The sequence below is a fragment of the Cucurbita pepo genome, chromosome LG18 (genome assembly GCF_002806865.2).
Source record: "Cucurbita pepo subsp. pepo cultivar mu-cu-16 chromosome LG18, ASM280686v2, whole genome shotgun sequence".
Taxonomy (NCBI): Eukaryota; Viridiplantae; Streptophyta; class Magnoliopsida; order Cucurbitales; family Cucurbitaceae; genus Cucurbita; species Cucurbita pepo.
In genome coordinates, this window is record NC_036655.1 from 529,992 (window position 1) to 600,596 (window position 70,605).

Here is a 70,605-nt window from a genome sequence, read left to right on the forward strand (position 1 = left end):
ATTTAACGACCCATGTTTTCTATTAACCTAAAGTTGTTACCATATGCATGGCGTAACTTCTTATGCGGAAATATTCATTTCAAACGATTTGGTAGAACATGATCATGGACTTACATATTTAAGAAAAGGGTTTAAAAATAGTACCGATGAAATATTAAAATAAACATAAGTAAATTATAAAAATAACAATATCCTATACTAACCTAAGATCTACGAAATTAAATGCAACTAAACCTACGCAAGTTCATGATCTTTAATTGTCATATCGTTGTCAATTGTATAGGAGTGTCTTGACTTTACCTAAAATATAAAAGTAGCACATGACTTGAGTATGTTAAGAAATAATCAGTAATTGACTCCACTATTGTGGTCAGGGACGGCAAACACATGCAATCATGATTAGGGTAAGTCTGTAGGGTTTAACTGTAGCTCGGAACTGGCGAGGAAGACTATCAATTCGAGTCGAACCCAAACCCACGGGCATAAAACCAATCTGCGCACACGGCCCAAATATGCTGACGGCACACGAAACACAGACAATGCTCAAGTGTGTTGCTGCAATCACGATTTAGACACGGTCGAGAAGATAAGACACTGCCCAAACCCATAACCTAGACGTCTATGACTCGCAACCCATAAGAGAGACCTGAAGTCTGCGCCTCAACCCGAGAAGCAACCCGCGATGCGTCATCTTCCCATGGCAACACGTGTTGCGCATGTAGATGCAGACTCTTTTGGCTTACGTGGGTCCTTTGACTCGGCTTCAGCGGCGATTCGATGATTCTAACGGCTCAAAAATGAGTTATTCGGCTCAAGTTGCATAATTTCATAGCATTCCCTACATTTCTTATCCTTCTTGAGCTGAATTTGACCTTAGTTAAGGCAATTGACGTCGGTATAATGTTCTATTCCCAAGTTCAAGATGATTTAGGCTCGAAATGTGAGTTTTTAACAAAAATGAGATGAACGTTTTAATAGGAAACAAAATTTCGATGATACTTAGAGCAACTTCAAGAGACAGAATTCAAATGTACTCGAGTTCAGGGAGAACACCGGCTAAGGTCAACCAAGTAATTGGTCTTACTATTGATTCGGTTAAAAGTTGATGTTGTATGATACACGTACCCCATGGTTCTGCACATGTCATATGTTGGACATGTCTGAAATGATATGACTATGATATGTTATGTAAATGTTATGATATGTTATGTGAATAATATGATATATGTGTTATGATACGATGTGTTTGACGATATATTTGAGATATGATACATGAATGATATGATATATTATGATAGGATACGTTTGACTATACTACACATATTGTGATATGCTTTATGATATGATACGTGTATGGTATGACATGATATGCTTATGATATGACCATATGTGACATGATAAGATGTATGATATGAATGACATGTAATAAGATGTTTTCGGCATAATGCACAACCCTGGTTTTAGGTATGGAAAAGTTATGATAGTAATATGATATGAAGAAAAATGCTAGCGGGGTTGTCATATATGATAATGAAAAAAGAAAAATGTTGGGACTTCATGCATCATTGTGTGTTCATGCATTGGGGGATACCCCTTATTATGATGATACGAGCGTGTATGCTACAAGGCAGGAAAACGATCATTATGTTTCTCATAATGTTGATACAACGGTCGCTATTCCTAACAGGTGTCCGACACCAACAGCTACCAGAGAATGCTCGCCCAACAAGAAAGGGACCCAAGAGGTGTGGAATCGACTAGTAGGTGCATACTGGCACGTGTAGATCGTGTGTAGATTAACAAATACAAATCCAATTAGCCCATTTAGAATAGTCGCCTAAGGAATATAGATTGATATGATAGGTTCCACTCATGATTGTGTGTGTTTGCATCTAACCCCAATAGTGAGGTCGCTTACTATGTATTTGTTAAAATGCTCAAGTCACGTGTCACTTCTATTTTAGGTAAAGGCAAGGCATCCCTGTGCGACTGATGACGGTATCGCAACTCGAGACCATGACGCATGCATAGGGTAGTTCATTTATTTTCTTAAGACTTAGGCTAGGATAGGATATTATTAATTTAAATCTTTATTTATTTTATTTATTATTTTTTCTTTTTTTATTTTGTCTTTCTAATTATTTAGAATCNTGTTTCCGAACACCTAAGTTGTTTTAAGATGAAGTTTATATTTTTTGAAGAAGTTTAAGCGCTTATTTCCGCACATAAATAATTACGTTATGTTGATGTAAGAAATGATTCCCATGACATATGTTCGACGTGAATAATATATGATATGATTGACATGCAAATGATGAATTGTCATAATGCACAACCGCGATATACTCATGGAAGTTATGATAAAATGATATGATATAAAGGAAAATGCTAGAGGGGTTCTTATACCTAATAATGAAATGAAAAATGTTGGGACCTCATGCATCATTATGTATTCATGCATCGGGGATACCCCTTTTCCTTTTACAATGGTACGAACGCATACGTTACGAAGCAGGAAAACGATCATTATATTTACCATAATAATGTTACGATAGTTTATATTTCTAACGCATATCCAACATCAACAGCTGTCAGAGAATGCTCGCCTGACGAGAAAATGGCTCAGAAGGTGCGCGAACCGACTGGTGGGTTCATACTCGCACGTGTGGCCGTGTGTAGAATAGTAAATATACATCCAATTACCCGCTTAGAATAGTCGCCATAGGAACATAGACTGGTATGATAGGTCCCATTCATGATTGTATGTGCTTGAATCCAACTCCGATAGGGGGTCACTCACTGAGTATTTCTTAAAATACTCAAGTCATGTAAAGGCACGGCTTCTCTGTACGACTGACAGTGACATCACAACCTAGGAGACAGTGGTTAATGTATATGGTAAATTTACAATTTAAATTTAGTAGACTATAGGTTAGTATAGGTTATTTTGCATTTCCATTTAGTAGCATATAGATTAGTATAGGGTGAAGTTTTGAATGAAATATTTCGACTTAAAATGTCTATGATATGTATACAATATTAACTTTAGGTGAAGTAGAAACACCACTTAACATTCACATTCCATGCAAAGTAAAACATAACATAGAAAAACATCATTTATTATCTTTCGTAAGGCATATATGATGGTGACGGGAATCAGCGATGGGGTCATGGAATATGTCAAGCCTATCTCGTAGGTTAGTCTACAGAATCTATAACCTAGAGCTCTGATACTAACAATAACAACCCTAGTTTTAAATTAAGCTAAAGTCACTATCATATGCACGACGTAACTTCGACTTCATAAAACAATGTCATGGACTTACATGTTTAAGAAAAGGGTCTTAGAAACAGTAAAAAATGAAATGTTAAAATAAACCCAAGTAAATTATAAAAATAACAATCACCTATATTAACCTAAGATCTGCGAAATTAAATGCAACTATCCTATGCATGTGTCATGGTCTTTATTTGTGATGTCGTCGTCAACCGTACAGGATGCCTTACCTTTACCTAAAATATAAAAGTAACATATGATTTGAGTATTTTACGAAATAGTCAGTAAGTAACTCCACTATTGGGGTCTGCAAAAACATGCAATCATGATTAGGGACCTACCATTTAAAACCATCATAGAAGTGATCTCTATTCCGGACAAATTAGATGTGTAGTACTTTCCTATACACACGACCCACACGTGTGAGCGTGGACCCACTAGGCGGCTCGCAAACTCTCTGGTCCCACCATAGTCAAGTTAGTTGGCTGTAGCCAGACTTCCAGAGGTACAGAAAACCCTCGAATATCATGCAAGACATGATGATGATTATCATCATCATAGTGTACGTGTCTGTACTTATCATCAAAAAATGGGAAGTAACGATGTAAATGAACACACAATATGCATGAGGTTTCTCTAATTTTCATCTTAAATCATTCATGTAACAAAACCTCAAGCATCCTTCACATGCTACTCGAGGTAACATGCATACATAAGCCTTCATACATTCATCATTATAACATCATTTAGGGGTTGTGTATTAGAAAAAAATTCATCATAATGCAACATGATATCTCTTACATGCATATCAACGTAATATGAGGTATCATCATATTATGTCATATCATTATCATACATCTTATGACATCATGTCATAATGCATCAGCATCTTATCGTATCATAGCATCATAGTACATCACATCATCACAACATCATAACATCATCATAATACATCATAATGTAATATCAACTCGCACCATCATCATAACACATCATAATATCATATCGAATCACATCATAGTATCATCATAACACGTCATAATATCATATAAACATACATGACACGTGCAAGGGCCACTAGGCACATGTCATCATACATAAAACAAGTTTTCTGATCGAGTCGATAGGAAAGTCACTTACTTGAACGGTCTTAGTCAATATTCTATTTAATACTCGAATAGGCTTGATTTCGTGCTTTGAAGTTCATTTCTACTATTGTCAAGGTGCTTCGTCCTATTAGAACATTCATCTAATTAACTTAGTAATTCTAATTTCCTCAATCGTTTAATTACTTTAGTAATTCTAATTTCCCAACTTAATTTAACTAGAATTGAGAAACGGGATGTTATACTAACCTTAAATCCTTTTGATAAGATCAAATTCAGCTTCGAGATGGTCAAAAACGTAAATGTCTATATCAAAACAGCTTTTCTCTCTTGCAGGTTTGTTGTGGTGGGACGGCTTAAGAGGAGTTATAAAGGCGTGTGGAAGAACGTTTCATTGCAAGATCCACGGCGCTCGTCGAAAATCTCACATTTTCGGCGAGTGTCGTTTCTGACTTTTTTTTATTTTTTATTTTTTTTTTATTTTTTATAATCTCGTTACAATTTCTAAATAAATAAATAAACATATGATTTTTTTATTTTATGTTTTTATATTATTGATTCAGCTGGTTAACTATAATATATATATATATATATATATATATATATATATATATATATATATATATATATATTGAGTCCACAATTTTAGGAGACCGTAATGTCATGTCTCCATCTGTGACAGCTAATTTACACATGCCATTTTCCACGCAATCATGATATTTTTGAATTTCATCCCTTTTTGTTTCCCCTTATTTTCATTTTATAAAATCATTTCAACCTCTTTTAATAAACCACGCCATTAGGTCGGAGTTTGAGTGTTCGTGAGTTGGTCAAGTCCGATTATGATATTTTTTTAGACCCGAGTCAATATTCGAATTCAATTATTCAGAGTGTTCGTGAGTTGGAAATGTTTTCACACTAGAAAACATGTTTTAAAGCCTTGAGAGGAAGCTTGAGAGGGGAAGCTCAAAGAGGACATACCGGCTAGCGGTGGACTTGGGCTGTTACATTCAACCTCAAAATAAACATAGAAGTCTCAAACAGCTAAACTTCAATCGTAACGACTCTTATATCAGTATTTAGATCAGGATTAGAAATTTAGATTCAGTACCTCGTCGCCTCAAGATTTTCTTACATCCATTGCGACATAGCCACGTTATTTAATCCTCGCTTCTAAGAGCGAAGATTATCCTCATAGACCAAAACACGAGTTATTTTAATATGTTTTATTCTCATTTACTCACGTGGTTCCTAGTAAAATTTCCCAAAGGTCACCTAATATATAATTGTTCGAAACACAATAAGCTTTAATTTCGGAGTTCTTATAATTGAGCTACTTGAAAAGAAAGTTTACCGTGATAATAGGGTGTGGAAACCCTTCTCTAATAGACACATTAAAATCATGAAGCTTACAACAATATATAATGGGTCAAAGTAGACAATATTCATTAGCAGTAGGTTTGAGTTATTATAAATATAGTGCAGTTCATTTATGTACTTTTTTACTACGGGTGTCCATGGTCCGGGTTGGGTTGGGTTAAGGGATTTTTTTGACCAAACCCAAAAGTTCGGGTTGGTTGAATTGGTAGCCCAACCCAACCCAAAACTTTTCACAACTGTTTTCGAGTTGGGTTGTCAATTTTTTTTCAAGTTTTATTAATCCACACTTTATAATTATTCCGATACAATCTTAGCTATAATATATTAAAAATTCATAGACAAACACAAATCAATCTATAATTATTCACACAAAAAAAAAAAAAAATAGTTAGACGTGGGTTTCCCTAGAGAGGCCAAAGTACCACTCTAGCAAACCCGTTAGACGTGGGTCTCCCTAGAGAGGCCAAAGTACCACTCTAGCAAATCCGTTAAACGTGGGTCTCCCTAGAGAGGCCAAAGTATCACTTTGGCAAACCCGTTAATAGAATGGGTTAAAGTTAGGCGTGGGTCTCGCTAGACCAGCAAAAGTACCACTCTCGCAAACCCATTAATAATGAAGGATTCTTACTATAATTTATATATTTTGATTTGTATCGGGTCAACCCAAGGGTTATAAAAAATGAACCCAACCCTACCCGAAATGTTAATCCAACCCAACCCAACCCTTATAGTTCGGATTTGGTTGGTCCGAGTTGTCGAGTTGAATGTACACCCCTATGTTTTACTCCGATGTCACGCTAACACCAGCCGAACATAAGGTTTTTGTTTTTTATTTTTGAAAATTATACTTATTTTCTTATAAATTTTTTTACCATCACTAGAAGATTATGAAATTATTAAAATAAATTAAAAAAAAACACAAAAATATCTTGTCAATTAAAAAAAAAAACACAAAAATATCTAAAAAAGAATTGAATTATGGAACATTTATGAGCTCGTTCGTGAAAAACGAGGTAATACAATATCATATTGTTCATATGATCCATATCCTTTGAGTAAACCATAATTTTCTCTCATTTCTTCTTATTTAATTGCCCTTTTCGTTACAATAAAACACATATTTTGATTTTCTTTCTGTTTGTTTCCCGAGAAAGTTATAAAGAAACCGGCAAGAATCGGAGCCCAGCTGCTTCCATGGATTCCGGTAGGTTTCAGCCGTTTGTCTCTCTCTCCGCCGCCTTGGCTCGCCCGGATTTCGCCGGAGATTCATAGTTCCGGTCATCGTGTTCTGTTCATTTTCCCGGAAAATCAAGGTTCTCTTCTATTTTTCATTACTGTTTTTTTTTTTTTTTTCTCTTAACGGTTTTAGATTGGTCGTTTTCTCATCTCACTTTCATTATGCTCGAGATTACACATTTGGGTTTGGTTGAATTTTGAAAATCATTTGGACCAACTTGAAATTTTGAATTAGTTGAGTTCGTAACTCGAGCAATTCGAATAGAGTTTACAAAAAATTTTGAATTAGTTGAGTTCGTAACTCGAGCAATTCGAATAGAGTTTACAATCTAACTCAACTTGAACTGTTAGACGAACACGACTCTCCACAATGGTATAATATTGTCCATCAATGGCTTTGTTTTGGTCTTTCCCAAAAGGCCTCACACTAATGGAATTAGCCGATGTGGGACTTTCATCATCCAAATCCAACACCTCCCCTCGAAGAAAGTACGCCTCCCCGTCTTAGTCATTTTAGTCGACTTTCATCATCCAAATCCAACACCTCCCCTCGAAGAAAGTACGCCTCCCCGTCTTAGTCATTTTAGTCATTTTTTTTACTGCCTTCAAGGAGGAGTCCTGAGGGGAAGGAGTCTTAGTCATTTTAGTCATTTTTTTTACTGCCTTCAAGGAGGAGTCCTGAGGGAAAGGAGTCTTAGTCATGCCTTCAAGGAGGAGTCCTGAGGGGAAGGAGTCTTAGTCATTTTAGAGGAGTCCTGAGGGGAAGGAGTCTTAGTCATGCCTTCAAGGAGGAGTCCTGAGGGGAAGGAGTCTTAGTCATTTTAGTCATTTTTTTTACTGCCTTCAAGGAGGAGTCCTTATTTGAGGATTTACCAATCTGTTGGCTTGACTAAGTCTAGGGCATGGCTCTGATACCATGTTAGACGAACATGACTCTCCACAATGGTATGGTATTGTCCGACTCTCGTGGCTTTGCTTTGGGCTTCCCCAAAATGTCTCACACCAATGGAGAGTATTCCTTCATTATAAACCCAAGATCATTCCCTAAATTAGCCGATGTGGGATCTCACAATCTGTGATTTCCCACATTGGTTGGGGGAGAAGATTTTTAAAACACATCTGCTATAGAGAGGTTTCCACACCTTTATAAGAAATGTTTCTTTTTCCTCTCTAATCGATATGGGATCTCACAATCTGTGATTTCCCACATTGGTTGGGGGAGAAGAACAAACCCGTTTTAAAACCTTGAGAGAAAGCTCAAAAGAGAAAGCCCAAAGAGGACAATATCTGCTAGCGGTGGATCTGGGCGTTACACAATCCACCCCCTTCGAGGCCCAATGTCCTCGCTGGCACTCGTTCCACTCTCCAATCAATGTGAGATTTCACAATCCACCTCCCTTCGCGTCCTCACTAGCACACCGCCCAGTGTTCAACCCTCTTCGAGACTCATCATCCTTGCTAGCACATCACTCGGTGTCTAGCTCTGATACCATTTGTAACAGTCCAAGCCCACTGCAAGTAATATTATCCTCTTTGGACTTTTCCTTCCAAACTTTCGGAGAGGTTTCCACACCTTTATAAGAAATGTTTCGTTCCCCTCTCCAACCGATGTAGGATCTCACAACCCTTATTAGGTTAGTAGAATCCTATTGACAATTTGTGGTAGAATTCTATTGGATTAGTAACGTGCTCCAAAAATGAGGTGTCATCGAGATTGTGCTAGACGGATAGATGACCGTTTAATGGAAGGCTCTACGGTCTAATTTGTTCGAGAAAACGATAGACAAGAGGTACATCGTCCCTGTCATTGTATTTGGTTCAAAATTTAAAATTTGAGACAGCAAACCTTTTGAGTCAGATTCTGTCATATACTCTCCAACATCATTCCTTTTGGTTCTGAATACATGACGTTGTACAAACAAAAACCAAACAAAATAATGAATGTTTGTTTATTTCCACTTGCATTATCCAAATCTTTTATTAGATTCTATCTGATCTGTTCCAAATTTTCATTGAATAGAGCTCGGGGGAAGAACGACAAGTACAAGAAACCGACCATACCTCGAAAAGGCGATGGAGCACTTGTTCATGAAGCTCAAGAACTGGAAGAACTCTGAAAATGCTTCTGCTGCTGAAGCAATGGCAAAGTCTGCAAAGAAGAAGGATTTGATCATTCGTGGCTCCGGGAGTATACATATCGACGGTTCGAGCAACTTCGTCTCGAGTTTCTCGAAACGGGGTGAGAAGGGTATCAATCAGGACTGCTGCATTGTGTGGGAGGTATGCAAATATAGCTTAAAAACATGAACTTTTGTTCATAATGGTTATTGTAACGAATATCCACCGCTAGCCGATATTGTCCTCTTTGGGCGTTCCCTTAAGGGGCTTTAAAACGCGTCTGCTGGGGGAAGGTTTCCACACCCTTATAAATGGTGGTTTGTTCTCCTCAAGGGGCTAGCGCCCTCGCTGGCACTCTTTCCCCCTCAAGGGGCTTTAAAACACGTCTGCTAGGGGAAGGTTTCCACACCCTTATAAATGGTGGTTTGTTCTCCTCCCCAACCAATGTGGAACATCACAATCCACCCCCCTTCGGGGCCCAGCGCCCTCGCTGGGGCTTTAAAACACGTCTGCTAGGGGAAGGTTTCCACACCCTTATAAATGGTGGTTTGTTCTCCTCCCCAACCAATGTGGAACATCACAATCCACCCCCCTTCGGGGCCCAGCGCCCTCGCTGGGGCTTTAAAACACGTCTGCTAGGGGAAGGTTTCCACACCCTTATAAATGGTGGTTTGTTCTCCTCCCCAACCAATGTGGAACATCACAATCCACCCCCCTTCGGGGCCCAGCGCCCTCGCTGGGGCTTTAAAACACGTCTGCTAGGGGAAGGTTTCCACACCCTTATAAATGGTGGTTTGTTCTCCTCCCCAACCAATGTGGAACATCACAATCCACCCCCCTTCGGGGCCCAGCGCCCTCGCTGGGACTCTTTCCTTCCTCCAATCGATGTGGAACCACCCCCAAATCCACCCCCTTTGGGGCCCAGCGTTCTTACTGGCACACCGCCTTGTGTCTACCCCCTTCGGGGAACAGCGAGAAGGCTGGCACATTGTCCGGTGTCTGGCTCTGATACCATTTGTAACGACCCAGATCCACCACTAGCAGATATTGTCCTCCTTGGGCTTTCCCTTTCGGGTTTTCCCTTTCGAGCTTCCCCTCAAAGCTTTAAAACGCGTCTACTAGGGCAAGGTTTCCACACCCTTATAAATGATGTTTTGTTCTCCTCCCCAACCAATATGGGATGACAGTTATTGACAAATGGCTTTGATTATGGCTTTGATTATAGGAATTTGGATGTCAAAAGGATATGATGTTTTGTGGTGTTTTTGATGGGCATGGACCATGGGGCCATTTTGTTGCAAAGAAGGTTAGAGAATCAATGCCAATAGCTTTGCTCTACAATTGGCAAGAAGCACTTGTTCAAGCTTCTCCTCACTCACATTTGGAACTCAACTTAGCCAAAACACATCTAAAGTTCAATTTATGGGAGCATTCTTATATACAAGCTTGTGCTATGGTGGATCGAGAGCTCGAACGACACCGTAAAATCGACACGTTTCATAGTGGAACGACGGCCCTTTCCATCGTTCGACAAGTAATGTTATAGTTGTTATGTTACTCTCTTTTATATGTGTGAGATCTCACATCTGTTGGAGAAGGGAACAAAACATTTTTTATAAGGGTGTGGAAACCTCTCCCTAATAGTCGCGGTTTAAAAAAAATCGTGAGGTTGATGGTGATGTGTAACGGGCCGAAGCAGACAATATCTGTTAACGGTGGGCTTGGGCTGTTACAAATTGTATCAAAGCCAGACACTGGGCGGTGTGCTAGCGAGAATGCTGGCCTCTCAAGGAGGGTGGATTATGGAATCCCACCTCAGTTGGAGAGGAGAATGAAGCATTCTTTATAAGGGTGTGGAAACCTTTCCCTAGCAAATGGATTTTAAAAAAACCGTGAGGCTGACGGTGGTACGTAACGAGCTAAAGCGGACAATATTTGTTAGGGGTGAGCTTGGGCTGTTACAAATTGTATCAGAGTCAGACACGGGGCGATGTGCCAGCGAGGACGTTGGGCCTCCAAGGAGGGTAGATTGTGAGATCCCACATCGATTGAACAACGAGGACGTTGGGCCTCCAAGGAGGGTAGATTGTGAGATCCCACATAGGTTGGACAACGAGAACGTTGGGCCTCCAAGGAGGGTAGATTGTGAGATCTCATATAGGTTGGACAATGAGGACGTTGGGCCTCCAAGGAGGGTAGAACTGTGAGATCACACATTGGTTGGACAGCGAGGATGTTGGGCCTCCAAAGAGGCTAGATTGTGAGATCCCACATCGGTTGGATAACGAGGACGTTGGGCCTCCAAGGAAGGTAGATTGTGAGATCCCACATCGATTGGACAACGAGGACGTTGGGCCTCCAAGGAGGGTAGATTGTGAGATCCCACCTCGGTTAGGGAGAGGAACAAAACATTCCTTATAAAGATGTGGAAACCTCTCACTAACAAACCCATTTTAAAATTATGAGGAAGACAGCGATAAGCAATGGGCCAAAGCGAACAATGTCCGCTATATGTGGACTTGGACTGTTACAATATGATTTCTAGTGCTCGTTTTCTTTATCAAGCTTTTTATATGAACTTGTGATTTATCAGGGTGACACAATTATCATTGCAAACCTCGGTGACTCCCGGGCCGTGTTGGCTACAACTTCTAACGATGGAAACTCGATGCCGACACCAATTCAGCTCACTATCGATTTCAAGCCGAATCTACCTCGTTCGTTCCTCTCTTTGTATATAAACGAGTATTGAAAAGGGAAAGCAAAAAGCTCTAACATGTTTGTTATTTGTTATGCGTAGAGGAGGCCGAGAGGATAGCACAATGCAACGGGCGGGTTTTCTGCTTGCAAGATGAACCCGGGACGCACCGTATTTGGTTGCCGAATGGGGAAACGCCGGGGCTGTCATTGTCGAGATCGTTCGGAGATTTTTGTGTTAAGCATTTTGGTCTCATTTCTATGCCTGATGTAACACAAAGAAGTGTAACCAACCAAGACTTGTTTGTTGTACTTGCAACAGATGGGGTAAGGCTCTTCACACTTGTTTTTCTCAGCTAAATGCATGAGTGTGGTATCAAATGCTTCATCTATGTGTATCAGATTTGGGACGTGGTGTCGAATCAAGAGGCGGTACAAATCGTACATTCGACCGTCAATAGAGAAAAATCAGCTCGACATCTGGTCGATTATGCTACCGGTGCATGGAAGCGGAGGAGGCCGGGAATTGCAGCGGACGACATGTCGGTTGTCGTCCTCTTTCTCCATTCTTCACCTTTGCATCATCAACCTCTTGCTCTTATGTAGCTTTACGAGCTTTAATCGTACCACATGACATGGTGAACAAAACCATGTCGTAGATTCACGTTACATTGATAAGTATAAGAGCAATATCTTATCTTGGGTATGGGTCGTTACAAATGGTATAGGAGCAATAATTTTTTTAGCAAGATGTAGTGAATAGACGAACCTATGCGGAAGCTAGTGGCATGTGACACTCAAGTAAAGAACAGGTACATGAATGAACCGAGACCACATTATATGTTCAGTGACTTGACCTCCTGAGAATTTTTCTAAGATGCATGTGAGTGAGAATAAAACATGCTGGAACGGCTCATAAAATAAAGAGTTTTATTCGTTTATTTATATTGAATGGATCTTGAACTTTATCTTGCTCCTAAAACTTCCCTAATTGGGTCATCAACTTTGTCTCTAGACCCATTTCTTGATCCTGGTAGCCTAACTCGAGTTTAACTCAAGACTACTCATTAGTAAACCTTTAACTTACCTTCTCTAATCGGGTTTTATCTAGTTTACCATGTCCATTGACACTACGGAGTGTAATGTACCACTTAGATATAAAGGAGTTTCTAGGGCATCTTGACTGACTAATAGTTATTTGCACTAACATAATACATCGAGCTTGTAACGACCCTAAATTTCCACATATCTAGAGTCGCCACTAACGTCTCATGCTCATCTATAAAGCGGAAATATAACTCTTACATGAACATCATTTATAATGTAAACTTCAAAAACGTTTAAAACAACTTCTTCTCTGAAAAACACAGCCATGGTCTTACGTGTTTAAATACAAAATACTAAAATTTAGAGAAAATAAAAACAAATACAAAATAATTTAAAACAATGGAATGCAAAACAACATATTCTAACTTAAAACTAAGAATTTAAATATGAGTCTACCCTATGCACGTGCCACAGTCTTTGCTCGCGATGCCGCCGTCCTCTGTACAAGTGCACCTTGCCTTTACCTGAAAAATGATGTGGCACACGGCTTGAGTATTTCAAAGAATAGTCAATAAGTGGCCCCACTATAGGGGCCATGCAAATACAAACCCATGCAATCATGATTTAGGGACCTATCTCTAATCATCTTACGGGTGGCCTCCAGTCTCGGACAAATTAGATGTGTAGTACTTCCCTACACACGACTCACACGTGCGAGTGTGAATCCCCAGGGCGCTCGCACACCTCCTGGACCCTCTGTCAAGTTAATCTGTAGCGACGTCCGGAGGTCAGCGGAACCCCANAATTTTTCTAAGATGCATGTGAGTGAGAATAAAACATGCTGGAACGGCTCATAAAATAAAGAGTTTTATTCGTTTATTTATATTGAATGGATCTTGAACTTTATCTTGCTCCTAAAACTTCCCTAATTGGGTCATCAACTTTGTCTCTAGACCCATTTCTTGATCCTGGTAGCCTAACTCGAGTTTAACTCAAGACTACTCATTAGTAAACCTTTAACTTACCTTCTCTAATCGGGTTTTATCTAGTTTACCATGTCCATTGACACTACGGAGTGTAATGTACCACTTAGATATAAAGGAGTTTCTAGGGCATCTTGACTGACTAATAGTTATTTGCACTAACATAATACATCGAGCTTGTAACGACCCTAAATTTCCACATATCTAGAGTCGCCACTAACGTCTCATGCTCATCTATAAAGCGGAAATATAACTCTTACATGAACATCATTTATAATGTAAACTTCAAAAACGTTTAAAACAACTTCTTCTCTGAAAAACACAGCCATGGTCTTACGTGTTTAAATACAAAATACTAAAATTTAGAGAAAATAAAAACAAATACAAAATAATTTAAAACAATGGAATGCAAAACAACATATTCTAACTTAAAACTAAGAATTTAAATATGAGTCTACCCTATGCACGTGCCACAGTCTTTGCTCGCGATGCCGCCGTCCTCTGTACAAGTGCACCTTGCCTTTACCTGAAAAATGATGTGGCACACGGCTTGAGTATTTCAAAGAATAGTCAATAAGTGGCCCCACTATAGGGGCCATGCAAATACAAACCCATGCAATCATGATTTAGGGACCTATCTCTAATCATCTTACGGGTGGCCTCCAGTCTCGGACAAATTAGATGTGTAGTACTTCCCTACACACGACTCACACGTGCGAGTGTGAATCCCCAGGGCGCTCGCACACCTCCTGGACCCTCTGTCAAGTTAATCTGTAGCGACGTCCGGAGGTCAGCGGAACCCCATATCATGCGCCTCATGAACACCCTCATATGTGTGCTTTCGCACCTGTGCGCATTCGCGCTCATCATACGGTGCGCATCCGCACTCGTCATCTCTAGGGGAAGTAGCCCTATGCTTATGAACATACAATATGCATGAGGTCTCTCTAAATCCATCCTAATGTCTTTTCTGACACAATCCTCTAGTCTCATCTCAGTAACACATACTCGTGGATATTTATATTAATATCATTTTCACACTCTTAGGGTTGTGTCCTATGTCGATCTAACGACATGATGCAATATGGCACTCATCATCATATAGCATGCTCAATATGGAAAACATCATCATATTAAGGTAAACGTCACGCAATCATCATACTCATCATATTGCCACAAAGTGCATCAAACATATCAAGTACGACATTCATCAAAATATATATATATATATATATATATATATATATATATATATACTGAGCACATCGTCAAGTATCGTAACCCACACATCATCATGACTCATACATCATCATAACTCATATACCGCATGGTACGACATAGTTCATACATCATCGTAACTCATACAATTTTTAGCCTATCCTATAGTAAGACCACTTACCTGATTAGCTTAAACTGTTATCACCAATTTATCAAGTTCGGTTATCCATGCCAACCTATATGAACCATGACATCAATTTCAATTTCAATTCTCTCAATTTTACAATGGTCCCTGTGTTAAACTTCATGCCAACCTATATGAACCATGACATCAATTTTAATTACAATGCTAATTAAAATCTAAATAACTTGGTAATGGAAGGGGAGATTTTGATTCTATTTAATTGGATAAAGGATTTTGATTTTCCTTTTCTTTCCTAAAAATTTCAGAAGGATTTTCCTTATTTTTTAATTACGTACTTTTGGCCATTTTCAACAAGTTTGATTTTTTATAAGATATCTTAAATATAAATAATGGAAAGAGAGATATAAGATAACTTTTCTATGGGTTTCAAAAAATAAAAGAAAAGGAGATCTAACTTACGGTCTATCTCTTTCCATCCCTGTCAAATCTGCTTGAAGTGAAGTCATCTCCCATTTTTTCTCTACCAAAATCTGTCATTTTTTTTTTCCAGATCATTTTGCGAGTAGGTGTTGGAGAGATATTCGGGAAGGATGAGAGAGAGTCGATAAATTTTTTTAAAAACTATTATTATTATTTGTGGGTCGTTACAGAGCTCGTATATGAGTCCCGCTCTCGATCAAATACGACTCATCTACTAGACTCTCTAGCAGCTTGATATAGTATAAAGCGCGACGATTAGGCATACTCGAGGCCCTAAGCCCTCTAATAGCCTATGATTCACCTTTCCTAGGTCATTGAGCCACATTTAGGATTAGTTATAGTTGTGTGGGTTGACTAATACTTTATAGGGACGGGTAGAGCGCAAACCCTAATCATGAACTTACTTCATCTAGTGAGAGTCTACTTAGTATATAGGAATGCAACGTCATTCACTTATGGCTCGTGACAATAGAGGGTACTAGTGCAGGAGCACCCGTTGCACTTACTATATAATATGTCTTGGACCATCAAGAACCCGAAATGGAATAGGGATAGGGAGCTTGTTAGGTATCACTAGGAGAGCTTCCAACTACCACTCAGTAGTAAGCACCTATAGAGTTGTGGAAAGAATGAGAGATTACCAATAGAGAGCGACAGCTCCTCAATGCATTTTAGACCTATCTTAGAGCCCGTGATAGATGATGATACTGGTGTATGATACTGGTCGTAGGCAGGAGCGTGTGGAGTTGTGTGTTACGGTCGTAAATTTTTAATGGTGCAGCGTCGTGATCTTGACACACTCACGACAAACCTTGAGGGGAACCTAAGCCACATATTCATTTTTTGTCCGTCTTTATGGCTTTGTTGGACTTTAGGTGAGGCTTATATTTCGCCAACCGAACACAAATTATTTTGAATCCAAGCTTGTTCGGTCACACACGTTGCCTGCGCGTGCATGTTCAATTTTCTGCGACCTAAGCCATATATTCATTGTTTGTCCGTCTTTATGGCGTCGTTGAATTTTAGGTGAGGCTTATCTTTCGCCAACCGAACACAAATTATTTTGAATCCAAGCTTGTTCGGTCACACACGTTGCCTGCGCGTGCATGTTCAATTTTCTGCGACCCAACCGACTTGCCTCTATACTAGGCCAAGTCATTTGGCTTGACCTTGCCTCTACTCGGGGCCAAGGTCTCTCATGTGCAACGTCGCATCTCATCATGTCTTCTTGATTCTCAATTAACACAATCATCATGTCTTGATGTCATCCCAAGTCTTGGGATGTCATCGACCATTATAGTTCGCTCGGTCTAACTCATCGAGAATAGGCCCATGTGCGTCCATAACATTGGAACATCCCGAACATTCATCCATATGGGTTCTATCGAGGCATTGGACCTTCCCGTGTCCATGCTAGTTCATTTACAGAATCTATTTAGATAGTGGGTGCACAATTCGACCTTCGAGTAGGGGCGCAATGTTGGCACATTGTACCATCCGACACTGTCCTTGAAAGACCCATTTTAAAGAAAGTCACTCGAGACATTTGTCTCGTAACACTCGACCTCACTGTTTTTAACCATTTTTGAAAGTTTATTAATTAAAAAAATAAAATACAAAGTTTTAGTTATTATTATTATTATTATTATTATTAATTTAGGCTTATTTATTCAATAGCCTCGCATTTTGAATCGACACGTAGTGGGCCCATTTATTCGATGCCCAAACTCGATGAATACTCATGAACCCTAATTCATTATAATCTTGCTTCTCCTCCTCCTCTTTGCCGTTGATTATCTCCGCTTCTTTATCGGTAAAACTTCAATTTCTTGAAATTCTCATTACTTCATTTATGCAATCTTGTTCTTTGGGATTTTATATCAGCGAAACAACGCTGAAATCCAATATTACGATCATAGGGGTCCACGGATTGTCAGTCGTTATGTTCGATATTGTTCGCCTTACAATTTCTATACGTTTTTGTAACTTGTGTGTGTCATGCCTTTTATTGTCGATTTATAGAATGAATTTGGAATTATTATGCTAGCGAGAAAACAGTTTTTGATTGTTTAGAGATCGAGTTTGTCGGCCATTAATCTGAATATTGTGGAGCTGATGCGCTGTTTGTCATTTGTGTATTATTTGAAGTCTGGAATTATCGGTGTAGGGAGTGAAGTACTATTGATTTAGGATGTATATACTTCCTCACTGCAGTTTTCTTTGTTTTTGTTTTTGTTTTTGTTTTGTTAATTTGAGTGGAACAAATAGAACAGTTCTATGAGTAGAATAAAGTGACTCAATTCGACTGTATGAATCCTTAATTTTGTAAGGTACATACTAGTTCTGAGTTTATTGCTCGATTGGTAATTTCCGATATCTTTCAGTTCTTTTCTTCATAAACAGTGTTTCTGAATCAATGATTTTGGCGTGCAGTTTACAAATTTTAACTATATCATCGTTCATTTGATTATCATCGTTCAGTTTACGAATTTCCCTTTTTCAGTCTGGACTTCAATGTTGAATTATTCATTCTCTTTATGTTTTTTCATTTGGTTTATGTATTGATGGTGGTTCTTCCTTTATCAGGCAATTTGTCGCGGTTGTTGGTCGAATCCAGAATTTCGAAGATGGTAACTATTTCTTCTTTGAAGTGATATTCATGTGTTCCTTCTGATGATGTATTTAATTACATATTCAATTTAGTTTTGTTTTGGGAGATTGTGTTTTATGATGTGAGTTTTCTTTAATGTTTGCAGCCGTCTCACAAGACCTTCATAATCAAGAAGAAGTTGGCCAAGAAGATGAGACAGAACAGGCCTATTCCTCACTGGATACGGTTGAGGACTGACAACACCATCAGGTCTTTAGCTCTTTTCTTCCTTTTTTTTCATATTATCTCATTTCTGTTCTTCTCAGTTTTGAATTTAACATCATATGTTGATGTATACTTCAGGTACAATGCTAAGCGAAGGCACTGGCGCCGCACGAAGCTCGGATTTTGAGGTGTTTCTCTTGTGATTTGCTCTTCATCCTGTTTGGAATCTTTTTTTAACTGTTATGTTAGTTGTGGAGAAGACAAAGGATATAGAGCTAGAGTTTTGAACTTTTTCCTCTTAATTTAAGAACTTATTGAAGAGAAACTCACGTTAATCTTTAGATTTACTTCACTGTTCAATTTATATCTCCAGTAATTTCAATTATCAAGTTAATTTCAGTGTTGGTGCTTTTTCTTCTTACCTTAGTGTGGAGTTTTATTCTGGTCTGAATTGTTCAATGATTCATGTGGATGATACGAGTTTGGTGTCCTCATATCTATTTTTAAAAAAATCTGATTCATTTACCTACTTGTCTGGGTGCATTAGTTTGCATAGTTTGCATATTTGACGTGAGATCCCATATCGATTAGAGAGAGGAATAAGTGTCAATGAGGACGTTAGGTCCTGAATGGGGGTGGATTGTGAGATCCCACATCGATTGAGGAGGAGAACGAAACATTCTTTATAAGGGTGTGAAAACCTCTCCCTAGCAGATGCGTTTTAAATACCTTGAGAGAAAGCCCAAAAGGGAAAGCTCATAGAGGACAGTATCTGCTAGCGGTGGGCTTGGGATCGTGTATGGAAGGAATTCCCCACTCGACAAGTTTGGTCTTTCCCCAATCGTGTATGGAAGGAATTCCCCACTCGACAAGTTTGGTCTTTCCCCAATCGTGTATGGAAGGAATTCCCCACTCGACAAGTTTGGTCTTTCCCCAATCGTGTATGGAAGGAATTCCCCACTTAACGTGCCAAATTTTTTATGATTAAACCAATCTGTCTTGGGAGGAATTTCTCTTGCATCTGATCCACTATTCGTGTTTGCCTCTTGATTAATCTTTTTCTATTCATCTTAGATCAATTTCCATATTGAGATGCCCTTGAGCTATAGCCTGAAGGGGTGCCAAAAATAAGAAAAAAAGGTCTCCACCAGTCGCCAATAGTCTCTCTTTTGAGGAGAGTGGCATGGCTAAACATCATCTTAGAAGCGAAGTAGTTTTTCAAATAGAGTTCGTGCGACTCTCGAGTCCGAGTTTACCGTGTTGGAATAAATAGGAAATGGAATGACGGGAAAGAGGATTTGAGAGGAAATGGGAATGGGTTTCATTTTGAAACCCATGTTTGGTAGTGTCGAAGATTTCGGCAATTAATTGAAAAATGGAATTAGAGAATAAAATCTAGGAGTTAAAATTTGAGTTTGAAAACTCAATGATTGAATTTTACGACGAGTTTGATACTGCATTCTCATCGAGATTTAGAGATTACAAAAGTGGTATAAGTTTGAGGAGTTTTATGTGTATAAAAATGGTGCACATAGAATTTGTGTATGAAAATGTTGTACATCTCGAGTGTAATATAGAACTGGAGCTGTATGAAAATGTTGTACATCTCGAGTGTAATATAGAACTAGAGCTGTATGAAGATGTTGTACATCTCGAGTGTAATATAGAACTGGATCTCGAGTGTAATATAGAACTTGATCTCGAGACCATAATTTTAAGAATGAAACAACCCAATAATGGTTGCTATATAGACCATGGTAGGATTTGCTCCTATCTGTCCTAGCCTTTCTAACTTCTCTCCTTCAATCCTTCTGGAACTCCCTGGTTGGTTACCTCCTCTCTGTCTTAGCTTAGCCTTTCTAGCTTTGTTTGTTTTATTCCCTGATTGAACTCTGACGGACCATTAATTAAAAAATGGACGTTTTCCTGAGATTTTTGTCCATTTTGGAGGTAATTACATTGCAAGGAAAGAGATTGAACTCCTACCCCTATCCCACTAATAGCCTTTACAAGAAGAATTATCCTGTACAGTAAGAAAAGAAGAAGAAACGAAAAACTTGAACCTCGGCGACTGAGTCACTTTCTACCCGGTTTTTACTTTTAATGTTTTAGTTAAGAAATGAGTATACTTTAATTAAGTTTAAGTTTGATATTCTGTACTTTTATTAAGGGTGTGGAAATTTCTCCCTAGTAAACGTGTTTTAAAATCTTGAGGCTGATGGTGATATGTAACGGGTAAAAGCGGACAATATTTGCTAGCGAGGACGTTGGGTTCCCAAGAGGGGTGGATTATGAGATCCCGCATTGGTTGGAGAGGAGAACGAAACATTTCTTATAAGAGTGTGGAAACTCCTCCTTAGTAGAGCGAGGACGCTAGGTTCCCAAGGTAAGTGGATAGCGAGATCCCATTAGTAGAGCGAAGATGCTAGGTTCTCAAAGGAGGTTTAAAGATCTAATGAATGAGAGACAAACTCATCAAGTGAATACTCTATGACAATAATTACGACAATTATAGCAACGACGATGATCATCACTAGAAAAAAGCCTAACAAAGCCATATAAATCAACGAATTTGGATGACTCCCTTGATAGCAACACTTTAGAGACTTCAAAACCTTCTAAGCCTTAGCTCAATATCGTTTGTAGTTCGTACGTGCCTCTAGAAGTTGAATCACCGACAATGTACTCTATAACTTGTAACGTAAGGTTACCTTAGTTACGTAGGAGAGTGTCGAACAAAATCTTGCACACATTTTCCTTATGAAAGTTCATTCACTCGAACTAGATTCGTATGATAATCTATGCTATCTTAGAAATTGATGCAACCAATTTGGCATCTCTTCCCGAGTTCGTGGATGAATATTTTTGAAATGTGGGAAAGTTAAATGAGTTTCGATCCTAACAAACCTCAACAAGTAGGGATTACAATCTTTGGAAGCTCAAACGTAACTCAGACTCATCTCGAAGTAGTCATTTGTTTACATATGAGTGTGACGTAACTGTAGCGGTGCATTTGTTTACTTATCGATGTGATGAAACATAACCATCTTAACAATTGAGATGTATCGTGTAAAGGCACTTCTAACGGTTCGGTGATTGAAAAGTTGTAGCTCATATTATTTACGTAAAATTTAAACATATACACAACTTTTTTTTACTAAAAAATACGATATTATAAAAGTTATACACATGTAGGGGGTGTACACGAGTTGAGCTCGGGAAATCTTTTGGAACAAACTAAATTTAGGGTTGGTTTGGTTGGTGACCCTAACAATCCGAATAAAATTCACAACCCAACCCAGGGTTGGTTTGGTTGGTGACCCTAACAATCCGAATAAAATTCACAACCCAACCCAATTCTCAATTTTCAGGTTGGTTTGTCAGGTTATTTTTTATTATTATTTATTTAAAAAAATTATATTTATCTATAATACATATTACTCACATCTACCGTAAAAATTAAATATTCTTAATCTGCGTAATAATCATAAACATAGGGTAAGGTTGAGTTGAGTTATAACCCGGTTTTGGTCAACTCGATCGAAAAAATATCAATTCATGAATTGACCCAAATTTTTATTTTTTAAAAATTCAACCCGACCCAAAAAAAAAAAAAAAAAAAAAAAAAAAAAAAAAAAAAAAANTAAAACCATAAAAATTAAATATTCTTAATTTTCGTAAAAATTCTAAAAGTAGGGTAGGGTTGAGTTGGGTTGTAACCCTATTTTCGGGTTGACCGACCAAAAAAATATCAATTCATGAATTGACCCAAATTTTTATTTTTCAAAAATTCAACCCGACCCTAACAAAAAAAATATATAACCCAACCCGAACCATAAAAATTAGGTTGGATAGTTCAGGTTAGTCGGGTTGGAGTTATATAGAGTGGCTAGTGGATTTAAATGGGCCATTTGTAAACGAATTTCCGGTTTAACGATTCCTTTTATGAGGCCCATTTATATGAAAGCCCAAAACTAAAAAGGGTCCTAAAACCCTAGTTCATGTTTTTCCCCCTTAGCGACGGCCACTTCATCTCTTCGCTCTCTCTTAGGTAATTTCCTTCTCCGCATCTCCGTCGTCGATTATCTCTTCTTCTCTTGGTAGACCTTCAATTTCTCTTTCTCTGCTTTCTTCTGAAATTTTCATTCATCGATTTGGGTTTTCATTTTTGGGATTTTCTGTTGGCGAAACTACGCTGAACTCCGAGGATTACAATCGTAATCTTCCTCGGGTAATTGCGTTGTTGTGTTCGATATTGCTTGGTGTACAATTTGATTTTGCGGGATGTATTTTTTTAGATCTGGGAGGAGGGGTGTGTTCTTGGTATATTCTTTCTGGACTGTTTTTGGGAATTATTAGGTTAGAGATAGTTTGGACTTTTTGTCCCTTTAAAAGAGTACATTTTTTGTGTGGAGATCGGCATCCAGTCTGATTTTTGTGGAAATGATGTGCTACTTTGTACTTGTGATCGAAATTGTTTGAGTCGTGGGAGGGATATCTATTTTGGATGTATAACTGTATTACTGTGGAAATTTTTGTTAATTCTGATTTCTATCAATTCTGGTGTCAATAATGTGTGTTTCTGATTCTATATTTTTGGACGGTTGAGTTGTAAAATTTCAACTACCCCATCGTTTATTTGAACTAAATAGATGAGGTGAATCAATCGAAATTCCTCCCACAAAAAAAAAAAAAAAAGAAGTTATGATAGAATTTGAATCACCCTGTTATTCGGTATCAACTTCGATATTGGTTCTCAGTAATGCTCATGAATTTGTTCGTTGGGGTGTCTCAGGTCATTCAACGTTGCATGCTGTCGTTGGGTGAGCTAAAGATTGGATTGAGATATGGCGTCTTTCTTAAAGCCAGAGAATGCTTTAAAACGAGCTGAAGGTGAATGAGCATAATTTTCTCTTTTGTGGTTGCAATAGATTGAGTTGTATTTGCGAGCATGCCATAAGTTTCTTGGCACCTTGTTTTAGTAATATGTCTGGTTCTTTTGATGGATTCTCGTACTTTAAGCCCTCAAAATTCAATGAATGTGCTCGTTGGGAAGTCAGTTCAGCACTCTTGTTCTGAGTGAGATTGAAAATATGCATTATTAGTGTGTTGATGACTGTGGATTTAGTGATATGACTTTTGGAAGTTTTCCATTTAGTTTGCTTCATTGTAGTCTTCACATTACTTTTGAAATTTAAGTTTGATAACTTGCTCTAGCTGTTGTCACATGTAAGTAATAGTTTCTTTTTTTGTGTGTGTGGCATATGACGTATGAGCACTATAGTTAGACAGCATATTCATGTTTTGAATTTTGTGTTCTCATGAGGTTTTTTTTATTGTGGAAACATGCAATTTGGTTTTTCATCATTTTTAAGTGCTTCTGAACTCACTCCCTTTTCTTATTTTATAATATATCTGTATAACATAATTTGAACGGTAGTTGGAAGATTCTAGAAAATCATTGGAATAGCCCTTTTCTAATTCTGGACATATAAAATGTCAGTTTGCTTTTGTTTTGACTTGTGTTTTTGTTACTTGAGTTCCATATTTGTGTTTCTAGTCCACCACTGTTGATGTATTCGCCCAATTTTGAAATTTATGATGCATCTCTTGTGTGTTTTTCTTTTATTTTCTTTTATTCTTTTTGTTTAATGTAGCAGTGCAAGTATTTAATTTGTTCTCCTTGCATGTATTCAGAGCTGATAAATGTTGGCCAGAAGCAAGATGCCTTGCAAGCCCTTCACGATCTTATCACTTCAAAGAAATATCGAGCATGGCAGAAACCTCTTGAGAGGATTATGTTTAAGTATGTTGAGCTCTGTGTGGACATGAGGAAAGGAAGGTTTGCTAAGGATGGTTTAATTCAGTACCGTATTGTTTGCCAGCAAGTCAATGTTACTTCTTTAGAGGAAGTAATCAAGCACTTTATGCATCTTTCCACTGAGAAGGCAGAGCAGGCTCGTAGCCAAGCTCAAGCTTTAGAAGAAGCTCTGGACGTTGATGATTTGGAAGCTGATAAAAGGCCAGAAGATCTGATGCTTAGTTATGTCAGTGGTGAAAAGGGAAAGGATAGATCTGATCGTGAACTTGTTACCCCTTGGTTTAAATTTCTGTGGGAGACATATCGTACAGTTCTTGAGATACTTAGGAATAACTCAAAGCTGGAGGCACTTTATGCGGTAAGTCATGAATAAATTGCTAGTTATTTAGTGTATGAGTTAGTACGTTAATTTTTTCTATTTATATCTTCTAAAAAATTAGAAGTATATCATGCCTTAAATTTTTAGTACTACGGTGGAAATTTCATTTGGGCTTGGGTGTAGTAGTTAAAACCATCATATTATCACTCAGCATCCTAATGGTTCTAATGGTGGAGGATTTAAGAAAGCTTTTACCATCAGTAGCTGGAAGTTATATAGAGCTCCATGACTTTTAGTTAAGAAATTAATTTTTTTTGGGGGTTGAGTTACAAGTTTAGTCTTAAAAACTTTCAGCTTTGTGTACATTTGGCCCCTAACTTATAATAGGTCCATGAGCTTTCAACCTTGTGTTCAATAGGTCAAGAACTTTAGAGTTGTTGGACCTATTAGACTTCATTTATTTTTTTACGTCAAATCATGTCGTGGGACCTATTAAACACAATTGAAAGTTGAGGTACATTTTAGACATTTTCAAAATTCAAGGACCTATTAGACTCGAAATTGAAATTTCAGGATCAAATAGACATATATAGACTCAAAGTTGAGGGACCTTTTAGATATTTTCAAAATTCAAGGACTTATTTAGTCTTTTTTATTGATAGCTTGAAAAATATGTTTTAGTTGGTTAATGTTATGAAGATTGAGGTATGATGTGTTGAGCCTTGGGTGGGTAGGCTGGTTTTTTATAAGACTTCTTTGAAGTTTCATTCTTTACCTTCTACATAACCCAATTTCGAGAAGAGGAGGATACTAGGTCACAGGCCTTACTCAGTTTGGACATTATTTATTTAGCGTGAATTACCACTTCAATAGCATGTATACTTGTCATGGTCTCCTCTGTATGATGGTAGAAGGATCTGCATTTTTATTTTTATTGTCCTTGATGTGTTCTGTACAGTCACTCGATGAAGCATATGTAGAATTTTGTAACTAGATGTAATATTTCTGCTGGTGTTTTTCATTTGTAGATGACAGCCCATCGTGCCTTCCAGTTCTGTAAGACGTATAAAAGAACAACAGAATTTCGCAGATTATGTGAAATTATCAGAAATCATCTTGCTAATCTCAACAAGTATAGGGACCAAAGAGATCGACCCGACATTTCTACTCCAGAGACTTTGCAGTTGTACCTTGACACTAGATTTGAACAACTGAAAGTTGCCACAGAGCTGGAGCTCTGGCAGGTCTGAATTGTTCATTTCAGTCATTTTCTCTCAATATAGAGAAGTCGTTTAATGTGTAGATTCCCAAAATTTATATCATGATTTTTCTCTACGAATAACACAAAGTAAAAAATTTCTTTGTCACCGATATTTGCAGGAAGCTTTTCGTTCGGTGGAAGATATTCATGGTTTGATGTGCATGGTGAAGAAAACACCTAAACCATCCTTGATGGTTGTTTATTACGTCAAATTAACAGAGATATTCTGGATATCAAAGAGCAATCTTTATCATGCCTATGCTTGGCTTAAACTTTTCTCCCTTCAGAAGAGTTTCAACAAAAATTTAAGCCAGAAGGATTTGCAGCTGATAGCTTCATCTGTTCTTTTAGCAGCTCTTGCTGTGTCCCCCTATGACTCTAAACACGGTGCTTCTCATTTAGAACTTGAACATGAGAAAGAGCGGAATTTGAGGATGGCTAATCTTATAGGGTTCAATTTAGACTCCAAACTTGAAAGTAGAGATGTGGTAAAGAACTTTGCCTAATTGAATTTTCTTTTATATTTTTCACAACCTGAGCAGTACCTTACTTCTTTGCTGTTTATTCATCCAGCTTTCAAGAGCGAATCTTCTTTCTGAACTGGTATGTTTGATTCACTTTACTTTAATATTTTTTCAACTCTTCCCCTCTTATCCTCTAAAATTATAATACTTCAATTGGTTCACCTTTATTTGAAGCTAGAAGGGTGGATAGGAAAATTCTATACCTTGACGAATTAACTTCGAGCTTCCTATTGATAGTTTAGCAACTAATACTGATTAGCTTCGTACCAAGTTAGTCAGAGAGGCTCTTTAATTTTACTTTATTAGGGCTGATGTGCAATCATATCTACCTCCCATTTTATACGAAGAATTGTCTTTTCATTTGTAGTGAAAATTGTTTGCAAATATGTAACACAACCTTTAGTATGTAGTCAATAATTCTAGTTCTATTTGCTTAGTATATTTCTGCTTTCCTCTAGGTGTCTAAGGGAGTCCTGAGCTGCGCAACTCAGGAAGTTAAAGATCTCTATCATCTTTTGGAGCATGAATTTTTCCCTCTTGATCTTGCAACAAAATTGCAACCTTTATTAAACAAAATATCAAAGCTTGGAGGCAAGCTTTCATCAGCTTCATCTGTCCCTGAAGTGCAATTATCCCAGTATGTTCCGGCTCTTGAAAAACTTGCTACCCTGAGGTTGCTTCAGCAGGTACTTTTTGTATATCCTTAATTCATTGTGAATGTTGCTATGCTATTTCTCCATATATGAAGAAGAAATGTTGCTTGGCAATCTTGTTTTAATCCACTGAACCTTTTATTTATCTATGTTATGCCAGGTCTCCAAGGTGTATCAGACTATGAAAATTGAGAGTCTATCTCAGATGATCCCATTTTTTGATTTCTCAGCCGTGGAGAAAATATCAGTTGATGCAGTTAAACAAAATTTCATTGCCATGAAAGTTGATCATTCAAGGAACATTGTGTTATTTGGCACTTTGGTATTGAAAGTTTCTTGGACTTCTTCGTTATCTTTTTTGCTTTAGAGAGAAGGCCACTAATATTTGAGACATGCTCGATAATTGCATCTCACTTATAATGTTAATATATCCCATCTAATTATTGTGTGCTGCTTAAGATTATAATTTAACCCTTCTGATTTAAGCCTCTGCCTTTTTTGTATGCGTTAGTTGACTTTAAAGGACGACTTTATCTTCATCTGTTTGTTTACATTAGGATTTAAGGTATTTTAAATTGATGCTTTTGTTTTTTATGGATCAATTTAGGGTATTGAATCAGATGGGCTTCGGGACCACCTGGCTGTTCTCGCTGAATCCTTAAACAAGGCAAGAGCTATGATCTATCCTCCAGTTAGGAAAGTATCAAAAACAGGTGAGATACTGCCTGATTTAGCAGATATTGTCGATAAGGAACACAAGAGGCTGCTTGCTCGGAAATCAATAATTGAGAAAAGGAAGGAAGAGCAGGAACGACAACTTTTGGAAATGGTACTCTAATCGAATTGTGAATNATAAAAAAAATGTAATGAACTGTGTTTAGGAACGTGAGGAGGAATCAAGGAGGTTAAAATTACTGAAGATAACTGAAGAGGCCGAGCAGAAGCGCCTAGCTGCAGAATATGAACAAAGGAAAAACCAACGCCTGCGTAGGGAAATGGAAGAGCGAGAACTTGAAGAAGCACAGGCTTTACTTCAGGAAGCTGAAAAGCGTGTTGGTAAAAAGAAGGGAAGCAGGAAGCCGGTTCTTGACTCTGTGAGTTTTTTTTTTTTTTTTTTTTTTTAATTCTTTTTCTTATTTTGGAAGGATGTAGAATTGATTAATAACAATTGGTATTAATCTCTAGGAAAAGATGACGAAACAAACTTTAATGCAATTGGCCCTTACGGAACAATTAAGGGAGAGGCAGGAAATGGAGAAGAAATTGCAAAAGCTAGCCAAAACTATGGATTATCTAGAAAGGGCAAAAAGAGAGGAGGCTGCAACTTTAATTGAAGCTGCATTTCAGCAACGTTTGCTCGAAGAGCGATTGATTCATGAACGCGATCAGCAGGTCATACTTTCCTAATGATTTTGTCAACACGTTAAAAGAAACTATGACTTTGATTATATGCTTTTGGTTGTAGTCTTTTTATTGTTATTATTATTTTTAAATTTTGTTAGTATATTTAGGGAACAAAGTAAAATAATTATGTATATGGTTATATCATCTGTATCACACATGCCATCTTATGTATCATATGCATCATGATTCTCCATTTATGAAGCGTTACTGTCAACACATTTCTGTATTGTGAGGGTGGGAATAAAACTAGCAGAATACTCACTACTACATTCATGGAGGCTCTCCAGTAGGATAAAAAGAATCAACTTTTTTGATAAGTACTTTTGGTTAATGCGGAGAGAGGGAAGTTCTTATCTCGGATAGGATCGCTGTAATCCTATGTGAACTTCATAAAGCTGAACTGATGCTTTTGCACATGACTTATTTAGTGGATTTATGATTTTCAAGGATTAGGTTTAAGTTTCTGAAGTCGAATGGTTAATTTTGTCTCTGATTTTACCATACACGCTTTGTTTGTATGGATTCCATTTATTCATTTTCCTCTCTTATTATTGTGCTTCAATTTTTGTTATCAGATTTTTTATTTCCACAGTTAGTATGTTAATTAATTGACGTTTTTATGCTCTATTTTATTATTTTTTCTTTTCTACTTTTCAGTTGGAGGTTGAGTTAAGCAAGCAACGCCACGAAGGTGATCTCAAGGAGAAGAATCGATTGGCTAGAATGTTGGAGAGTAAGGTAAAGTAGTTTGCTTCATATGGCTGTATTGGCTTAAGCTTGATCTTTGTCTACTCAAAGTTTTAGGTTTCACTTGGTTATAATAATGAAAATATTCATTGATATGTAGATATGATCTTCGATATGTTGTATAAATACTACTAATATGGTATATAAATTATTTAGAAATTTAAATAAACCTTAATTCATTGATTTAAACGAAATTTATAAATTATTTGATTTCTATCGATGTTGATATTTCACGAACCCATGTATAATTAACTTTTAACCAATAATGATTTTTTCTTGTTTAATACTACTAATTTATATTATCAAATTCATATGAATTGACATATCAATGCAATGTTTGTATAGGAAGCTATGTTTTATACTTCAGCTTACCTACAAATATGTTTTGACCACAATTTACTATTTTTTTTAACTAGCATAAATTCTACGCTAGTTTTTTACATATATTACATGAGCGCTTCTTAAGGTTATTTGCCATATAATTTATTTAGGTGAAATTCAACTTAGGTTATTTGCCATATAGTTTAATTGGACTGTGTGTTTGTTGTATCTGTCTTCGGGCTCATTAGACTGTTTTTTTTGCTCTCTGTTCTTTTTCTTTATTATTTACTGAATTGTACGAATCTTTGCAGAATTGACTATTGGCATGCTATTAAACTTGACCTTTTGTTCTTTGTTCTTCAGAAAATTTTCCAAGAAAGAGTCATTAATCTTCGCCAAGAGGAGTTCAGCAGACGCAGAGTTGAGAGAGAAGAACAAATCAGGCAAATAATTCATGCTCGGAAAGCAGAAAGGGATGCTAAGAGGAAGAAAATCTTTTATGTAAGGCGTGAGGAGGAGAGGATTCGAATTTTACGCGAAGAGGANACCAATCCCGCATTTGCTTCCATCTTGTCGGAATTTCTTCAGATTCCGAACAAGAAAGCAGATCGCAAGTGAATTAAAAGAGCCAAAGAAGAAGAGAGGGATTTTGTTCCTGAAATCTTCGCCCACTCAGTACGTCATCTCGATCGCACTTTACTCTAAACCAGCTGCCTTCTCTCTGTCTCGTTTCTTTATTAATTTTATATTTATTTCCTTTTTTTTTTTTTTTTTTTTTTTTTTTTTTGTGTGTGTGGTGTATAAATAAAAAAAATGTAATGAACTGTGTTTAGGAACGTGAGGAGGAATCAAGGAGGTTAAAATTACTGAAGATAACTGAAGAGGCCGAGCAGAAGCGCCTAGCTGCAGAATATGAACAAAGGAAAAACCAACGCCTTCGTAGGGAAATGGAAGAGCGAGAACTTGAAGAAGCACAGGCTTTACTTCAGGAAGCTGAAAAGCGTGTTGGTAAAAAGAAGGGAAGCAGGAAGCCGGTTCTTGACTCTGTGAGTTTTTTTTTTTTTTTTTTTTTTTAATTCTTTTTCTTATTTTGGAAGGATGTAGAATTGATTAATAACAATTGGTATTAATCTCTAGGAAAAGATGACGAAACAAACTTTAATGCAATTGGCCCTTACGGAACAATTAAGGGAGAGGCAGGAAATGGAGAAGAAATTGCAAAAGCTAGCCAAAACTATGGATTATCTAGAAAGGGCAAAAAGAGAGGAGGCTGCAACTTTAATTGAAGCTGCATTTCAGCAACGTTTGCTCGAAGAGCGATTGATTCATGAACGCGATCAGCAGGTCATACTTTCCTAATGATTTTGTCAACACGTTAAAAGAAACTATGACTTTGATTATATGCTTTTGGTTGTAGTCTTTTTATTGTTATTATTATTTTTAAATTTTGTTAGTATATTTAGGGAACAAAGTAAAATAATTATGTATATGGTTATATCATCTGTATCACACATGCCATCTTATGTATCATATGCATCATGATTCTCCATTTATGAAGCGTTACTGTCAACACATTTCTGTATTGTGAGGGTGGGAATAAAACTAGCAGAATACTCACTACTACATTCATGGAGGCTCTCCAGTAGGATAAAAAGAATCAACTTTTTTGATAAGTACTTTTGGTTAATGCGGAGAGAGGGAAGTTCTTATCTCGGATAGGATCGCTGTAATCCTATGTGAACTTCATAAAGCTGAACTGATGCTTTTGCACATGACTTATTTAGTGGATTTATGATTTTCAAGGATTAGGTTTAAGTTTCTGAAGTCGAATGGTTAATTTTGTCTCTGATTTTACCATACACGCTTTGTTTGTATGGATTCCATTTATTCATTTTCCTCTCTTATTATTGTGCTTCAATTTTTGTTATCAGATTTTTTATTTCCACAGTTAGTATGTTAATTAATTGACGTTTTTATGCTCTATTTTATTATTTTTTCTTTTCTACTTTTCAGTTGGAGGTTGAGTTAAGCAAGCAACGCCACGAAGGTGATCTCAAGGAGAAGAATCGATTGGCTAGAATGTTGGAGAGTAAGGTAAAGTAGTTTGCTTCATATGGCTGTATTGGCTTAAGCTTGATCTTTGTCTACTCAAAGTTTTAGGTTTCACTTGGTTATAATAATGAAAATATTCATTGATATGTAGATATGATCTTCGATATGTTGTATAAATACTACTAATATGGTATATAAATTATTTAGAAATTTAAATAAACCTTAATTCATTGATTTAAACGAAATTTATAAATTATTTGATTTCTATCGATGTTGATATTTCACGAACCCATGTATAATTAACTTTTAACCAATAATGATTTTTTCTTGTTTAATACTACTAATTTATATTATCAAATTCATATGAATTGACATATCAATGCAATGTTTGTATAGGAAGCTATGTTTTATACTTCAGCTTACCTACAAATATGTTTTGACCACAATTTACTATTTTTTTTAACTAGCATAAATTCTACGCTAGTTTTTTACATATATTACATGAGCGCTTCTTAAGGTTATTTGCCATATAATTTATTTAGGTGAAATTCAACTTAGGTTATTTGCCATATAGTTTAATTGGACTGTGTGTTTGTTGTATCTGTCTTCGGGCTCATTAGACTGTTTTTTTTGCTCTCTGTTCTTTTTCTTTATTATTTACTGAATTGTACGAATCTTTGCAGAATTGACTATTGGCATGCTATTAAACTTGACCTTTTGTTCTTTGTTCTTCAGAAAATTTTCCAAGAAAGAGTCATTAATCTTCGCCAAGAGGAGTTCAGCAGACGCAGAGTTGAGAGAGAAGAACAAATCAGGCAAATAATTCATGCTCGGAAAGCAGAAAGGGATGCTAAGAGGAAGAAAATCTTTTATGTAAGGCGTGAGGAGGAGAGGATTCGAATTTTACGCGAAGAGGAGGAAGCACGCAAACGTGAAGGTATTTGTTCAACATCATTTGTCTTTTTAAAATTTCATTTAACATTCGGGGTCGGGGGTGGTGGGGGGTAGAGAATCGAACCATCCACCACCATCTACAAATCTACTAAACCCCTTTGATGCCTGTTTTGTTTTCCCCATTTTTGGGTCCAATGATCTGAATTTCTCATATGAAGTATGGAGGGAGGGTGTCTGTCAAATATCTGAGCTTCTGAAATGTATCTTCTCAAACTTTTTTTGGGGTCTCCTGTTTCTCGTTTGTTCGATTCTATAACTATTTATGGTGATCATTAATTATGCTTTAAAAGTGTGCTTGGTTGTGTAGTTTCCTTTTCTGCCTATTATCACTTATTGCATCTTTCAAACCCCGCAGAGGCCGAGAGGAGAAAGAGGGAAGAAGCTGAACGCAAGGCTAAATTGGATGAGATTGCTGAGAAGCAGAGACAGAGGGAGCGAGAACTGGAAGAAAAGGAAAGGCGGCGGAAAGAAATGCTGTTTGGTGGTGGGGCACCAGCTGATGCACCTTCTAGACCTCATGTTGCTCCTGTTTCTCAACCTCTGGAGTCCGGAGCTGCTGCTGCTCCTGCTGCTGCAGCTGCTGCTGCCGCCGCCCCAGCCCCAGCGAAGTATGTGCCTAGGTTTCGACGGACTGAAAGCTCTAGCCCTAATGCACCAGCACCTGAATCTGATCGATGGGGAAGCAGCAGGTCCGATAATCGACCATCTCAACCAGACAGCTGGCGCAGTGATGAACGCAGATCTGCTTTCGGAAGTTCAAGGTCATCTTGGTCGTCATCCCGAGGTCCTAATCGTGGTAGCTCGGATCGCTGATTGTGGCAAGGCAGGTCTGGCAAAGTCGGTATGAATTGGGAAGAAAATTTTTTGGTTTGCTTGAGAAGTTAAATCATTTATGGAAAAAATAATCAGTTGTTTTTGGTACTATGGGAAGGGAAGGGAGAAGGGAAGGGAAGGTGGTCTTATGTGTGGTGCTGCATTTAGGTGGCGGAAGGAAAAGACTAGTGGTGGATGAGTTATCCATTTGTTCTCTAATTATATGATGAATGTACTGCATTTCATTTCATGGCTACCAATTTATAGGCCTGAATTTTCTTTTCCACAGTTCTTTTTTTTCCTTAGTGAGATGAACTCTGCTGCTTTTACAAGCATTTTTATGGACTTTATATATATGTCAATCTGCCATTTTTAAGTTATTTCTTCTATTCCTTTTGAATTTCCATTCATTTCACTGACATGTCTTGGTTGTGGTTGTAGCGCTGCTACTTTGGCACACATTTTATGCGTTTGTGTTGCTAGATTGACCGTGCGAAACTGATGGAGAAGAAGAGCAGGGTACGTAGTCTAATGTGTAAATGGAATGATTTAGTGACTCTAATTTCTAGCCTTGGTTTAGGGTTTAGGGTTTCGGGTTTAGGTTCATTTCCTAATCCTCCCCTAGTTCAATGCAATTTAGAGTATAGTTCTTGGTATTCTTATTGCTGCTACTTTGGCACACAATTTATGCGTTTGTGTTACTAGTTTGACCGTGCGAAACCGATGGAGAAGAAGAGCAGGGTATGCAGTCTAATGTGTAAATAGATTGATTTAGTGACTCTAATTTCTAGCCTTGGTTTAGGGTTTAGGGTTTAGGGTTTAGGGTTTAGGTTTTCGGTTTAGGGTTTGGGTTCATTTCCTAATCCTCTAGTTCAATGCAATTTAGAGTATAGTTCTGGGTATTCTCATTACTGCTGTTTTGGCAACAATTTATGCGTTTGTGTTACTAGATTGACCATGCGAAACCGATGGAGAAGAAGAGCGGGGTATGCAGTCTAATGTGTAAATTGATTGATTTAGTGTGTCTAATTTCTAGCCTTGGTTTAGGATTTAGGGTTTACGTTCATTTCCTAATCCCCTAGTTCAATGCAATTTAGATTATAGTTCAGGGTATTCTCATTGGTCCAGGTCATGTTTGCGAATTGTCTCTAGTTTTTAGTCCAATTTGGCCTGGTTCACTACATTCTAGATTGGTTTCGCTACCGTTTTAACCGATTCAACAGTTTACGTTCATTTTCTAGCTTTTCTAGCACATGACTCAGAGTGGATCTGCAGGATCTCAAATGAATTGGCTTATTCGAAAAAATCTTGTTGTTGGAAGATCTATCTCATGTCTGTTACTACACGGTTTCACTCCACAAGAACTCCGAATCATTCTCTTCGTCAGAAATGATCGGCGTGCCTCGAAATGACCCAACTCAATAGGGAAATCTCAATTTATTGGGCCTTTCGATACAATCAAATAGAAAGTCCCAAGGGTGCCATATTCAAGGAGCCCAAACTATGTGATTGAATATATCCTCCTCTATCTGTTGCAGGTCGAGGACTCCTTCTTCCCCTTCTTCAAACTTCGATTTGTATTGTTCATAGAGAAATCTCTGATCAACGATAGAACAAGATCCATTTTGTATTATATGTAAGGTATTCTTGGGTTCCGGCCGAAGAAGCAATGTCACTCGATCATTATCAAATCGACTGCAATCTTTTTCTGTCTGTGATAAGTAGTCTACGTGTTGGTTCTTAATCGTGTCTATAGTGGATGTTAGGTACCACATTCGTATCTTGAACATGAAACATGTTGGTTCTTGTCTTAAGAGCCTAAGGTTTAGTCGTGCTTTTTGAGTCCATAACTTAGTTCTAATCCAATGACCTTGGTCCTCGATTTCTGGGTTCATATGATTAAGTCTAAAGGTTATGAGGTCATGAGCATAGTCTTGTTCCGAGGACCTCGACCAATTTTGAATGATTTATAGGTCCCTTCATTTCTTAATATTTGTGTAACTATATGCCTATCTAACCTCAATGAAGTGGTTTCTTATTGATTACTTTGAATGATTCGTATTGAAGTGCGTGAGTTTGTAACATGCATATTTTTGTTTCCTATAAGTGACGTACTCGGTCAATATAGAATTTTAAAAAGTCGAGTCGTTACAAGCCAAATTGAAAAAAGTCGTAATGAATGAAAAAAAAGTACATTATTCATACACTTTAACGTTCGTCTCAAACACGTTTACTGGTATCATAAAACCATCGTTTCAGATCTTTGAATGGTAATGTTCTATTTTTGTAGTAGCTAATGTCTTCCTAAATAAGTTTACCGGGTTATCTTCCGACAAATTCTTTTTGAATAACATCACCATTTTCTTCAACATCATAGATGTCTAAGCTGGTTTTACCTCGTTTAATATATCCTCGATGTATATATTCTATTTATTATCATATGATATTGTTAGATGATCTTTTGTAAGAAGAAAAAACACGTAAATTGATCTTAGTCGTCGACATTCTCGACTATTCTCGTTATCGCTAGGGTTTGTATAACAGTTCTACACGTAGTAAAAGTTATATCCATATAAATAGAGGTGTACACGGATTGAGTTAGGTTGAGTTAGAAAAATCTTTTGGACCAACCCAAAATTTCAGTTTGGTTGAATTGGTGACCCGAGCTACTCGAATAGAGTTCACAACTCAACCTAACCCACTATATTTATTTTGGGGTAGGTTGGGTTGAATTGCCCGACTATTTTTTTTTTATAATTATTTTAAAAAAAATCTACTTATCTATTATACATGGTTCATCAATAACTAAAATTTTATAAAATTCAAATATCAAATATTCACAAGTCGCAACGCATCACTAACACAGGTTACAAATATCAAACATTCTTAATTTTCATAATAATCTTTAAAATAGGATTGAGTTGTAACCCTCGGGTTGGTCGAGTTGACCCTGACCAAAAAAATGTCTACCCGCGAATTAATACGATTTTTTGGTTCAAAACTTTGACACAACCCGAATTAGAAAGAAAAAAATTCAAGTCAACCCAAGTTTTATGGTTTGAATTGGATACTCCGAATTGATGGAGTTCGGCAGTGGCTTGGTTAAGGGAACCCACCGGAGCTGTAGCGAAAGTGAGTCTTCATGGGGGCAATTGGCACAGCTTATGGACCCAAACCTAGGTGATTTATCCATGACCAGGATGAAGCTTGGGTGAAACTTAGTGGAGGTCTGAACCGACTAATGTTGAAGAATCAATGGATGAGTTGTGGTTAGGGGTGAAATGCCACTCGAACCCAGAGCTAGCTAGTTCTCCCCGAAATGCGTTGAGGCGCAACAGTTGATTAGACATCTAGAGTTAAACCACTGTTAACTGACTGATGTTGAAGAGTCAGTGGATGAGTTGTGGTTAGGGGTGAAATGCCACTCGAACCCAGAGCTAGCTAGTTCTCCCTGAAATGCATTGAGGCGCAGCAGTTGATTAGACATCTAGAGTTAAACCACTTTAACTGACTGATGTTGAAGAGTCAGTGGATGAGTTGTGGATGAGTTGTGGTTAGGGGTGAAATGACACTCGAACCTAGAGCTAACTAGTTCTCCCCGAAATGCGTTGAGGCGCAGCAGTTGACTAGACATCTAGGGGCAAACCACTGTTAATTGACTGATATTGAAGAATCAGCGGATGAGTTGTGGTTAGGGGTGAAATGCCAATGTCTGTGATAAGTAGTCTACGTGTTGGTTCTTAATCGTGTCTATAGTGGATGTTAGGTACCACATTCGTATCTTGAACATGAAACATGTTGGTTCTTGTCTTAAGAGCCTAAGGTTTAGTCGTGCTTTTTGAGTCCATAACTTAGTTCTAATCCAATGACCTTGGTCCTCGATTTCTGGGTTCATATGATTAAGTCTAAAGGTTATGAGGTCATGAGCATAGTCTTGTTCCGAGGACCTCGACCAATTTTGAATGATTTATAGGTCCCTTCATTTCTTAATATTTGTGTAACTATATGCCTATCTAACCTCAATGAAGTGGTTTCTTATTGATTACTTTGAATGATTCGTATTGAAGTGCGTGAGTTTGTAACATGCATATTTTTGTTTCCTATAAGTGACGTACTCGGTCAATATAGAATTTTAAAAAGTCGAGTCGTTACAAGCCAAATTGAAAAAAGTCGTAATGAATGAAAAAAAAGTACATTATTCATACACTTTAACGTTCGTCTCAAACACGTTTACTGGTATCATAAAACCATCGTTTCAGATCTTTGAATGGTAATGTTCTATTTTTGTAGTAGCTAATGTCTTCCTAAATAAGTTTACCGGGTTATCTTCCGACAAATTCTTTTTGAATAACATCACCATTTTCTTCAACATCATAGATGTCTAAGCTGGTTTTACCTCGTTTAATATATCCTCGATGTATATATTCTATTTATTATCATATGATATTGTTAGATGATCTTTTGTAAGAAGAAAAAACACGTAAATTGATCTTAGTCGTCGACATTCTCGACTATTCTCGTTATCGCTAGGGTTTGTATAACAGTTCTACACGTAGTAAAAGTTATATCCATATAAATAGAGGTGTACACGGATTGAGTTAGGTTGAGTTAGAAAAATCTTTTGGACCAACCCAAAATTTCAGTTTGGTTGAATTGGTGACCCGAGCTACTCGAATAGAGTTCACAACTCAACCTAACCCACTATATTTATTTTGGGGTAGGTTGGGTTGAATTGCCCGACTATTTTTTTTTTATAATTATTTTAAAAAAAATCTACTTATCTATTATACATGGTTCATCAATAACTAAAATTTTATAAAATTCAAATATCAAATATTCACAAGTCGCAACGCATCACTAACACAGGTTACAAATATCAAACATTCTTAATTTTCATAATAATCTTTAAAATAGGATTGAGTTGTAACCCTCGGGTTGGTCGAGTTGACCCTGACCAAAAAAATGTCTACCCGCGAATTAATACGATTTTTTGGTTCAAAACTTTGACACAACCCGAATTAGAAAGAAAAAAATTCAAGTCAACCCAAGTTTTATGGTTTGAATTGGATACTCCGAATTGATGGAGTTCGGCAGTGGCTTGGTTAAGGGAACCCACCGGAGCTGTAGCGAAAGTGAGTCTTCATGGGGGCAATTGGCACAGCTTATGGACCCAAACCTAGGTGATTTATCCATGACCAGGATGAAGCTTGGGTGAAACTTAGTGGAGGTCTGAACCGACTAATGTTGAAGAATCAATGGATGAGTTGTGGTTAGGGGTGAAATGCCACTCGAACCCAGAGCTAGCTAGTTCTCCCCGAAATGCGTTGAGGCGCAACAGTTGATTAGACATCTAGAGTTAAACCACTGTTAACTGACTGATGTTGAAGAGTCAGTGGATGAGTTGTGGTTAGGGGTGAAATGCCACTCGAACCCAGAGCTAGCTAGTTCTCCCTGAAATGCATTGAGGCGCAGCAGTTGATTAGACATCTAGAGTTAAACCACTTTAACTGACTGATGTTGAAGAGTCAGTGGATGAGTTGTGGATGAGTTGTGGTTAGGGGTGAAATGACACTCGAACCTAGAGCTAACTAGTTCTCCCCGAAATGCGTTGAGGCGCAGCAGTTGACTAGACATCTAGGGGCAAACCACTGTTAATTGACTGATATTGAAGAATCAGCGGATGAGTTGTGGTTAGGGGTGAAATGCCACTCGAACCCAGAGATAGCCGGTTCTCTCCGAAATGCGTTGAGGCGTAGTAGTTGACTGGACATCCAAGGGTAAAACATTGTTTTGGTGCGGGCCGCGAGAGCGGTACTATATCGAAGCAAACTCGATGATCTCAAAATAACAGGGTCAAGATCGGCCAGTGAGACGATGAGGCATCGTCAAGAGGGGAACAGTCGAGTCTGTTGTATTATTAGTATAAATATATAATGGTACATATTAACCTTTAGGAAATATTGGCGAAGGCCTAAAACCCTCCTTTTACCCTCATCGAATCGACACACTTCCATTTCTGCTCTCGCTCGATCAACATGAATGCAGTCGCAATGAGATTCCTCAAGGATTTCAGGATTTCTTCTTCATTTGGTACTCTCTCTCTATCTCTCTCTTGTTTGATTGATTAAGGCGTATGTTCTTTATGTTCTACGAGCTGAGGGAATTTCCCAAGACGTTTTCTATGGTTTAGTGTCGAAAAGGTCGTTTAATTTTTGAAAGCAGCTTTCCGAATTTTTGCAATTTGATCTTCGGAGTGGATTTTTATCAAATATACGTGGTGAGCGAACTTGTTTTTGTTTTAATTTGAGAGGCTGGATGAAAAACTTGACTAATCGTATGTATTGGGTGTCTATGTGTAATGTTTTTGCTGGAGTGGTGGCTTGATTACTTATTGAATGTTTGATTGTAGTGGCAAGTAGGCAAACGAGCTCAAAGTTGTGGTTATCGACTAGTGCTTCTGGAAGTGGCATTGATGTTGAGAAGAACAATGGAGATGAAGAAGAATATGATGATTTTTTTAATGATAAAATTGAATTACAGCCCCAGGGTGTGGATCCCAGGCGAGGTTGGGGATTTCGTGGCGTACATAAGGTATCTGATCTTTGTCTACTGATGTGTTCCATTTCTAAAAGTTGGGATTTGAAATCCAGATGCTGGGAATTTCACCCAAATAGTGATGTTTAGTATCTCCAATCTGTTATTGGGATGATTCTTCATGTTTTTGGTGATTGTTTTACTTTTATCAAATTTATAAACTATCCAAAATAAAAGAACAGCTTCTATATTTTTGGTTTTTAGAAAATGTGTCTAGTGCCATGCCTTCTTCTGTTGATGAGTGTTATAGGAAATCTGATTCGAAAGAGAAGTCATTTGTGCACTTCCGTATTTTAGAAAGCATAAGACTGGGGCATAGCGAGTAAGTGAGAATTGTTGTGGGCAAAGAAAGAACGAGAACTTATGTGGCTAGAGCTTGAACTTTAAAGTATGATGTAAGTGGTTGGGAACAAATATATATGTGTTATGAAATTCTTGGGATTTGATCTGATAAACATGTTGAAGAACAAGATCTTTAGATCTAAATTATCCAAGAACTCCAAAAATGATAAGGAATCAACCTAAGGGAAAGGTTTGGAACGGATTACCTTGATGATCAAGATCAAGAATAAAGAGAACTTGTTTCTGGACACGTGATTTGAATCACTCCACAAGATAGCTTGATCAATACTACTTGACTGACTCTAGCATGCAAATCTAAACACAAGAAATGCAAAGGAACAAGCTCATGCCTTAAGAAGCATAGTATGCAACTTTCATTATAATATCCAAAAATCTTGATACTAAAGCAACAACATGAATAACATGAATGCCTATTTATCACCTTGAAAATAAACCTTATAATAACCTATGGTTAATTGAAAGGTTGTAACTTTTATGGCCATCAATACCATAATGGCCACTATCTAAATGTGACTTATAATCTTAAAGATAATTTTCTAAAAGTTAAAAATATAATAAAGTACTTAAATCTTTGTGGTATGATTAATATATCTTATTTCGTATCAGTACATGTGATGTATCGTATGATTCCAGGTGAACAGGTAGGATGAGTAACTTCTTAGATAGTTCGGAAAGTCTTAAACGAATCACTTGTAAGTGAGACTTGAGAGGTATTATGGGCAACAATTAGAGTGAGTTTGGGAGAAACCCAGAGATCTGTAACTTTGGTGGTTCTGGAATCTGTCGCTGATTGTGAAAGATTTATTCTCACATGATAATTGGATTCATATCAGCTAAATAGTTAACTAATTTTCTTCTCCTTTAGTGTGTCTGTTCTCATCTTTTGTGGAATATACCTTTCTCTGTTTGTTATCCAAACGAAAATAAGAACAAAAAACAAAAATAAAAACGCATCTGAATATATCAGACAATAGTTACCTCTGTTTAGCATTTGATTAAATATCTTCCTTGGAGGGTTACATCACAATCTTAGGTATAAGTCCCACCCCAACTAAGCAGAAGAGATTATATTTGATTCAGGTTATTAGATAATGTGAAAACGAGGTAAAAACCAGGAAAATCATGTCTCTTTAAATTTGTTATCTTCTGCAGAGAAATAAGAGTTCAGTTATCCCCAATATAATGTTTATTCTGTCTAAAAGTGTAATCAAATGTTTGCAGGCAATAATTTGTGGAAGGATTGGGCAAGCCCCTGTGCAGAAGATCTTGAGAAATGGGCGCACAATAACAATCTTTACAGTTGGAACAGGAGGGATGTTTGACCAACGAATTGTTGAAGCAAAAGATCTGCCAAAGCCTGCTCAGTGGCATCGTATTGCTGTGCATAATGAGCCTCTTGGTGCTTATGCAGTTCAACAACTTGTTAAAAAGTATGGTCTGAACTTCTCATAAAACTAGTTTGTTTGTACAATTTCACTGATTTTTGGTTAACTATCAGCGCATCGGTTTATGTTGAGGGTGACATTGAAACCAGAGTCTACAATGACAGCATCAATGGTGAAGTCAAAAATGTCCCAGAAATATGTGTTCGACGGGATGGTATTACAATACTTACTATTATCTTTTGATTTCCTTTTCAATGTTTCTGTAATAGCCCAAGTCCATCGCTAACAGATATTGTCCTTTTTGGGCTTTCCCTTTCGGGCCTCCTCTCAAGGTTTTTAAAACGTGTCTTCTAGGGAGTGCTTCCCACACTTTTATAAAAAATGCTTCGTTCTCCTCCCCTATCGATGTGGGATCTCACAATCCATTCCCCTTTGGAGCCTAGCATCCTCGCTGACACTCATTCCCTTCTCCAATCGATGTGGGGCCCCCCCAATCCATCATCTTCGGGGCCCAGCATCCTTGCTGGCACACCGCTTCGTGTCGACCTCCCTTCGGGGCTCAGCCTCCTTGCTGGCACATCGCCCGGTGTCTGGCTCTGATACCATTTCTCGATTTGTGTGTGTCATCCTTGTGCAGGGGCCATGCTAATCTTCTCTATATCGTTCCAATTTTATCGGATGTCCTTTTTTTTATGTGAGATCCCACATCGGTTGGGGAAAAGAATGAAGCATTTTTTAAAAGAGTGTGGAAACATCTGCTATTCCTAGCAGACGTGTTCTAAGAAGACAATATTTACTAGCGGTGGGCTTGGACTTAGGCTAGGGCTATTACAGTATCTTAGATTAATAAGAAGAGTCATCATCTTATTACTTCTGTACGTTCTGCATCTACTTGATTTTTTCGTAAAGGTCATTTAAAGCATCTAAAAGGGCGTGCTTGAATATTCATAATCATAAAGATTAAATTATCATATTAGTTCATATTGTTTGTACTTGATCTTCATTTAGCTCCTATTATATAACATTTTAAATTTGATCCCTTTTATTTTATTTCGTTTTTCAGAACTTCTCTAATATCACAAGATGTTGACAATCATTTTACATAACATATTCTCTTTAGATTTGATAGAAAGGTGATAAGTTAGTGTCTAAAAAATGTGTATCAAGTCAGAAAAGTGGCAGGATGTGGTAAACCATAGGCATTCCAAGACATAACCAGTCAAAGGGAACAAATTGAAATTAAAACTACAAATTATGAAGACAAAAAGGGTTAATCTATCCTAATCTTTATATGGTATGAACAGAAAATTATTCACGACCATGAACAGCTAATACTTTTATTAAATGTTGGTTCAAGTTTGATCTGTGAAAGACCTTATTGGGGACCCTTTTAACTGCCATCCTTCCTTTTTTGCAGGGAAGATTCGGCTTTTAAAGGCCGGAGAAAGTGCCAGCAATATTTGTCTGGACGATTTAAGTGAGCTTTCCAGATAACATTCTGTATATGTGATTACTAAACATGGAACAATGCATTGCATGACATCTGATGTGTGTTTTTTTGTTTGTTTTGTAATTGACAGAAGAAGGGTTGTTTCAGAACGAGACATAACATGTTGCCAAAAAGAGACGGTATTACTTGCCATTCAAAGATTAGCTATAATAGTTGAGTACTGAAACTACCAATGCCTCATAATCTCTTCTTGCAATTGTTTAGTTTATTAGCGTTGTAGCATTTTGTTCTTCAAGGCTCTTAAAAGCCAGTTTTGTGTTAGATTGGCCAGGGATATTGTTATAGGCTCACAAGAGTTGTCACTGCTGATGATGCCTTTATTCTTGTTTAAATGCACTTCTCCTAACAAGTGATGGCATCATAGTTTTGAAATCCACAGATTAGACAAAGTTCAATAGAAGACTGTTAATTGTTAATGCCTCGTTTGATAATTATAGAACGCCGCTGCTGTTGAAGTGATAGCAATAATAAGCGGGGAAGTTGAAGCAAGAGGTATTCAAAGAACTTTTGTATAATCAAACTTCTATTTCATTGGTCACTAAGATTAATCGTTCATTTCTCATTGCTTCTTTCTTTAGTCGGTCATATCTAATATGTAGCTGATAGCGACATGAGAAAACGCCATATTTGGAGGTTCAGGTTCTTGCACTGGGGAGTCGAAAACGTCGACCTCCATGAGAGGTGTAATTTTGTTACTGATTGAATCCCAAGCTTAATAGTCTCTTCAACTAGTCATTTCATTGGTTTCTAAGATTAAGTCCCGCATAATCATTCATTTCTCTTCTTCTTTCTTCAACTAGTCATATCTAAACGGTAGCTAGTAGCAACATTAGAAAATGCCATTTTTGGAGGTTCAGGCTGGTGCCAAAGAGTTGAAAACGTCGACCTCCACGAGAGGTGTAATTTTGTTACTGTTTGAATCTCAATCCCAATAGCCTTTTCAACCCGTCATTTCATTGGTCTCTAACACAAAGTCTCGCATAATCATTCATTTCTCTTTTCTTCTTTCTTCAACCAGTCATATCTTATCTATAGCTAGTAGCGACATGAGAAAACGCCATCCTCGAAAGTTCAGGCTTTCGACTTGGGAGTCGAAAGCGTTGACCTCCAAGAATTAAAAGGGAAATTGACACCATCATCTAGACTTACAAGTAATTGCAATGGAAATCCTTGCAACGTATAAAGCAAAACAGGAGCAGATATGACAGAATGCTAAGACGACAATGGGACAGTCACAAAGAAACAGTCAAGACATTTTTGTCTGATATCAATGTTTGACTATGTTGTCAGTGAGTGAGTCAGTAAGTCAGTCAACAGTTTGAGCAAGAAACCAAATGAAAGCAAAGGTCTTTAGAAGTCTCCAAAACATCCTTCTACCAACTCTTTCTTTGATCTCAACCTCATTTTCTTACACACATCTATCTATAACAATCACCACAGGGGAAACCCAAAAAACAAGTAATGCTCACACTGCCAGATGAGGGAACAAAAAAAAAAAAAANATAAATTACTAAACAGTTATTGTAGGTTTTATTGGCCTTTTCCCTTCCATGGCGTCTTTCTTTCTTCTACACTTTGCACAGAGGAATGGACCTTCCCATGGCTTTGACGACGGTGAAAAGAACGGCCCCGAATTCATCGACAAATTTTCATTTGCGGGTTGATCCGCTTGACAGACTGCACATTTGAAGATCCCTGAGTTTGGATCCGAAGGAAAATCTTTCCCTAACCTGTATTTCCATTCAAAGAGGAGAAAGTTCAAGAATAAGTGATGGTGAGCATGTTTCAAGTCACTTTCAGATGGAAATTACAACATTTATATAAATTAATTACAGTACGATTTATATCAACATTGAGGTAAATAATCCTAGGAAATTTTCCTAAGACCACCTCTTTTATCAATATAACAAGTTAGGCAGAGTAGGAGTCTTAGTTAAATTGAATGAGGGATAACAAGTAAACAGCATGTGAGATCTCACATCGGTTGGGGGAGGAAACGAAACATTCTTTATAAGGGTGTGGTAACCTCTTCCTAGCCAACGTGTTTTAAAAACCTTGAGGGAAAGCCCAAAGAGGACAATATCTGCTAGCGGAGGACTTGGACTGTTATAAATGGTATCAGAGCCAGACACAAAGTAGTGTGTCAGGGAGGATGCTGGCCCCAAAAGAGGGTGGGTTGTGAGATCTCACATTGATTTGAGAGAGAAACGAGTGCCAGTAAGGACGTGGGACCCTGAATGAGTGTGGATTCTGAGATCCCACATCGATTGAAGAGAGGAATGAGTGCCAGCAAGGACACTGGACCCTGAAGGAGGGTGGATTCTGAGATCCCACATCGATTGAAGAGAGGAATGAGTGCCAGCAAGGACGCTGGACCCTGAAGGAGGGTGGATTCTAAGATCCCACATCGATTGAAGAGAGGAATGAGTGCCAGGGAGGATGCTGGGCCCCAATGGGGGTAGATTGTGAGATCCCACATTGGTTGGAGAAGAGAACAAAACATTCTTTATAAGAGTGTGGAAACCACTCCCTAGTAGACATGTATTAAAAACTTTGAAGGGAAGCTCGACAGAAAAAGTCAAAAGAAGACAATATCTGCTAGCGGTGAACGAAGATGAGAATAATCCTAGAAAAATGTGTTCAGACATCATCATTTCATGCTTCAAGAACAAAAATAGATAAAATGGCAACACAAGAAAGAAAAAAACATTGATTCAAAGACAAGATTACTTCAATTTCCCAAAGAAAAGCACCAATCATACCTTTCAGAAAGCATAGCAGAGCCTTCTTCAAACAATTCCTCCACAACTCCAACAGCAGAAAGTTTGTTGGCAGATTTACCAAAGAGAGAAGTGAGCACATTCTGCTTCTTCCTTGGAGTTGATGGTATTAATATAGGTTGCTCGGATGGGATAATATCAACAACTAAGCAAGTTGTATCATCCTTCAACCCCCTTGACCGTAAAGCCTCCTACAATATGAACAGATTAAAATTCAATGCATCACATAAGTCTCAATTTAAAAAGAAAAAAGTTCACTTTCTTAAATAAGATTCAAAATCATAACTATCAACAATGTTACAAAAACGACCCAAGCCCACCGCTAGTAGATGTTGTCCTCTTTGGGCTTTCCCTTTCGGGCTTCCCCTCAAGGATTTTAAAATGCGTTTGCTAGGGAGATGTTTCCACATCCTTATAAAGAATGCTTCCTTCTCCTCCCCAATCAATGTGGGATCTTACAATCCACCCCCCTTCGAGGCCCAGCGGGCACACTGCCTGGTGTCCACACCCCCCCTTTGGGGTTCAGCATCCTCGAAACTTGGCTTTGATACCATTTGTAGCAGCTCAAAACCACCCATAGCAGATATTGTCCACTTTGACCTATTATGTATCGCCGTCAATCTTACGATTTTAAAACTCATCTAGGAAAAGGTTCCTACACCTCTTTTGTTCACCTCTCCAATCAATGTGGGATCTAACAATTTTCCAACGCCTTAGTGGGTAGAAGTAGTAATGAGATACAAATTACAAACTACTAACTCCTGCACCTTATTTCATGAATGGGCAATCCGAGAGGACGGCATTCTAAGAAGCAACTTCCCATGGTTCTTGGGCATGAAGATAAGGTTTGCAAGCTAACTTGTTAAACTATTTGAAGTTCACAAAATTGGTAATGATTTTATAGTCATTTAACAAGGAGTAAAGACAATTAAGCTAAAGAGCATTTTCATGGAGGCCTAAGCTTCTTCTTAGAGATCTATGCCCCTTATGACCCAAAGGTGTAAGATCAAGGACATAAACTTTGTAGTCTAGCCTCAAGGCGTAAGTTCAAAAGCCTCTTAGAATGTATAGTTGAAACCCACCTTCACAACCAGCTTGGCAGCGAGCTCTGCAGGTAAACCTCGACACGACTTTGCAGCCATATCAGACGATAATGTGTCCCAAATACCATCAGAAGCAATAATTAGCCTTCCACCAGCATTAGAAAGCTGTATAATCCAGAATAAAAAGATAGCAGAATAGTCAAGGTACATTCTATTAGTAGTCAAACAATTACTGAAAGATTGAGAAGTCACCTTCACTTGCTTAACATGCGGTATTGGGACAATATATTCTCCTACATCTGTATCACCAATGGACCTAGAAAGACATAAGCCACCGGGCCAGCAGCGGAGAGGACCGACCTGCAAACGGTAGTCATAAAAAGGGATATAGTTAAATGTGTCATCATGTAATACTAGAAACAGTGGAGATGTATACAATTATACCTCATTCCCGCCAAAAACATTGAGCCTCCCAACCTCGCCACCACTTGCAGTTACACGTTCCCTCTCTTCCTCGTTTTCCTCCAGCCTATGATCAACTGTCAATAGAGAAACCACACCTCCTTGGGCGTCTAATATGCACCGTGAATCTCCCACGGATGCAACGGTAACAGTCCACCCATCAATCACAACAAATGTAACAGTAGTCCCAGAAGTTTCCCCTGCAATTAAGATTAAACGGAGCATAAGGACACGGTGGACAACGCATCGAGTATTCAGGAAGAAGTACAACAAGAAAATCGCTGATAGAATACCTTTCTGCTGAAACTCTATGTCAGTTTTAACAAAACCAGCAACTAGTGCTCGAGGAAGGGCTTGAAGCCATTTTTCTCGACTGACCCCTTGAGGAATTGCACTTAGGACATTACCCAATAAATGTTCCTTAGCAAAAATAGCCGCTGAAATGCCATTATGTCCATCAAAAATCTGCAAATAGAAGGTTCAATCAATCTCAGTATCATCCTATCCTCAGTAATCCCATTTGATAAAGAAATTTATCACTTCTAAGACTCATAATCACACTATTGTCCCAGTTCTCAATCACGGAATTCATGTCTTAGGAGAAGTATCTGAAGTATTAGATAACAAAGAGCACAATAATGTTTGAAAGGATACCGCAAAGACAGAAAACGTGGTGGAAGTGTTCCCAGGAATACGGTGGCAATCTAATTTGATCAGAAAGTAGTCCTCCCCTTTCTTTGCCAAAGCAGCCTGTCCATACTTCACAAAAGGTTTCTCAACCTTCTCGTTCCTCAGCTCGCGACCGATCAAAGTAGCGAGCGGAACGAGAGGGGGCTTAATCCTTGATACTTCTGTCTGACTCATTACATCCTATGTTTCGGCATTTGCATGAGCGCAGTGCAGCCAAAATTCCTGGTCATTGAAATCAATTAAATGAGTATCAACCAACATCTTGACCAAAACACAAACTATAGAACAATTCCCACTGGCTGATCTAAACTTTGAGAAGCCGATTCAGCAGCATATAATTTACAGATACACAAGAACAAACAAGAAAAACCTAACCAAAAATGAAAGAAATGCACAACACCGAATCCAACTCAGAAACCAAATTAGCGCCATGAAATGCAAGAACTCACAGAATCAATTGAAACAAAATTAGGGAAAAAGCAGAACCAAACGCCTCTCAAATTCGCTCTATTACAAACCTATCGTACAACAAATTGAGAGCAATTTCAAACAAAACCAAAAATGACGATAAAAATTAGGAAAATTAAGGGACCACAGAGCTCACAGGTGGTGCATTCAATGTCAGTAGCAGATCGAGCAAAGGGGATCGGACAGTGGACAGTTCTGCAACTCCATTTCACAAAATCTTCAACTTCCTTGAAATTATCTACTGCTAACAAGGTCGATCGGATGGCGGGGAAAATTCTCAGCTAGAATTTCTAGAGAGAGAGAGAGAGAAACCCACAGTTTCTCTCAGTGATTTGATTGGGAGAGAGAGAGAGAGAGAGAGAGAGAGAGAGAGAAGGAGAAGAAGAAAAGAGACGCGGAAAGGTGGGGTTGGAGATGGGATTATCGGGCAAGGTCTCTGATAATGACATTATTTTTCTAAATGACTAAAATACCCTTCAACAATTCTTCTTTTGACATTTGCGTCCTTTTGACTCTATCCTACTTTTTGCTATTTGCAAAATAGTCCTTCCTTTGTGAATATTTCCATTTTCATCCCTACTTCAATATTTACATTATTCATTTAGTCCTCCCAAGTTTTTTTTTTTTTCAACATTCCTATAATTTTAAGGATTACCAATTATACCCTTATGGAACGTTATATTATTTATTACGTGTTACAAATGTCTCGACTTTTTGTACAGTTTCACCGTCTCTTCAATTGACACGGGTAAAGTAAGTGACTCTACCGCGAGACATAAATTCATGTTTATGGTCTTAGGTTTAAATTTTATCCCCGAGGGAGTTTGGATGCATAATATTTCTATATACATGGTTCATTGACAATCCATCTAGCATCCTGGTTTTCATAAATCTCAAGCCTACATATAAGCTTACAGACTCTCGCACGGTTGAACCGTAAGGAAAAAAAGGATCCAAAATCTTTCTTACATACAACATGAAGGAGGTCTCGCATATAAATCAGGTTTTGTAGGATGATGCATACAAACGGGTAGATTCTAAGAGTGAAAATTATCCCCACAGATCAATACAAGTCCTTCTAGCATGCTTTGTCCTCACTCACGTGCATCCTTTGAAAATTTTTAGTAGGTCGCAAATTGCTCCAAGAAAAGCACATTTAATCATGGAGTTTCTATGATTCAGCCACCGAGAAAGAAGGTGCACTTTGTTGGTATAGGTAGTGACTTTCAATTGTTTTAAATCTTTCTGGCTGATTCTATCCTCAAGATTGCTCTCATACAGATGTGGTCTCGGTTCATTCATGTACTCATCCTTTACTCAGATGTCACTAGCTTTTGTATTGATTTGTCCCTGAACCACATCTTACTGCGAGAGGTACCGCTTTGATACCATTAGTAACGACCCTAATTTTTCTAAGAAAATAGAGACGTCATTACATACATGATGTGCCTGGCGTATGTAGAAAAAATCATTTAAAATATTTCATAAAAGTATCATAGACTTAACATTCAAAATAAATACCTTAAGCGGAAAATAAATTTCATAAATGAAATAAATCAAATTTGTTCCTATCCGACGGAAGATCAAATGACAAAGACATTGTTGAAAAAAAGATGGCTTTTCCTGATGAAATGTTTGTTGCTATCTGTTACATACGGAATCATTGGTTTAACTGAATAACTAAATCAAATAGATAGACCCTTCTCTCTCTTCGAAAATAATAATAATAATAATAATAATAATAATAAAAGTAGCACGTGACTTGAGTATTTAAGAAATAATCCATAAATAACCCAATTGTTGCGGTTGAGAAAAGCAAACACATGCAATATGATGAAACCTATCCTTTTGAAAACAACATGACAAAACATTAGGTCTGAGCAGGGTTGGATGTGCAGTACTTCCCTACACATAACCACACATGCGCATGTGGACTCACTATGCAGACTCGTATACCCCTTAGGCCTTGCTCGTCGAGTTAGCACTCAATAATGGGTTGTTGGATACCACGGAGGGAAAGAGCCCGCATAACATGATAACGAACATAAATGTCGTAAGGTATGCATCCGTACTAATCCTAATGGCGAAGTATCCCGAGTATGTTAAAGATGGTCATATTAGACCATTTCATTTTGAGTTAGTTTGTGTGTTCACAACATTTGGTTTCAGAGCCACATCGCAAAACCGATTGTGAAAAAAGAAATTGCAGTTTTTCTTGAAAAGTGAGATGAAAGAGATTCAAAATATGGCAGCTGAAACCAATTTCGTTCAATCAGCAATTACTAAGTTTGATGGCCATTATGATAATTGGTCTATGCTTATGGAAACTTCGCTCAAAGGAATATTGGTTTTTGGTGGAGACCGGAATCCCTGCCGCAGCATGAGTGAAGATTACCGAAGTACAACAAAATACAATGGCAGATCAAAAGCTGAAAGACTTGAAGGTCAAGAATTATTTGTTCTAAGCCATTGATTGAACTATTATGGAAACAATCCTTAACAGAGATACTGCCAAACAAATTTGGGACTCTATGAATCAAAAGTATCAGGGTTCCACAAGAGTCGAGTTTGAAGTTCTACAGATGAAAGAGGGCGAGAGTGTTGATGCATATTTTGCTCGAACTTTCACCATCCCAAACAAGATGAAAATTCATGGCAAAAACATGAAATCGGTGGGGATTATTGAAAAAATCTTGAAATCAATGAACTCAAGATTTGACTATGTTATATGTTCGATTGAAGAGTCTAATAACTTAGACACTTTAACTATCGATGAATTGCAAAGCAGCTTGATGGTACATGAGCAAATACTGAATGGATGTGTAGGTGATGAACAAGCACTAAATGTGACATATGATAATAGAATCGGTGGAAGAGGAGGTGATCGAGCTCATGAAGCTTTTCGAGGAAGAGGTAGAGGAAATGGAAGAAATAGACATCTATTCAACAAAACTACAGTTGAGTGTTATAAGTATCAGTTAGGACACTCTAGATATGAGTGTCCTCAATGGAAGAAGGAAGCAAATTATGCTGAGCTTGAGGAGGAAGAAGAGATGTTGCTGATGTCATATGTGGCGCTCAATCAATCAAGGAGGGAAGATGTACGTTTGGTTCCTTAATTCGGGGTGTAGCAATCATATATGTGCAAACAAGGAATGGTTTATGTTGCAAGTTGCTAGAGTCACTCAGGTAATCACCGATGTATTCTATTTTGATACAACATGGAGAATGCAAAATCTATCGCCCCAAGAAGGGGCTTATAGGATGTTCATATTACTTGAATGAATTAGGTCACAAACGGCCACTTGTTTCCAAACAATTATAGAAGACAACGCTCATCTTTGGCACCAAAGATATGGACATCTAGGTTTCAAAGGTTTGAAAACATTGCAACATAAGCAAATGGTGAGTGGGTTACCCCAATTGAAAGAATCGTCTAAAATCTGCACTGATTACATGGTGGGAAAGCAACATAGGGATGTATTTTCAAACAGAGGTTTATGGAGAGTAACACAAAGTCTGCAACTAGTACATGGAGACATTTGTGGACCCATCAAACCTTTTCCCAATAGTAAGAAGAGATATTTTATAAGGTTTATTTATAATTACAGTCGAATTGTGTGGATATATTTTCTTACTCTGAAGCCTTTACTATCTTCAAGAATTACAAAAATCTTGTTGAGAAAGAGACGGGAGATTTTATTCGTTATCTACGCACAAATAGGGGTGGAGAGTTCAATATTTTTTGCAAAATTAATGGTATCAGTAGACAAGTTACCCCAACAAAATGGTGTAGTTGAGCACAAGAACAGAACAATCATGATTATGGTTAGAAGTATATTATCAGAGAAGCAAGTTCCAAAGAATTTTTGGCCAGAAGCAGTAAATTGGACAGTGCACGTGCTCAACAGAAGTTCTACAGTGGTAGTGAAAGATATGACTCCTAAGGAGCCTTTGAGTGGCGTAAAACCTAAGGTTGATTATTTTCAAGTTTTTGGATGCATTGGTCATGTTCATGTATCGGTAAGAGAAAGAAGTTAGATGATAAAAGTTTTCAGTGTGTGCTGCTAAGGACGAGTGAAGAGTCTAAAGCATATAGACTCTATGATCTAGTGTCCAAGAAGATAGTTGTAAGAAGAGACGTGATTTTTGAAGAAAATAAGTGTTGGAATTGGGGGAAAAGTAATGAAGAAGCTAAACTTGATACTCTCAAATGGGAAGATAGTTATAGAAGGAAGTGAACATGACCAAAGTGAGGAAGAATCTGAAGAGGAAGCAGTAGTAGAAGAAGAGGAAGTTAGTGTATCTTCCAATGAGTCATCTGAATCAAATTCTTTAACATCTGAAGAAAGCACACCCGAAGTGAACAATTTAGATCTATTAACCTCAACTACAGATCCGACTACCTTTGAAGAAGCTGTGCAAAGTTCAAAATGGAGAGCTGCAANGCTTGATGGTACATGAGCAAATACTGAATGGATGTGTAGGTGATGAACAAGCACTAAATGTGACATATGATAATAGAATCGGTGGAAGAGGAGGTGATCGAGCTCATGAAGCTTTTCGAGGAAGAGGTAGAGGAAATGGAAGAAATAGACATCTATTCAACAAAACTACAGTTGAGTGTTATAAGTATCAGTTAGGACACTCTAGATATGAGTGTCCTCAATGGAAGAAGGAAGCAAATTATGCTGAGCTTGAGGAGGAAGAAGAGATGTTGCTGATGTCATATGTGGCGCTCAATCAATCAAGGAGGGAAGATGTACGTTTGGTTCCTTAATTCGGGGTGTAGCAATCATATATGTGCAAACAAGGAATGGTTTATGTTGCAAGTTGCTAGAGTCACTCAGGTAATCACCGATGTATTCTATTTTGATACAACATGGAGAATGCAAAATCTATCGCCCCAAGAAGGGGCTTATAGGATGTTCATATTACTTGAATGAATTAGGTCACAAACGGCCACTTGTTTCCAAACAATTATAGAAGACAACGCTCATCTTTGGCACCAAAGATATGGACATCTAGGTTTCAAAGGTTTGAAAACATTGCAACATAAGCAAATGGTGAGTGGGTTACCCCAATTGAAAGAATCGTCTAAAATCTGCACTGATTACATGGTGGGAAAGCAACATAGGGATGTATTTTCAAACAGAGGTTTATGGAGAGTAACACAAAGTCTGCAACTAGTACATGGAGACATTTGTGGACCCATCAAACCTTTTCCCAATAGTAAGAAGAGATATTTTATAAGGTTTATTTATAATTACAGTCGAATTGTGTGGATATATTTTCTTACTCTGAAGCCTTTACTATCTTCAAGAATTACAAAAATCTTGTTGAGAAAGAGACGGGAGATTTTATTCGTTATCTACGCACAAATAGGGGTGGAGAGTTCAATATTTTTTGCAAAATTAATGGTATCAGTAGACAAGTTACCCCAACAAAATGGTGTAGTTGAGCACAAGAACAGAACAATCATGATTATGGTTAGAAGTATATTATCAGAGAAGCAAGTTCCAAAGAATTTTTGGCCAGAAGCAGTAAATTGGACAGTGCACGTGCTCAACAGAAGTTCTACAGTGGTAGTGAAAGATATGACTCCTAAGGAGCCTTTGAGTGGCGTAAAACCTAAGGTTGATTATTTTCAAGTTTTTGGATGCATTGGTCATGTTCATGTATCGGTAAGAGAAAGAAGTTAGATGATAAAAGTTTTCAGTGTGTGCTGCTAAGGACGAGTGAAGAGTCTAAAGCATATAGACTCTATGATCTAGTGTCCAAGAAGATAGTTGTAAGAAGAGACGTGATTTTTGAAGAAAATAAGTGTTGGAATTGGGGGAAAAGTAATGAAGAAGCTAAACTTGATACTCTCAAATGGGAAGATAGTTATAGAAGGAAGTGAACATGACCAAAGTGAGGAAGAATCTGAAGAGGAAGCAGTAGTAGAAGAAGAGGAAGTTAGTGTATCTTCCAATGAGTCATCTGAATCAAATTCTTTAACATCTGAAGAAAGCACACCCGAAGTGAACAATTTAGATCTATTAACCTCAACTACAGATCCGACTACCTTTGAAGAAGCTGTGCAAAGTTCAAAATGGAGAGCTGCAAGGACTTGGAGATAGAAGCCATCGAACGAAATATGAGACTTGGGAGTTGACATATTTGCTTAAAGGAATGAAGAAGATTGGTGTAAAGTGGGTTTTCAAAACCAAATTCAACGAAAATGGCGAAGTTGAAAAGTATAAGGCTAGGTTGGTAGTAAAAGGTTATGCACAACAACATGGTATAGACTACACCGATGTGTTTGCACCTGTGGCTAGGTGGGATACTATTCGAATGATAATTGATTTAGCAGCTCGGAATAGTTGGAACGTGTATCAACTTGACGTGAAAAATGCTTTCTTATATGGAGAGTTAAAAGAAGCCGTGTTTGTTGAGCAACCACAAGGTTATGAGAAAAAGGTCAAGAATACAAGGTGTATATTGAAGAAGTCNGGGAGATTTTATTCGTTATCTACGCACAAATAGGGGTGGAGAGTTCAATATTTTTTGCAAAATTAATGGTATCAGTAGACAAGTTACCCCAACAAAATGGTGTAGTTGAGCACAAGAACAGAACAATCATGATTATGGTTAGAAGTATATTATCAGAGAAGCAAGTTCCAAAGAATTTTTGGCCAGAAGCAGTAAATTGGACAGTGCACGTGCTCAACAGAAGTTCTACAGTGGTAGTGAAAGATATGACTCCTAAGGAGCCTTTGAGTGGCGTAAAACCTAAGGTTGATTATTTTCAAGTTTTTGGATGCATTGGTCATGTTCATGTATCGGTAAGAGAAAGAAGTTAGATGATAAAAGTTTTCAGTGTGTGCTGCTAAGGACGAGTGAAGAGTCTAAAGCATATAGACTCTATGATCTAGTGTCCAAGAAGATAGTTGTAAGAAGAGACGTGATTTTTGAAGAAAATAAGTGTTGGAATTGGGGGAAAAGTAATGAAGAAGCTAAACTTGATACTCTCAAATGGGAAGATAGTTATAGAAGGAAGTGAACATGACCAAAGTGAGGAAGAATCTGAAGAGGAAGCAGTAGTAGAAGAAGAGGAAGTTAGTGTATCTTCCAATGAGTCATCTGAATCAAATTCTTTAACATCTGAAGAAAGCACACCCGAAGTGAACAATTTAGATCTATTAACCTCAACTACAGATCCGACTACCTTTGAAGAAGCTGTGCAAAGTTCAAAATGGAGAGCTGCAAGGACTTGGAGATAGAAGCCATCGAACGAAATATGAGACTTGGGAGTTGACATATTTGCTTAAAGGAATGAAGAAGATTGGTGTAAAGTGGGTTTTCAAAACCAAATTCAACGAAAATGGCGAAGTTGAAAAGTATAAGGCTAGGTTGGTAGTAAAAGGTTATGCACAACAACATGGTATAGACTACACCGATGTGTTTGCACCTGTGGCTAGGTGGGATACTATTCGAATGATAATTGATTTAGCAGCTCGGAATAGTTGGAACGTGTATCAACTTGACGTGAAAAATGCTTTCTTATATGGAGAGTTAAAAGAAGCCGTGTTTGTTGAGCAACCACAAGGTTATGAGAAAAAGGTCAAGAATACAAGGTGTATATTGAAGAAGTCATATGTGGCCTTAAACAAGCCCCATGTGCATGGTACAATCGAATTGAAGCACAGTTTGTCAAGGAAGGATTTGAAAGGTGCAACTGTGATCATACTTTATACATACAAATAGGAGATGAAGGTAAAATTTTGATTGTTAGTCTACATGTTGACGATCTAATTNAAGGAGCCTTTGAGTGGCGTAAAACCTAAGGTTGATTATTTTCAAGTTTTTGGATGCATTGGTCATGTTCATGTATCGGTAAGAGAAAGAAGTTAGATGATAAAAGTTTTCAGTGTGTGCTGCTAAGGACGAGTGAAGAGTCTAAAGCATATAGACTCTATGATCTAGTGTCCAAGAAGATAGTTGTAAGAAGAGACGTGATTTTTGAAGAAAATAAGTGTTGGAATTGGGGGAAAAGTAATGAAGAAGCTAAACTTGATACTCTCAAATGGGAAGATAGTTATAGAAGGAAGTGAACATGACCAAAGTGAGGAAGAATCTGAAGAGGAAGCAGTAGTAGAAGAAGAGGAAGTTAGTGTATCTTCCAATGAGTCATCTGAATCAAATTCTTTAACATCTGAAGAAAGCACACCCGAAGTGAACAATTTAGATCTATTAACCTCAACTACAGATCCGACTACCTTTGAAGAAGCTGTGCAAAGTTCAAAATGGAGAGCTGCAAGGACTTGGAGATAGAAGCCATCGAACGAAATATGAGACTTGGGAGTTGACATATTTGCTTAAAGGAATGAAGAAGATTGGTGTAAAGTGGGTTTTCAAAACCAAATTCAACGAAAATGGCGAAGTTGAAAAGTATAAGGCTAGGTTGGTAGTAAAAGGTTATGCACAACAACATGGTATAGACTACACCGATGTGTTTGCACCTGTGGCTAGGTGGGATACTATTCGAATGATAATTGATTTAGCAGCTCGGAATAGTTGGAACGTGTATCAACTTGACGTGAAAAATGCTTTCTTATATGGAGAGTTAAAAGAAGCCGTGTTTGTTGAGCAACCACAAGGTTATGAGAAAAAGGTCAAGAATACAAGGTGTATATTGAAGAAGTCATATGTGGCCTTAAACAAGCCCCATGTGCATGGTACAATCGAATTGAAGCACAGTTTGTCAAGGAANAGAAGAGACGTGATTTTTGAAGAAAATAAGTGTTGGAATTGGGGGAAAAGTAATGAAGAAGCTAAACTTGATACTCTCAAATGGGAAGATAGTTATAGAAGGAAGTGAACATGACCAAAGTGAGGAAGAATCTGAAGAGGAAGCAGTAGTAGAAGAAGAGGAAGTTAGTGTATCTTCCAATGAGTCATCTGAATCAAATTCTTTAACATCTGAAGAAAGCACACCCGAAGTGAACAATTTAGATCTATTAACCTCAACTACAGATCCGACTACCTTTGAAGAAGCTGTGCAAAGTTCAAAATGGAGAGCTGCAAGGACTTGGAGATAGAAGCCATCGAACGAAATATGAGACTTGGGAGTTGACATATTTGCTTAAAGGAATGAAGAAGATTGGTGTAAAGTGGGTTTTCAAAACCAAATTCAACGAAAATGGCGAAGTTGAAAAGTATAAGGCTAGGTTGGTAGTAAAAGGTTATGCACAACAACATGGTATAGACTACACCGATGTGTTTGCACCTGTGGCTAGGTGGGATACTATTCGAATGATAATTGATTTAGCAGCTCGGAATAGTTGGAACGTGTATCAACTTGACGTGAAAAATGCTTTCTTATATGGAGAGTTAAAAGAAGCCGTGTTTGTTGAGCAACCACAAGGTTATGAGAAAAAGGTCAAGAATACAAGGTGTATATTGAAGAAGTCATATGTGGCCTTAAACAAGCCCCATGTGCATGGTACAATCGAATTGAAGCACAGTTTGTCAAGGAAGGATTTGAAAGGTGCAACTGTGATCATACTTTATACATACAAATAGGAGATGAAGGTAAAATTTTGATTGTTAGTCTACATGTTGACGATCTAATTTTTACTGGTAACGATGAGAGCATGTTTGTTAAGTTCCAGACTTCTACGAAACTTGAACTTGAAATGATTGATGTGGAAAAAGTGAAATATTTTCTCGGCGTAGAGATTTTACAGAATGCTGAAGACATTTATATTAGTCAAAGAAAGTATGCAAAAGAATTTTTGGAGAAGTTTAGGATGGAAAAAAGTAACAGCGTGAAAAACCCTAATGTTTCTAGGGTTATACTGACAAAGGATGGAGAAGGAGCCAAGGTCAATGCTACCATGTGTAAACAACTGAATAGAAGTCTTATGTATCTAACTGCAACAAGGCCGGATTTAATGTAATGTAGTGTCTCTCATTAGCAGATTTATGCCAAGTTCAACTGAGTTGCATTTGCATGCTGCTGCAAAGGGTGTTGAGATTGAGAGTTCTGTATTGGAAAAGGACTAATGGAGAGTTGATAGCATAACCGACAGTGATTATGCAGGAGATATAGATGACAGGAAAAACACTTTTGGTGATGTATTTTTACTCAGTGATGGAGTTGTGTCTTGGTCCTCCAAAAAAACAATATGTAGTTACTTTGTCCACTACTGAAGCAGAATTTGTGGCAGTCGCCTCTTATGCTTGTCAAGGTGTGGACGAGGAGAGTTTTGGAAAACTTGGTCATTTTCAAGATAAGTGTATCACTATGTTATGTGATAACAGTTCCACTATTAAACTAATCCAAGAATCCAATCATGCATGGACGCAGCAAACACATTAATGTGAGTTTCCAATTCTTGCGTGATTTGACCAGAGATGAAGTTATTGAGTTGAAGCATTGTGTCACACAAGAACAAGTGCGTTCATAAAACTACGTGGGTCAATGAGAGTATGTGTGTAGTAGCAGAAGTAAACTTAAAAGCATCCCTCGAAATCAATTTAGGGGAGAAATTGTTAAAGAGAGTCATATTAGACCATTTTTTTATGCATCATAGATTATCATCATTAGCATAATTCTACAATATAGCATTGTCACACTATAACATAACTTATAAATATGGCATAACATGGCATAACATAGTACAATATAACATAGCATAACATAACAATCATAATTATGAGACGTGCAAGGGCCACAAGGCACGCATCATCATACATACAATTCATCCAACCAAGCTAACAGTAAAGAATCAGCATCCGGAAGAAATATTTGTAGGAATCGCTTGATTGGAGGAATAATATTATTATTGTAGAAAAGTAATAATATTATTATTTTAAAAAAAATTTGAAAATCAATTGCTTGATTGAAGGAATTTTGTATTTTCTTCGTGATTTAGTTTTCCATATCATTTGACTTTTAATTAATTGTTCATATTGAAAAAGATGTTAGTAGGGAAAGATTAGGTGGAAAAAGGTAAGAAATGAAATTAAATAAAACTAAAATTAGATGTGTAACGACCCAGATCAAGGTTTCCATGTAAGGGTGTTTCGTTCTCCTCCTAACCAACGTGGGACTCTTACAATCCACCTCCTTTGGGTCCCAGCGTCCTTACTAGCACACCGTCTCATGTCTACTCTCTTTGGGGTAAAGGGTCACCGCCCTTCGGTGCCCAACGTCTTTATTAGCACATCGTCTCGTGTCTACCCCCCTTCGGGGTCCAGCGTCCTTACTGGCACACGTCTCGTGTCTACTCCCTTTGGGGTAAAGGGTCACCTCCCTTTGGTGCCCAGCGTCTTTACTGGCACACCGTCTCGTGTCTGTTAGGATTGCACAACAACGCACACGCTCGATCTAGATGAACACAAAGAATGGGATAGAGAAAATTGCAAGGAGAACTTTGGCTAAAAGGATTTTTTTTATTGATGACTTCAGATATGTACAACAAGAGAGAGTACAGAGAATAGAAAGTACATTTCAAAGCTCTACCGGACGGGATATATATATCTACTATATATAGCTTTATCGGATATAACCGTTGACCAAGCTATAAATAAGCATCAGACTCCATAACCTAATAATGTCTACCTCCTATCGGGGTAAAGGGTGTTTCGTTCTCCTCCCCAACCAATGTGGGACTCTCACAATCCACCCCCCTTCAGGGCCCAACATCCATACTGACACACAGTCTCGTGTCTACCCCTCTTCGGGGAAGAGCCTCCTCGTTGGCACATAGTTCGGTGTCTGGCTCTGATACTATTTGTAACGACCCAGATCCACCGCTAGCAGATATTGTCCTCTTTGGACTTTCCCTCAAGGCTTTAAAACGCGTCTGCTAGGGGAATTTCCAAACCCTTATAGAGGGTGTTTGGTTCTCCTCCCCAACCAATTTAGGACTCTCAAAAGATATATTAGTAAACTTAAACACAATTAGTTCAAAAAATTTCACATTAATGTCTTAATTACAATCACTTTTGATAAAATAATATGATCATCATAATCCTAGCGTACTAATTTACAGGAAAAAAAAACCCGTGCGGCGGTCAAATTTCGATTATTTCCTCTTGAAGTTACGCTTTTTTTTCTTTCTTACATCCAACGGTGTAAATTGTCAACTATATCGTCCCAGCTTCATTAAATAATTTATTCTATTTTAGTAGGTTTGGTGTTTTGATGATCCCTATCTAATTGACAACAACATCTGTATTTATTATTGCCTTCATTGCTGCTCCTATAGTAGATATTAATGGTATTCGTGAACCTGTTTCTGGACCTCTACTTTAAGGAAACAATACTATTTCTGGTGCCATTATCCCTACTTCTGCAGCTATCGATTGCATTTTTACCCAATTTGGGAAGCTGCTTCCGTTGATGAATGGTTATACAATTGTGGTCCTTATGAGCTAATTGTTCTACACATCTTACTTGGTGTAGCATGTTACATGGGTCGAGAGTGGGAACTTAGCTTCCGTATGGGTATGCGTCCTTGGATTTTTGTAACATGTTACACTACTGCTGTTTTTTTGATCTACCCAATTGGTCAAAAAAGCTTGATGAAGAGACTTTTTTAGTTGGCAAGTTTAGGGATGTTCAAAAAACCCGATGCATATCACCCACTATATGTATAAGCAATGTAAATAAATATGAACGGTTACGTGAAAGTTCAAATTATGGATAAGTTACCAGGAATTTGAAAAAATAACCCTATAGGGTAAAAATAACCATAAGGCAATTTTCATTAGCTTCTAAGGTCATCAATAAAATCACATAAGTTCGTAAGAGAAAAGTTAATAAAATCATATACATGTTGGGCTTAGTTGCTACAAACTCTTCCCTCAAGATATTTCGTCTCCGAAAGTTGGTTTTCCTTGGAAGAGTTCGAGATAAGAGCCTTCTCATATCGTCTTCACGTTTCCAAGTTGTCTCCTCATCTCGTTGGTTACCTTACAGGACCTTGAATAAAGGAATGTTCTTGATGCACAACTGTTTTACGTCACGAGCAAAAATTAAGTTTCTCCTCATAAGTTAGGTCCTCTAAAAGGGGAGGTGTCTCGTGTCGTATGACATGAATAGGTTATGGTGTGTATTTTTACAGCATGGAGATGTCGAACGCATAAGCACACCGACAATGGTGGGTGGTAATACTAGTTTGTATGCCCTCTCAAAAATCTCAAAAGGGCCTATGAACCTCGGGCTTAACTTGTTCCTCTTCTTGAATCGCAACACCCTTCTCATAGGTGCCACCTTTAGGAAGACACGATCAACCATAGTAAACTTGAGGTTTCTTGTACAAGAGTTTGCATAGCCCTTCTGTCGGCTTTGTGTGGTAAGTATCCTCTGCCTAATATTCTATATTATTGTGTTAGTAACCTGCACTAACTCTGACACAATAGTTTTTGTGTGTCTACTTCTTCTAAGAATATCGGTGTTCGACACCTACACCCACACAAAACTTCAAACGAGGCCATCTGAATGGTCGCTTGATAACTGTTATTGTAGGAAAACTCCACAGGGGCAGATGCTCATCCCAACAACCTGATAAATCTATAACACAAGCCCGCAACATATCTTCTAGAACTTTATTCAATCTTTTGGTTTGTCCGTCCATCTACGGATGAAATATTGTGCTAAATATGAGTTGCGTTCCCAACTCCTTCTGTAGACTTTCTAAAACTAATAGGTGAACCTGGTGTCTTGATATGATATGATCAAGACTGGCACTCCGTGCAAGCTCCTAACATATACCTGAGCCCATTGATCTATCTGATATATGGCCTTGGCCAAACACAGGAAACCAACTGCACATGATTTTTAATTTTAAGAATTTTAAATACGAAACAGTAGACTTGATTTAAAAGTAGAGTATATATGTCGAGGTATTTCTTTATCCTCGATAATTGGACTACAAGGTAGTTAATCTATGCCGTCATTTGTTTTAATTGATATCATCAAGAAGATGGATCCGAAGTTGAATTGGACCATGAGGAGCATATTCAAGTCGGTACAAAGAATAATTAGTAACTCCGACCTAGGTCAACCATGTAAGTGACCTTACTGTTGGTGTTGGAAGAATTGTATGATGTATGATGACGCATGTCCCGAGACCCCTATATGCTTCATAATGTCATGCTATGTGATAATGTATGATGTCATGTTATGCATTTATGTGATGTCCTAAAACTACCGTGTGTAATGCTACGATTTACCATGTGAAACCATGTTATGGATTATACGATGATGCAAGATGAAAGCCATATTGATTAATATGCATACATGACCCATAGTGTACTATGACATGGATGAAAAGAACAAAGTGATTCTTATTTTATGCTATGGTTTTAAACCATGGGAACCTCATACATTTATGTATGTCATGTGCATCGAGATGCTTCCCCGTTATGTTATGTTAGTACGGACGCATATCTTCGATATTTATGTTCACCATGATATCATGCGAGCCCTTCCCGTTCATGGCGTCCGGCGACGCGTCAGCGCGTTTAGTCCAACGAAGTCAGACTTAGGGATAAATATACGAGCCCGCCTGGTGGGTCCATGTGCGCGTGCGTGGGTTGTGTGTGAGGAAATACCACACAACCAACTCTGTCGGGCTAGAAAGAGTTCAAGGTCATGCTATATTGTTTGAAAGGATAGGTCTCATCATCTATGTGTGTGTTTGCATTACCTAATCTCAACAGTGGGGTTACTTACGGAGTATTTCTTAAAATACTCACGCTACGTGCTACCTTTATTTTTCAGGTAAAGGTAAAGCGCCCCTGCACGGATGACGGTGAATGTTGGAGTGATCATGGAAGCTAAGATAGAACAATAGTATGCATTGTTTTCAATTAGTAGTTTCATGGGTGGCTTTTCCGTTATTAAAGACATGCATGCAGTGACGTCTCTGATATAGGTAACAAAATTAGGACCATACAGGTCGATTTGCGGGTTAATATTTTTTAGTTGGGTTAACTTGACCAACCTGAAATTAGGGTTACAACTCAACCCGATCCTACCTTACTCTTAAAATTATTATAAAAATTAAGAATACTTGATAATTGTAACTTTTTAACTCATGTTAGTAATGTGTCTTGCCTCGTAAATGTTTGATATTTGAATTTTATAAGATTTTAGTCATTAATGTAACGTGTATGATAAGTATGATTTTTTTTAAATAATTAATTAAAAAACAACTCGAGAACTTGACCCAATCCAACATAAAAATAGAGGGTTCGGTTGGGTTGTTCAATCACAAACTGAACCAACTCAAAATTTCGAGTTAGTCTCATAGATTTCTCTAACCCGACCCGTTTTTGGCTCGTGGTTGAAGTCTTTGTGGTCCCTCAAAGGTTGGTCATTTCATTTTTAATATTTTTGGAGGGGCAAAAAAATTTTGTTGTTGATGCTATGCTGTCACTTTAATATAAAAAAGAAAAGGAAAAAAAAAATGAAAAGAAAATTAAAAAGATGACGTGGCCACGTGTTAAGGTGGGACCCAATTGGGTGTTTTGCGCACTTAATTAGAAGGGGTCGGCCTACGTTCCTCCTCCAGCTGGAAACCTCAATTTGTCCGCTCAAAGCCAAGTGGACCTTTGCTGTTCTTTTTTTTGCTAACCTCACCTGCCAGTCTGTACAACTCACCTCTCCATCTGACACGTGCCTTTTTTTTTTTTTTTCTTTGGGTTAGATAGTTTAATTGTTTCGAGTCATTTATTCAAATTTTTATTTTCATTAAAAATAAAAAATAAAACATTAGTTCATAAAATATCTATTTATTTATTTATTTTCAAACGTTTAATTAAAATTTGTAATGAAATAAAAAATAATTATGTAATTACTTTTCAAAAGTTTTTTTTCTAAGGATAAGTCGGAGAAAGACAAAGTCTTTAGCTTTTTTGAGGGACTGAAGACGTCGGTGAAGACAAAGTTCTACGAGCTACGAATTCTAGACCTTTCTACGACCTATGCTACAGTTGAACGACTATTTGTTCTTATTATCGATAAGATGGAACCAGATGTCCACAAATGGTGGAAATAAAAGTGATCGACCCAACTCCCCCAAAGGTGGGGGAAATGACAGACTTGAAGGAGGAGGAGAAGAATGCGAGTCCTCCCAACAAAGAGGTAGAACTCCACGGCAGAGATCTCACAGCCAAAACAATCATAGTCAAAGTCAAGGCCCCTTGTCTTGCTTCATATGCATGGGCCGACCAAGAAACCGAGTGCCCACAAAAGGCGGGTACTCTATGCCTTCCAAGCAAAATTTGGAATGAACTCAAAAGTCGAATATGAGACGGTAGAAACAAAAATATTGCTAGTTGAGAATATTGAACACTCTCACCTATGGGCACTGGAATACTTGCCTGCTTTCCAAAAGAGAGCGAAAGAAATGGAGAAGTCAGTGGAATGCAGTCTTTGTATGTGAAATCTGGGTTAATCACAGGGTGGCCAGGAGCACCATTGTCAACTCTGGAGCCACCCACAACTTCATGACGGAGACCGAAGCAAAACACATGAACATCCTTTGGCATCAAGATACACTAAAGGTGAAGGTCGTCAATCCGACAACTTTACTTGTTTTAAGAGTTGTAGAGAGAACTTCAATCAAATTGCAGCCAGGGTCACAAGATTGATGTTATGTCACAAGCCAGATCACCTACCACACATGTGGATCATACAACTTAACTTGAGCTACCTAAATTCTAAAAATAGCTAAATGACTTATGTTCATTAGACCGGTGTTGTATCACCTACCACACATGTGGATCATACAACTTAACTTGAGCTACCTAAATTCTAAAAATAGCTAAATGACTTATGTTCATTAGACCGGTGTTGTCAGCAATCACCCAAATACTAGGGAGACACGATGGTAGATAGTTATATATAGTAAATTGGTAAAGCTATTTACGGTAAATACAGTAAACAATTGTTCTCTCTTAGTATACATGTTTTAAGTCATCAATATAAACTTTTAGCTCTCTCTCCTGTTCTTTTGTGTTCATCTAGATTGAGTCTGTGTTGTTGTACGATCCTAACTACAATATCATCCAGACGAATGAAAAGAAAGAATGATTGAAAGCGTTGGCCAACTCTGAGTTCAAAGCAACTCCGAGTCTATAAAAAAAAATCAATAATATTTCACAAATACAATGTAGGTTCTAAAAATTTAAATTTTAATATTATACATCAATGAAGAGAAAGAGAAACTTAAGCAAGAAACTTAGGCAACTTGAGCTATTGCCTATTCAACGGACAATATATCTCTTTCTCTTTCTCTTTTTCTCTTTCTCTCGCTCTTTCTATATACAATAAATACAAAGAGAGGGAAAGCAAAAATAAGGAAGAATCAATTCAACAACAATCTCCATCCCCCAATACTCTCATTTTGTATAGCCACCCCTCCTCTTCCCCCCCTCAACTGACACGGCCGCTGGTTTGCTTGTCTTGGGCACGGGCTGGGCGACTCCAGCTTGCGGTTTTCGTGATGGCGAAGGGATCAATGATGGAATGAAGCTCCTGGTTTTAAGAACATTCAAACATAATCAATCTGGTGTAGCAGACATGGGGATAAAGTGTGCATTATATAGTGGTGATGACAAACAACTTTGATGTTTGATTCTACCCTCTTAAAAGTGCTTTCCTAACAAGTACTCGTGTATGCTCAAAGTGGACAATATCATACTATTATGGAGGGTCGTGGTTCCCAATAGTACTCGGAATGCTCAAAGTGGACAATATCATACTACTATAGAGAGTCGTGGTTCCCAATAGTACTTAGAATGCTCAAAGTGGACAATATCATACTACTATGGAGGGTCGTAGTTCCCAATAGTACTCAGAATGCTCAAAGTGGACAATATTATACTACTATGGAGGGTCGTGGTTCCGAACCGTACTCAGAATCAAAACACATTCTACAAGTGCTTTCTCAACACAAAGAACTTTTGAATGCTTGAATGTTTCCAAAGTTACTACAAAACACTTCTAAACATGATGATTTGGAGCAGAAAGTTCTTTTAGCATATGGGAGACAGGGGAGCAGATTTTTCTCTTCTATGCAGACCAAAGAGCAGGAAGAATAGTAAAAGATTGAATAATTACCTCATTTCTGGGCTCCTTGCTTGCTTAGGAATAGCTGTTTTCTTTGTCTTTGATCCCAAACCATTTGGAATGCTTGAAGGTCTTGGAAGTGGAAGGCTTGACTGCCAAATAACTTCTGGCTCTGATGTTTCACTATTTGCAGCATCATGATCATCAGAATCATCAGTGCTGACCATCTCAACCTGGTTCCTCTGCACATCAGGTTCTTGGGTTTCCTTCTTGTTCACTGAAGGATTGTTGAGCAGGGTTTCAGGGTACACCTTCGATGGATTCACAACAAATTTCTGACCAAATGTCTCAGGCAACTTCGTGTTTACATCCCAGCATCCTGTAAGAGTTTCATCACTACTAATGTTCTCATTCTTGTTTACCATAACTTTGTCCTCCCCATCACTTGAAACAGATTCTTTCTCTTCTTCCCTCCTATTAACAGGAGTTGCGCCCAAAGGTGGCCATGGAGAACTCGGCAATATGTCTCGGGGATCTAAGCTTCTTCTTTTGACGTTCAAGTTCGATTTGTTTTGAACCTGTTAGCAAAAAAGCGTGCATGAGCGCAGATGTGTTTCAGTGACCGACTAAGACTTTTACTAATATCAAAGTAGAAGTAGTTTTTGTTAGGAACCACGACCCGCCACAATGATATGATATGGTATTACTTTCAATATTACGGATTTTGTTATCAAATTTAGCTTTATTTGCACATTGATTTTCAATACAATTCGTACCTCAGGAGGATTACGAACATCTTCCGATGAATTTGTTCTATTAACAGACATCTCCACAACACTTTTCCAGCTAGGAAGTGAAGGGGATGACAAGAAAGTTTTCATCCTACTTTTTTCTGGACTGCTTGGTCGACAATTTTGCTCCGTTTCACTGTCCTTCTTCACTAAGGCCACCTTTCGGCTAGCTATCTGATAATAAGAAATAAAGTTGTCACGTAAGAACACGAGAGATAGAGCATACCATTTCTATTATTCTTTGTACTGATCAAAAGCATATAAAAACATGCAAATCAAAGAACTTATTAATTGCCTTCTGGAAGAAAAAGGCCAAGAAATGAGTTAGAGCAGAATTTGCAGTGACAACAGATGAAAAAGCGACAACACAAGAGCCAAAAAATCATAAACTGTAACGGCCCAAGCCCACCGCTAGCAGATATTGTCCTCTTTGCGCTTTCCCCTCTGAGCTCCCCCTCAAGATTTTAAAACATGTTGCTTGGGAGAGGTTTCCACACCTTTATAAGGAGTGTTTCGTTCTCCTCTCCAACCAATGTGGGATCTCACATAAAGGTCTTCCGAAATTTATCAACCAAATAATAATGGGGAATAAAAGTTAAAAACCTGTTCCTTGAGCTCTTTAGACTCGGTGCTATCTTTGTTAACCCGAGCAGCACCGAGCTCAACGGTTGCAACCCTTTCGGCGAACTTTAAAGTACTCAATGTTTCTCCAAGAGCTTCAGGCTCTGGACTTATATGAATAAACATGAGTGTCTTTGCTTGACCTCCTGAATGGAAGCGGAAGCAAATGTGGTTAGCCAGAATATTACAACAGCCAAAAGGGAGAAGACACACACATTAGTTTTCAAAGCCACACATACCAAGTGAATCTTGAAGCAATTGTGTGAGTTTACTGTTCCTATAAGGGACATGTGCAGTCTTTTGAGCAAGAGAGGCAATAACATCTCCTAATGCAGAAAGAGATTTGTTGATATGTTGTGCCTCTTTCAATCTATCTCCTATTACCTCAGACTTATCAACCCTTTCACTTCCTGCCAAGTCAACAAGATGCATGCACCCACGAAGGGTCGCACCGGTTGCCAAATCTCTTCCTTGAACATGAACAGTTAAGCAGCTGCAATTGTTGCAATAATAGTTTAAGCACATAAGGAGGCAAAAAACAAAAAGATGCACAGACAAAGCAATGAATAATTAGATACTATGAGATCCCACATTGACTAATTTACGGAATGATGATGAGTTTATAAGTAAGAAATACATCTCCATTGGTATGAGGCCCTTCGAGGAAGCCCAAAGTAAAGCCATGAGAGTTCATGTTCAAAATGGACAATATCATACCATTGTGGAGAGTCATGATTCTTAACACGTGTCATTCCTAAATCTTCGTACTAAATTTATTTAAGAAGAGTTTGTACCTATGAGAGCGACTGCTCCGATCATTCATGGCGGTAGAGCTCACGGCACGATTATTTTGGCCGAGATTCATCAGATTTATAACATCTTCTGTTGATGACACAGGTACAAGGCATGCATCCGGTACATTAATCCCATTTTGAGAACTGTTACGAACTTCCAATGTAATTACCAGTTAAGGACAATCATTATAGCCAGAGCTTCATTATATGAAAGAATATAAAGAAATACAGAAGGGAAAAAGAAAAGGATATCTTCTGTTACTGGAATCCGTGACAAGAAGATCTCTAATTTGGTCATTATAAATCTCAAGCATCTGAACAGATATGTCATAGGAAATGGTCTGTCTCCTTTGTTGTGAAAGAACAAACAAATCACTCAAGGCCCTGTAGTTTACACCTACAGTGTCCTCAGTGAGCTCTGTTGGTCCTGACTGGATTTTACACATAATGGATCAAAAAAAAAAAAAACTTATGTAAATAATCACATAATTTAATATTTGGTGCTTAATCTCATACCATGGTGTGAGTTTTCCCTGATCCAGTTTGACCATAAGCAAATATGCAGACATTATAACCGTCGAGCACGGATCGAATCAGAGGTCGAGTATCTGAAAATACTTCCCCTGCATAGAGAGAATGTTTATGCTCAATATTCATAATGTTGAAAACTTATATGATAAGAAGATCATAAAAGGAAGTTGAACCTTGGGTTGCAGAAGGCCCAAATACTTTGTTAAAACTGAATGATTTCCTTCCCTCCTTGCCGTTTTTCGATGGTGTCATAATGCTCATATTCCCTTGATCAATGCGATCCACAATAGAGGGTCGGTTTGAGTGTCCACCAAGGAATGGTCGAACTCTACAATATACTCTGATATTTCCTGATATGAACATTATATTGTTTACAAGACTGCTACTACCAAGCCAAATTAGAGCCAAAATTTATGAGGAAGTTCACACTGCTAATGCTACCTTTCAGGTCCTGAACTTGGTTATATAGTTTCCGATTTTCTTCAACAACCCTTCGGTATTCTGAAGCTGCATAAGCCACACTATGCATGCGCTTACCTAAGTTAGGAGCTAGCAGTTAGACTGAGAATACATTAGAAAGTACAATCTAGAAAAATGTGTAAGGAATCACAACTCTCCATAACTCTCCATAATGGTATGATATTGTCCACTTTGAGCATAAGCTCTCATGACTTTGCTTTGGACTTCCCCGAAAGGCCTCATACCAGTGGAGATGTATTCCTTACTTATAACTCAGGATCATTCCCTAAATTAGCCAATGTGGGACTCCCTCCCAACAATCCTCCTCTCGAACAAAGTACACTATAGAGCCTCCCCTGAAGCCTATGGAGCCCTCGAACAGCCTCCCTTAATCGAGCCTTGACTCCTTCTCTGGAGTCCTCGAACAAAGTACACCCTTTGTTCGACACTTGAGTCACTTTTGACTACACCTTCAAGGCTCACAACTTCTTTGTTCGACTATTGACATGGCTAAGTTAAGGGCATGACTCTGTTACCATGTTAGGAATCATGACTCTCTACAATGGTATGATATTGTCCAATGTGGGACTCCTTCCCAACAATCCTCAACAAAATGATCAAAAAACTTTACTTAATTAATAATTTATACCAATATTATTGAACTCCTCTT

General features: G+C 37.9%; 7 protein-coding genes and 1 pseudogene across 8 annotated transcripts in view; 5 read left to right on the forward strand and 3 right to left on the reverse strand.

The window, feature by feature from the left end:
* The first annotated feature begins 7,033 nt into the window (after positions 1–7,033).
* LOC111780580 (probable protein phosphatase 2C 73) lies at positions 7,034–12,718 on the forward strand. The gene is made up of 6 exons (XM_023661012.1): positions 7,034–7,076; positions 9,020–9,279; positions 10,343–10,651; positions 11,711–11,834; positions 11,918–12,141; positions 12,217–12,718. The coding sequence occupies exons 2-6, from the start codon at positions 9,073–9,075 to the stop codon at positions 12,418–12,420; spliced, it is 1,068 nt and encodes a 355-aa protein (XP_023516780.1). The 5' UTR covers positions 7,034–7,076; positions 9,020–9,072; the 3' UTR covers positions 12,421–12,718.
* A 4,661-nt stretch (positions 12,719–17,379) lies between these two features.
* Positions 17,380–18,901, forward strand: LOC111780299 (60S ribosomal protein L39-1). The gene is made up of 4 exons (XM_023660663.1): positions 17,380–17,500; positions 18,274–18,317; positions 18,444–18,547; positions 18,641–18,901. Exons 2-4 carry the CDS (start codon positions 18,315–18,317, stop codon positions 18,687–18,689), a joined length of 156 nt encoding a protein of 51 aa, XP_023516431.1. The 5' UTR covers positions 17,380–17,500; positions 18,274–18,314; the 3' UTR covers positions 18,690–18,901.
* A 3,601-nt stretch (positions 18,902–22,502) lies between these two features.
* On the forward strand, positions 22,503–33,751 carry LOC111779696 (eukaryotic translation initiation factor 3 subunit A-like). Its single transcript, XM_023659813.1, has 14 exons — positions 22,503–22,553; positions 23,298–23,395; positions 24,200–24,681; positions 25,671–25,886; positions 26,023–26,391; positions 26,477–26,506; positions 26,886–27,113; positions 27,241–27,402; positions 27,688–27,909; positions 27,962–28,174; positions 28,266–28,472; positions 29,142–29,222; positions 32,340–32,541; positions 32,914–33,751. Exons 2-14 carry the CDS (start codon positions 23,350–23,352, stop codon positions 33,369–33,371), a joined length of 2,916 nt encoding a protein of 971 aa, XP_023515581.1. The 5' UTR covers positions 22,503–22,553; positions 23,298–23,349; the 3' UTR covers positions 33,372–33,751.
* A 5,572-nt stretch (positions 33,752–39,323) lies between these two features.
* LOC111780071 (single-stranded DNA-binding protein, mitochondrial) lies at positions 39,324–43,639 on the forward strand. The gene is made up of 6 exons (XM_023660347.1): positions 39,324–39,461; positions 39,781–39,962; positions 41,550–41,758; positions 41,827–41,927; positions 43,131–43,190; positions 43,294–43,639. The coding sequence occupies exons 1-6, from the start codon at positions 39,407–39,409 to the stop codon at positions 43,320–43,322; spliced, it is 636 nt and encodes a 211-aa protein (XP_023516115.1). The 5' UTR covers positions 39,324–39,406; the 3' UTR covers positions 43,323–43,639.
* LOC111780748 lies at positions 42,305–42,415 on the reverse strand (annotated as a pseudogene).
* A 913-nt stretch (positions 43,640–44,552) lies between the features above and the next one.
* LOC111780070 (probable protein phosphatase 2C 5) lies at positions 44,553–49,061 on the reverse strand. 2 transcript variants are annotated; one of them, XM_023660344.1, is made up of 8 exons: positions 48,803–49,061; positions 48,163–48,420; positions 47,802–47,973; positions 47,491–47,708; positions 47,299–47,406; positions 47,086–47,211; positions 45,986–46,194; positions 44,553–44,953 (listed from the first exon to the last, which is right to left on the reverse strand). In XM_023660344.1, the coding sequence occupies exons 2-8, from the start codon at positions 48,370–48,372 to the stop codon at positions 44,734–44,736; spliced, it is 1,263 nt and encodes a 420-aa protein (XP_023516112.1). In that variant the 5' UTR covers positions 48,373–48,420; positions 48,803–49,061; the 3' UTR covers positions 44,553–44,733. The 2 variants fall into 2 exon arrangements, with proteins under 2 accessions (XP_023516112.1, XP_023516113.1); XM_023660345.1 differs by lacking the exon at positions 48,803–49,061 and adding an exon at positions 48,648–48,743.
* A 2,088-nt stretch (positions 49,062–51,149) lies between these two features.
* LOC111780468 lies at positions 51,150–51,785 on the forward strand. Its single transcript, XM_023660888.1, has one exon. The coding sequence runs from the start codon at positions 51,150–51,152 to the stop codon at positions 51,783–51,785; it is 636 nt and encodes a 211-aa protein (XP_023516656.1).
* A 14,121-nt stretch (positions 51,786–65,906) lies between these two features.
* The window catches only part of LOC111780421 (kinesin-like protein KIN-14G), a 9,103-nt gene continuing 4,404 nt past the window's right edge, over positions 65,907–70,605 (reverse strand). Inside the window, 10 exon segments of the mRNA XM_023660815.1 lie at positions 65,907–66,205; positions 66,791–67,317; positions 67,516–67,704; positions 68,134–68,297; positions 68,391–68,644; positions 68,946–69,376; positions 69,462–69,568; positions 69,650–69,826; positions 69,918–70,013; positions 70,585–70,605. The exon segment at positions 70,585–70,605 is cut by the window's right edge and continues 61 nt beyond it. Coding sequence (XP_023516583.1) covers positions 66,070–66,205; positions 66,791–67,317; positions 67,516–67,704; positions 68,134–68,297; positions 68,391–68,644; positions 68,946–69,376; positions 69,462–69,568; positions 69,650–69,826; positions 69,918–70,013; positions 70,585–70,605 — 2,102 coding nt within the window. The 3' untranslated portion in view covers positions 65,907–66,069.

Excerpts from the sequence above, each read along its gene's own strand:
- LOC111780580 (XM_023661012.1), top strand. The coding sequence starts at position 9,073 with ATGGAGCACTTGTTCATGAAGCTCAAGAACTGGAAGAACTCTGAAAAT. Across the intron at positions 9,280-10,342 it reads ACTGCTGCATTGTGTGGGAG|GAATTTGGATGTCAAAAGGA; the intron begins GTATGCAAATAT and ends CTTTGATTATAG. Across the intron at positions 11,835-11,917 it reads TTTCAAGCCGAATCTACCTC|AGGAGGCCGAGAGGATAGCA; the intron begins GTTCGTTCCTCT and ends TGTTATGCGTAG.
- LOC111780299 (XM_023660663.1), top strand. Across the intron at positions 18,548-18,640 it reads AGGACTGACAACACCATCAG|GTACAATGCTAAGCGAAGGC; the intron begins GTCTTTAGCTCT and ends TGTATACTTCAG.
- LOC111779696 (XM_023659813.1), top strand. The coding sequence starts at position 23,350 with ATGGCGTCTTTCTTAAAGCCAGAGAATGCTTTAAAACGAGCTGAAG. Across the intron at positions 29,223-32,339 it reads CTAGAATGTTGGAGAGTAAG|AAAATTTTCCAAGAAAGAGT; the intron begins GTAAAGTAGTTT and ends TTTGTTCTTCAG. Across the intron at positions 32,542-32,913 it reads GGAAGCACGCAAACGTGAAG|AGGCCGAGAGGAGAAAGAGG; the intron begins GTATTTGTTCAA and ends CAAACCCCGCAG.
- LOC111780071 (XM_023660347.1), top strand. The coding sequence starts at position 39,407 with ATGAATGCAGTCGCAATGAGATTCCTCAAGGATTTCAGGATTTCTTCT. Across the intron at positions 39,462-39,780 it reads CAGGATTTCTTCTTCATTTG|TGGCAAGTAGGCAAACGAGC; the intron begins GTACTCTCTCTC and ends GTTTGATTGTAG. Across the intron at positions 41,928-43,130 it reads AATATGTGTTCGACGGGATG|GGAAGATTCGGCTTTTAAAG; the intron begins GTATTACAATAC and ends CCTTTTTTGCAG.
- LOC111780070 (XM_023660344.1), bottom strand. The coding sequence starts at position 48,372 with ATGAGTCAGACAGAAGTATCAAGGATTAAGCCCCCTCTCGTTCCGCTC. Across the intron at positions 47,974-48,162 it reads CCACGTTTTCTGTCTTTGCG|ATTTTTGATGGACATAATGG; the intron begins GTATCCTTTCAA and ends TTCTATTTGCAG. Across the intron at positions 44,954-45,985 it reads TCTGCTATGCTTTCTGAAAG|GTTAGGGAAAGATTTTCCTT; the intron begins GTATGATTGGTG and ends ATGGAAATACAG.
- LOC111780468 (XM_023660888.1), top strand. The coding sequence starts at position 51,150 with ATGGAAACAATCCTTAACAGAGATACTGCCAAACAAATTTGGGACTCT.